Source organism: Zeugodacus cucurbitae, chromosome Y (assembly GCF_028554725.1).
Source record: "Zeugodacus cucurbitae isolate PBARC_wt_2022May chromosome Y, idZeuCucr1.2, whole genome shotgun sequence".
NCBI lineage: Eukaryota > Metazoa > Arthropoda > Insecta > Diptera > Tephritidae > Zeugodacus > Zeugodacus cucurbitae.
In genome coordinates this window covers 7,746,002-7,818,090 of record NC_071673.1, presented here as the reverse complement: position 1 = coordinate 7,818,090, position 72,089 = coordinate 7,746,002, and the positions used below count along the sequence as shown (strand labels likewise).

Sequence of the window (72,089 nt, the reverse complement as noted above, 5' to 3'; positions counted from 1 at the left end):
CAGGGGTAATGCTCGAAAATTTTACGAAAAGATCCGGCGACTAACTGAAGGTTTCAAGACCGGAGCACACTCCTGTAGGACCCCCAGCGGTGATCTAGTGGTTGATGACCAGAGTATACTGTGTTTGTGGAGGGAACACTTCTCCAGCCTGCTGAATGGCAGTGAAAGTACAACACCAGGAGATGGCGAACCCGATTCCCCAATCGACGACGATGGAACAGATGTTCCATTGCCCGACCGTGAAGAAATTAGAATAGCAATAACCCGCTTGAAGAACAACAAGGCGGCGGGGGCCGATGGATTGCCGGCCGAGCTATTCAAATACGGCGGCGAAGAGCTGATAAGGTGCATGCATCAGCTTCTTTGCGAAATATGGTCGGAAGAAAGCATGCCCGACGATTGGAATCTCAGTGTACTCTGCCCAATCCACAAAAAGGGAGACCCCACAATCTGCGCCAACTATCGTGGGATAAGCCTCCTTAACATCGCTTATAAGGTTCTATCGAGCGTACTGTGTGAAAGACTAAAGCCCACCGTCAACAAACTGATTGGACCTTATCAGTGTGGCTTTAGACCTGGAAAATCAACAACTGACCAGATATTCACCATGCGCCAAATCTTGGAGAAGACCCGTGAAAAAAGGATCGACACACACCATCTATTTGTCGACTTTAAAGCTGCTTTCGACAGCACGAAAAGGAGCTGCCTTTATGCCGCGATGTCTGAATTTGGTATCCCCGCAAAACTAATACGGCTGTGTAAGTTGACGTTGAGCAACACCAAAAGCTCCGTCAGGATCGGGAAGGACCTCTCCGAGCCGTTCGATACCAAACGAGGTTTCAGACAAGGTGACTCGCTATCGTGCGACTTCTTTAACTTGATGCTGGAGAAAATTATAAGAGCTGCAGAGCTAAATAGAGAAGGTACAATCTTCTACAAGAGTGTACAGCTCCTGGCGTACGCCGATGATATTGATATCATCGGAAACAACACCCGCGCCGTTAGTTCTGCTTTTTCCCGCCTGGATAAGGAAGCGAAGCGAATGGGTCTGGTGGTGAACGAGGACAAGACGAAATATCTCCTGTCATCAAACAAACAGTCAGCGCATTCGCGTCTTGGCTCCCACGTCACTGTTGACAGTCATAACTTTGAAGTTGTAGATAATTTCGTCTACGTGGGAACCAACATTAACACCGATAATAATGTCAGCCTTGAAATCCAACGCAGAATCACTCTTGCCAACAGGTGCTACTATGGACTGAGTAGGCAATTGAAAAGTAAAGTCCTCTCTCGACGAACAAAAACTAAACTCTACAAGTCCCTCATCATTCCCGTCCTACTTTATGGTGCAGAAGCGTGGACGGTGTCAACATCCGATGAGACGGCACTAGGAGTTTTCGAGAGAAAGGTTTTGCGGAAGATTTACGGTCCCTTAAACATTGGCAACGGCGAATACCGCAGAAGATGGAATGATGAGCTGTATGTGTTGTTCGACGACATAGACATAGTCCAGCGAATAAAAAGACAGCGGCTACGCTGGCTGGGTCATGTTGTTCGAATGGATGAAAGTGCCCCAGCTCTGAAAGTTTTCGATGCAGTACCCGCTGGTGGAAGCCGAGGAAGAGGGAGACCTCCACTCCGGTGGAAGGACCAGGTGGAGAAGGACCTGTCTTCACTTGGTATTACCAATTGGCGCCAAACCGCCAAAAGGAGAGATGCGTGGCGCACTGTTGTGGACTCGGCTTTAACCGCGTAAGCGGTTTCTACGCCAGTTAAGAAGAAGAAGCTTACTGCAAAGTCTAGAGTGGCTCCGCTGAAGACCAAGTCTCTTCCGAGTCTCGAGCTCACTGCTCCGAAATCCAAGAGTTGACTGACAAAGTACATTGGCGGCATGTGCCAACAAAACAAAATCCTGCGGATCAAGTGTCTCGGGGTTGTAATGTGGACGAATTGAATAATTCGATATGGTTTGGCGGTCCACAGTTCCGCCTAGACGACCCTGCATTATGGGCAATCAATACCCACTTCCAGCTCTCACCAGAAGAGGAAGCATTAGAGAAGAATAAAAATTCATTCACACTACATTCGACCACAGAGAAAAATTCAATATTGGATCTTATTGAAAAATTCTCTTCTCACAAAAAATTGCTTCGTGTGGTCGCATATATATTACGATGGATCAGATGACCATCAAAATCCTCCATGGGCCAGGATCTGACCTCAGATGAATTAAACTTGAGTTTTTTAAAAATTGCACAGGTGGTCCAACATTCAGAATTTTCGGATGTTATTCAAATGTATTTCAAAAAAATAAAGGTACCATCCTACCCGCAAACTTGCAAAAACTCAATCCGTTTTTGCATGAATACTCGGATATATCGCTTTCGTTTAAATTAATAATACTAATAATAAATATATACTATTACTAAATAAAAATTCGCACTTCGTTATAACATATTTACGGTACCTGCACATTCGAAATCACCACGCTGGGGCTAAAGCGTTGAACGCATTTGGCTAATTAATGCCTGAGAAGCTTGCAGTAGAACCGTACGCAACAGTATACATTGTTTTCATTACAAGCCGAAGTTGCAAAACATATATTGCAGTTTTCGTTTGCTTCACTTCAAAAGCAGTACATTTAGAATTAGTTTCGGACCTATCTTCTAATTCATTTATTTTCACCCTAAAAAGGTTCATTGGACGCCGAGGAATGCCGACGAAGATATTCAGCGACAACGCTACCAACTTCGTCGGCGCCGACCGCAAGCTGAGAGAACTGAAGGAGGCGTTTCTAGCAATGGGTCCAGAACTGAAGGGATTCGCCGCAGACGAAGGATTCAGCTTCACCTTTATACCACCGAGGGCACCGCACTTCGGAGGATTATGGGAAGCCGCGGTGAAGTCCGCCAAACACCACATCGTGCGCGTAATCGGCAATGCGCTACTTACAACAAAGGAGCTGTCAACACTACTGGCCGAAGTGGAGGCCATCCTCAACTCTCGGCCCCTAACACCGTTGAGCCAGGACCCCAACGACGGCGAGGCGTTAACACCAGCGCATCTATTAATAGAATGTTCGTTGCTTCGAGAAATGGCAACTTGTTTGCTGTCTCAAGCAACAGTTTTGGCGACAGTGGTCCAAAGTATACCTGACGGGCCTTCAGGATCGCAACAAATGGCTGCACCCCACACGGAATTTGCAGCCCAACGACCTCGTTCTCGTCCACGAGGACAACGTGCCACCGCAGCAGTGGGTAATAGAACGCGTCGTCGCAACCGTCGAAGGGCAAGACGGCAAGGTGCGAGTCGCAGACGTGGCAACCAAGACGGACACAATTAAGCGCCCCATCCACAAATTGCCCTTGCTTCCAATGAATGTTGAAGGAACCTGATCCTATCAAGGTGGCCGGTGTTGCATCAAGCGACATATACATATATTTTTAAAATACCTAAAATGAAAAATAATAAAATGAATAAATTAAACATTATAAATATTGAATTGTAAAACTCTAGTTTATACTTACCCAAATAATATATTTATAACACTAATCTATTACTTACCTTAATACTTACCTCAAACAAATCTAGTACAATGTTTAATGAAAGTTCGAGAAATAATTATTTAAACATTACCACTAATTTAAGCCGTTATCTTAAGTTTAGGCCATTTTCAATTGGGTTTATATCTGAGCTTTGCGGTGTTTTTTTTTAAGTAAAATGGACAGAAGTAGATGATCCAAAGACGAGTATCCAGAGCTGTATGTTTGGGGTCATTATCTTGGTGAAACATATATTGACCTCTAAACCCAAGATTATCTGCACTTCGATTTAATTTTTTTCTTAAAATATCACTGAATTTGTTGGTACTTCTTATTTCAGTGATGGGAACAAGTTTTCCTACTCCAGCTGCAGAAAAAGATCTCCGAAACATGACGGAAAGTCCACCGTGCTAAATGTGTGCAAAATGTTTATGTGATGAAGACTTTTATTTTTAACGTGCCATACTTTTACCCTTCTATAACTATATTTAATATTAAATTTAGATTAATCTGTGAATACGTCTCCAGTCTCCAGAATCAAAAATTTTTATTTTTAATCGTTTCATTATGTTGCCCACCACAGCACGGTGGGGGTTTGTGGATGTTTTGCTGAAGCTGGTGGGAAAACTTATCCCAATCACCGGAATAATGAATGCCAAGAAATACATTGATATTCTAAAAAAAAATTTACCAAACATGGATTGATGGTCGATATTTGTTTCACCAAGATAATGACCCCAGCCTTACTGCTCTGGATACTCGTCTTTGGATCTTTCCAGAAGCAATAACGGTAGTATTAGGCCCTCAGAAGGGAAGGTAAAGATAGTGCAACAGGTTCCTCTGCCTCGAGGTGAAAAGAGAATGTAAAGGTATTTAGGATTAACTCCTTATTTTAGCCGATTCATTGAGGGATATACATCGATAGCGAAGCCACTAAACGACATGTTAAAGTTAAAATTAGCTTTAATGAATGCTCCGGTATTACAGGTTTGCGATCCAAAGGCACGAACGGAGATACACACGGATGCTTCAATGTATGAATATGGTATTGCAGAAAAACTCAAATGATCAGCAGTTTTATCCTGTACAGTTCATGAGTAATAAAAATACTCCAGCGGAGAAAAAATACAACTCGTACGAAATCGAAGTATTAGCAATTTTTCAGGCGTTAAAGAAAATTGGCGTGTGTATGGGCTAGGTCAGAAATTCCAGATTGTAACAGACTGCAATGCACGGACGGACGGACGGACAGTCAGACATCCGGATTTGAACTCCACTTTTCACCCTGATCTCTTTGGTATACATAACCCTATATCTGACTCGTTTAGTTTTGGGTGTTACAAACAACCGTTATGTGAACAAAATTATAATACTTTCTTAGCAACTTTGTTGCTAGCAACTTTGATTAATTTCAACATTCGAAAACTAGTTCAAGAGAATATTTGTAAGATACAAGAAGAAAATAAGTAAAAGTTTAATTCAAAGCATAAAACAGAAGTTATATATAAGGTAGTAGCTATAAAACGAACTCAATATGGACCAAATTTAAAAATAAAACAAAAATATTTCGAACCGTACGAGGTAAAAGTCGCAAGGCCTCAGTTCAGTTGCAAATGAAATTCAGAAGATGCGCGAAAACGAAGAGGATCACAATTTTTTTAAGTTGATTATTTATATATTCGTTTGAAATATTTTTTCACTTGTGTGGTGAAAGAATTGATTTTTTCAGTGACTTGGCCACTTATAATCCACCCAAAGATTGTATTTTTGGCTAACAATTTATTAGAGACTTTGTCAATACTTTCAAGGATTATTTGAGTTATTAGGGTACTGTCTAATAATATGTTTATTTGTGATGAGGTATGAATGTTGGGATCTGCTAACTTGAGATGTGAACATTTTTATATTCTCGTATCAAAGTTGCTAAAGAGAGTGTTATAGTTTTGTTCACATAACGGTTGGTTGTAAGTCCTAAAACTGTCTGTCCGTCCGTGCAATCTGTAACTTGAGTAAAAAGTGAGATATCTAAATGAAACCTGGAACACAATGTTTTAAGTGGTGGCATGGCTGGCAAATCCAATGATTTTAAAAATTCAATTGAATTATTCACAGTCTCGTTGGTATCGAAAACTGCATCGATAGATTTGTATGACACCAAGTCCCTAGGCAACAACTGTTGAATCTTTAAATTTAACCCATTGACGTCCACATTTTTAGCTGCCAAAATCGCTCTTTCTGCCAGCCACACGATTTGCATATTGTGTGTGTACGTCGGGAAATATGTGATCGATGACAGTATTTTGCGAGTCGATGACTGTGCAGAAGTCCGTCTGTAATTTGATGCATCCAGTATTTTCATGTACATCAACTTTCCCATCACCAATATCTAACAGTTGTTTAGAGAAATTTTCGGCGGATGGATCCTGAAGCATTTGAACGCGCATGTTCACCGTCAGTTGTACTTTTTCAACATTACGCCATAACCGCGATGATTTTAAGCAAGCATTAATTTCATCAGCGTACGTTGAACGTCGAATAACGGGAAGTGTTTGTCTAAAATCACCAGAAAGGAGTAACAAAGTGCCGCCAAATAGTTTATCATTGTTTTTTATATCCTTTAATGTCCTATCTAATGCCTCAAGCGAATATTTGTGTGCCATAGTGCATTCGACCGAAATGCGTGAGTACGAAGAGCTTGAGAAGCTGGCAGACAGAGGGAATGCTCGAAAATTTTATGAAAAAATGAAGCGACTTAACGAAGGTTTCAAGACCGGAGCATCCTCATGTAGAGACCAAGGTGGTAATCTGGTAACCGATGTCCAGGGCATACTGGGATTATGGAGGGAACACTTCTCCGACCTGCTGAATGGCAGTGAGAGTACAACAACAGGAGATGGCGAACCCGATCCCCCAATCGATGACGATGGAACAGATGTTCCATTACCCGACCATGAAGAAATTCGAATTGCAATTACCCGCTTGAAGAACAACAAAGCAGCGGGGGCCGATAGATTACCGGCAGAACTATTCAAATACGGCGGCGAAGAACTGATAAGGTGCATGCATCAGCTTCTTTGCAGAATATGGTCGGAAGAAAGCATGCCTGACGATTGGAATCTCAGTGTGCTCTGCCCAATCCATAAAAAGGGAGATCCCACAATCTGCGCCAATTACCGTGGGATCAGCCTCCTAAATATCGCATACAAGGTTCTATCGAGCGTATTGTGTGAAAGACTAAAGCCCACCGTCAACAAACTGATTGGACCTTATCAGTGTGGCTTTAGACCTGGAAAATCGACAACTGACCAGATATTCACCATGCGCCAAATCTTGGAAAAGACCCGAGAAAAGAGGATCGACACACACCACCTTTTTGTCGATTTTAAAGCTGCTTTCGACAGCACGAAAAGGAGTTGCCTTTACGCCGCGATGTCTGAATTTGGTATCCCCGCAAAACTAATACGGCTGTGTAAATTGACGTTGAGCAACACCAAAAGCTCCGTCATGATTGGGAAGGACCTCTCCGAGCCGTTCGATACCAAACGAGGTTTCAGACAAGGTGACTCACTATCGTGCGACTTCTTTAACCTGATGCTGGAAAAAATTATAAGAGCTGCAGAGCTAAACCGAGAAGGTACAATCTTCTACAAGAGTGTACAGCTCCTGGCGTACGCCGATGATATTGATATCATCGGAAGCAACAACCGCGCCGTTTGTTCTGCTTTTTCCCGCATGGATAAGGAGGCGAAGCGAATGGGTCTGGAGGTGAATGAGGACAAGACGAAATATCTCCTGTCATCAAACAAACAGTCGGCGCATTCGCGTCTTAGCTCCCACGTCACTGTTGACAGTCATAACTTCGAGGTCGTAGATAATTTCGTATACCTGGGAACCAGCATCAACAACACGAACAATGTCAGCCTCGAAATCCAGCGCAGAATAACTCTTGCCAACAGGTGCTACTTTGGACTGAGTAGGCAATTGAACAGTAAAGTCCTCTCTCGACGAACCAAAATCAAGCTCTACAAGTCGCTTATCATTCCCGTCCTGCTTTACGGTGCAGAAGCTTGGACGATGTCAACATCAGATGAGACGACACTAGGAGTTTTCGAGAGGAAAATTTTGCGCAAGATTTATGGTCCTCAGAACATTGGCAACGGCGAATACCGCAGACGATGGAACGATGAGCTGTACGAGTTATACGACGACATTGACATAGTTCAGCGAATAAAAAGACAGCGGCTACGCTGGCTAGGTCATGTTGTCCGAATGGACGAAAACACTCCAGCCCTGAAAGTGTTCGATGCAGTACCCGCCGGAGGAAGCCGAGGAAGGGGAAGGCCTCCACTCCGTTGGAGGGACCAGGTGGAGAGCGACCTGGTTACACTTGGGATCTCCAACTGGCGCCGAACTGCGAAGGAGAGAGACAGGTGGCGCACTATCGTCGATTCGGCTATAACCGGCTAAACGGTTGCAACGCCAATCACATACATAGTGCATTCATCACAAATAATAATTTTACATTGTTTCAGCACCATGGCCATAGACGATTGTTTTTTTATGTTGCACACTACATCTGGATTATTTTAAATGTTCAACGGCAGCTTAAATGCTGAATGAGCTGTTCTGCCTCCATCTAATAAAGTTGCTACAATGCCAGAAGATGCAACGGCCAATGCGATGTCATTTTTTGATCGTATCTAGGCCAGAAGTAATGAAATAGGGAATGTTTTGCCAGTTCCACCTGGTGCATCCAAAATAAAGAATCCCCCTTGTCCTGCCGAAACTGCCAGCATGATGCGGTCGTTAATAATTTTTTGTTCATCATTTAGTAGTGGAACATTGCGACTAACAATGCCTGCCATTTCTACAGTATCGTATTGTAGTTCACGATTGATATCTGTGTTGAGTAAATCAGATGCACTTCGATTCGGTGAGCTCATACCGAAATGACTGATTGGGAAATTCGCAATAGCAATGCAAAGATCCTCGATAGCAATCAATGCTTCATTGTACATTGCATCACTGAATGATATCGTTAGATCACTGCACCTTGTACGATGTCGATACAATATATCATCAGTCATTGAATCTTTGTGATCATCCCACAACATTTGTGCTCGGACCGGGAAACATGTAGTCAGTACTATAGCAAATAGTAGACGAATTTGTGATCCTGTGCAGTTTAATGTTGCTTCAGCAAGCGTACTGTCCTAATGATTGTCGTCTTCTAGCAAGCCTAGAGCAAGGCATGCATCTTTATACGTAGGATACTGTTGTCCATCTACCTTACGTATATCTTGAAATGACAATGGCCCGGTGACATTAACCAACAATAGTCGCAGGTAAAAGCACTCAGTCTGCCTTGGATTGACTGTATATACACGACCCAAAGTATTTGATTTAAATAAACCGGGGTGCGCATCAACTGGTGTCCCTTGCTTGCGGGGTATCCATTTTCTTTTTTGAGCCCATGTAAAATACCGTGAAACTTCAGAGTAGAGATGTGTTTGTGCGAAGGCACCAAAAGCATCCGCACGATTGCACAGTTCAAAAAATTCGGTCAGCGTAGTTTTTGGTGGATTTATAGCACGATCAAGCACTGTATCGTTCGTGAAATATACCGTTTTCAAGGTGGACAGCTAAATGGATAACTGATGGATCCCGTTCATGAATTGGGAAACCGAAAATACGCCAGACAGCTTCATTGGAACTGACATACCGGCTAATTTGGTAATTCGTAATTTCATCATTTTGATTCAACGGAGGAGAATGTACATTAGTATTTTCAATTCTAAATACAGCCATATCACTCCCTTTATTCACATATTTGCAAATATATTTGATACTCTTCACCGAACTGCATGACTCAACATTAATATGAGTATTGAATATTTTGCTCAGCAGAGGTGAATATGTACCACCCAACGATTGTCATTGTCGATGTCTGCGTTGCTGATAGTTTTAATGAAAGATTGTCCCCCATTTTCCGTACTTCTTCGACGGTATCGTTAGTAAAATCTTTAGAAAAACGCTTTGTACATTTTCCGTCTACCATGCAAGGTGATGAACGATTCAGATTTCCGCACGGACCATGAATCATGTTTGCAGTAACAATATCAAACAGTAATTGATCAGTAGACGGATCTGGAATCTCTGCAGAAATCAAACTGTCGATGTTTTCAGCACGTATTTTGTCGACCAACCAAATTAAAACGTGAGCATGAGGTAATCCACTCTTTTTCCACTCAACTGAATACATGCAACAACGTGTGGAGCCAAATACATGCAATTTTGTAATAAAGTTGATTAAAGACTTTAATTTTTGTTTTAACACACGTGCTGTAATATCATGACGATGTATTGCATTTTGTCCTGGTAATAGCAACGATGTAATTTTCTGCCATTTTGGATTACATGTAAAAGTGATGAAAAGACACGGTCGTCCATATTCACGCACGAAAGTCATGCATGTGACGTGGACTACCTACGTACGATGATGGTAAGATAACAGATTTACCGATTTCGGCAGTGTCAGCATTGTTCGCAACAGCATCTCGTAAGTGAATATATTCTTCCGTACGCAGCTTCTGTTGATTATATCACAAGTATCGTAGTCGTTCACTTTCTATCTTCACATACATGTTGACTATAAATTGTTGGCAAAGCTCACGAAATCGTAAAATGATGTTGTCTCGACCGATATTGGAGAGCGTCATATGAACGATGGGTATCACTGATGAACTGAAGATCATTATTTCTTCTTCGAATCACAATTTGTCGCGTAGATGTACGGTCGCCAACCATGATTCCAGCAACGTCATCAACAACAGGTGCGTTGAATCTACATATATGCTCTCCAGCTGGTGTTCTATCATGGTTGATGACAATTGCGTGATTGTCACTTTGTAGCTTGTGCATGTTGAAAGCGTCCAGCTCGCTGACGATACGCCTGGCAAAAGCTGAATTGAGATTATGGTAGTCGCAACGTGCATCCACGCGATTGGCGAGTGCACATTCGGAGTTCTCGCCACCCATGAAGTAAATTTGTAAAAATGTATGAGATTCGTTTGGCATTGGCAGCAATGAGCCCACTTTGTGATATACTTGGCCTTTGATTTTGAACGTGGAATTAAATTGTTGACCGTTTGCAGCAATATTATTAACTATTTCTGTTGCACCAAACGATGTCATTTGGAAACATGAATTAAATGTGCGGATTGACTTCAGGAACAGGCTAGAATCTGGATCTGTACCGATAAGTAAACCGTGCAATGGTTCAGGGGGTTTGAAACACCATCAGTTAGTTGTACTTTTCCTGATAAGCAACACATCCCAACTGGCTCATTTTTAAATTTAAGTGCATATTTTATGTGCTTTATATGCAAAATTAATTTGAATAATTATAACTGTTGCGTCAAGCGACATATATATCTTATAAACCTAAAACTAAATAAAATATAAAGAATAAAATGAATTTTAAAGAAATATTGAATAATTGAATTTATATGCATTAAATTATAAAATTTACATACTTACCTAAATAATGAATTTATAACACTAATCTATTACTTACCTTAATACATATCTTAAAGGAGGAGGTAAGGTTTAGGTAAGGTTAAGGCTTTTTTTTAATTTGTTTTTCTGAACCATCAATATCTCAAGAATATTGTGTGAAAGATTTGGTCATTCGGAGAAAAACTAACGAAGTTACAGCAGGTTGAATAACGGTACCTCCAGCTACCTGCGCTGAGTGTATAAAACTTTGATTTTCCCAAATATGTCATTTTTAAAGTCGGTGAACAGCCTACAAAAAAAACGACTGCATCGATCGTTTTGAAATTTTGAACAAATATTCTACATATATATAGCGAATGACGTCAATTTTTTTCCAAAAATTTTAATTACTAACAATTTTACAATAACAAATAGGTCGATTTTTTCGTCTAAAATCGTGATTTTGGCTTGAAAATGGTACCAAAAATTTAAAAATTAAAAAAACTCGACGTCAATTGAAAGATAAACTAATAAACTAAAGGAAACATTTTGATTTTTAGGTTTCGGATGATCCAGTGATGCTGTAGGCTGGTCACCGCACAACAACTTCTTTTCGAGGTGCCTGCAGAGATCGAGATAAATCCGTTATTCCTCGCTATTTTTCGATAAAACTTTTTTTTAATTATCCTTCAAATGTTGTACTTTCATATAATAATAAGTAAAATAAACCTACAGCAATAATTTTTTCTAAAAAAATTCATGAAAAAAGGTCAATGGTAAAGATGTTCAATGATGAAGATGCAATGACGATGATGTCCAACGATGCAGTCCAATACATACAGTGAGCAAGCGATGCTGGTGTGTTCAATGATTAAGATCCAAAGACGATAATGTCCAACGATGAGTGCAATATAGACTTTGAGCGAGCGATGCTGGTGTGTTCAATGATGAAGATCCAACGTCGATAATGTCCAACGATGCACGATGTGCGAGCGATGCTGATGTGTTCAATGAAAATAATGTCCAACGATGCAACGATGCAGACTGTGTGTGAGCAATACTGAGGTGTTCAATACTGAACAAATTACGATATTGCCCAACGATGCAGTCTAATACTGACCAAATTCTGAAAAGATGTGGGAACAACAAAATAACGTACTCGAGCCCCACGTTGGGCGCCAAAAAATATAGGGCTACCAAGCTTTTTTTTATAACCGCTCAAATTTATAAAAAGCGAAACGCACAAGCGAAGTTGCAGCGACGAAGAAATTAATAAAGGGCCGAGTAATGACACTGTAAGGTGGTCAGCTATTAGACTGACATTATTGCAAAATTATTTTCCTTAAATACTTTCTAAACAATATTTCAATACCTCTAAATACATAATTCCGCTTTGTATTAAGCCATATATACATAAGTATGTCATGTACTTTTAACAGTTCGTAAAGTTTAATGTACTAAGTACCTACTCAACTACTACTTGCTTCTTCATATATGTACATTTAAGTTAGTTATCAAAAGAGAAATGTAAAATGGGAATGCAGCATTGCAATAGGCTGCTTACATATTAACCTCCGTCCATGTTAAATATCAAAAGAGATATGTAAAATGGGAATGGAGCATTGCAATAGGCTGCTTACATACATATTAAGCTCAGTCCATATTAAATAGGACTACCTAATGTGCACAAACAAACATACGCCTAATTACGCGAACGAAACATAGCGTTAGCATAAGGGTGAACCCACACCGGATTAGTCAAAAACGGTTTTGGCTAAAAAGGCACAAAAACGTGTTGTGCTCTAACCCACACCAAGCGCAACGCAATGCGACATGACAAGCAATTTTGTCTTCGCTTGGAGTGCATTGAAATCAAACAAAATTTAATTTTTTAAGTCGGGAAACACGACATCTCGAAAAGTTATAAAGCAAATTTTTCACACATCTTCGGCGAAAATTTTACCTAAACAGTGTGCTCACACGTGTGGAACACGTGTTCCTTGGCACCATAAGAAGGTTAAGTTCGAAGATGGGCGGAATCGGACCACTGCCACGCCCACAAAATGGCGATAACCAATAACACATAAAGAGCCATAAATAAAGTTATGAAAATAAAATTTGGAACATAGGACCGCATTAGGGAGGGGCACATTTGAATGTAATTTTTTGGAAAAGTGGGCGTGACCCCACCCCCAAATAGGTTTTTTGTATATATCTTGCAAACCAATAAAGCTATATAAACCAAACTGTCTGCAGTCGTTTATTTTAGCCGTTTTCTTATACAGTCCAAAAATTATAGAAATCGGATAATAACCACGCCCACCTCCCATATAAAAGTAAGGTTGAAAAGACTAAAAGTGCGTTAACTCACTAACGAGAAACGTCCTAAACACCAAATTTTACATAAGAAATGGCAGAAGAAAGCTGCACTGTCGCCCACTTATGGGTCAAAAACCATATCTCAAGAACTACTCAACAGATTTCAATGAAATTCGGTATATAATATTTTCTTGACACCCTGATGACACTGGTGGGTTTTGGGCGAAATCGGTTCACAACCACGACAACTGCCCATATAACTCAATTTTGAATCCTTCTGATTTGTTCCCTTTATAATGTATACATAAGGAACCGATAAAGATAGCGAAATAAAACTTTACACAAATACTGTATTTGAGCTGTGACATCACTTGTCAAAATCGAACCATGACTTTTCAAGGCCCTTGATATCAAACATGAAAAACTCAGTGCCTAAGGGTAATTTTTCACCGAAAATATAGGTAGATCTCTAAATAAATTGCGAGAGTATAAAAAGACAGCGGCTACACTGGCTAGGTCATGTTGTACGGATTAATGAAAACACTCCATCTCTGAAAGTGTTCGATGCAGTACCCGCTGGAGGAAGCCGCGGAAGAGGGAGACCTCCACTCCGATGGAAGGATCAAGTGGAAAGTGACCTGGCTTCACTTGGTGTTTCCAGTTGGCGCCAAAACGCAAAAAGGTGAAACGAGTGACGCGCTCTGGTGGATTCGGCTATAATCGCTTAAAGCGGTTCCAACAAATATATATTGCGTTTGCCATCAAATAAAATACTATTTATTCGCGTCAATATCTATTTTAAATTATATGCACTGCATGATTTTGTCTTTGAATAAATAAAAACAAGTAAGTAAGGGCTAAGTTCGGGTGTAACCGAACATTTTATACTCTCGCAATTTATTTATTTAACTTTATCTATAATACACAATTTGACCCACATATTCGTCATATATATTGTATAAAGTCCATTGAAAGTTGGAAACCCTAATATTAGGTTAGAAGCACCGAGGTCCTCATGTTCGATATATGGGGCCTTAAAAACCTATGGTCCGATTTCGGCGATTTTTAGAATGGGGCTGCCACACTATAAACGTAGTATTTGTGCAAAGTTCTGCATCGATATCTTCACTAGTGCTTACTTTATATATTGTAAAGTAAACGATACAGTTCGTCTTCAAAGTTCTGGTATATAGGAAGTAGGCGCGGTTGTGAAGCGATTTGGCCTATTTTCACAACATATCATTGGGATGTAAGGAAACTATTACAAACCAAGTTTCATTGAAATCGGTCGAATAGTTCCTGAGATATGGTTTGTGACCCATAAGTGGGCGACGCCACGCCTGTTTTCAATTTTGTAAAAAAAATCTGAGTGCAGCTTCCATCTGCCATTTCTTATGTGAAATTTAGTGTTTCTGACGTTTTTCGTTAGTGAGTTAACCCAGTTTTAGTAATTTTCAACCTAACCTTTGTATGTGAGGTGGGCGTGGTTATTACCCGATTTCTTTAATTTTTGGACTGTATTAAGAAGTGGCTAAGAAAAACGACTGCAGAAAGTTTGGTTTATAGAGCTTTATTGATTTCCGAGATATGTACAAAAAACCTATTTGGGGGAGGGGCTACACCCACTTCCCCAAAAAAATTACATCCAAATATGCCCCTTCATAGTGCGATTCTTCATACCAAATTTTATTTCCATAGCTTTATTTATGGCTTAGTTATGGCGCTTTATGTGTTTTCGGTTTTCGCCATTTTGTGGGCGTGGCAGTGGTCCGATTTTGCTAATTTTCAAAAGCAACCTTCCTATGGTGCCAAGAAATAAGTGTGCCAAGTTTCATCAAGATATCTTAATTTTTACTAAAGTTACATCTTGCACAGACGGACGGACGGACAGACAGACATTCGGATTTGAACTCCACTCTTCACCCTGATCACTTTGGTATATATAACCCTATATCTAACTCGTTTAGTTTTGGGTGTTACAAACAACCGTTATGTGAACAAAACTATAATACTCTCTAGCAACTTTGTTGCGAGAGTATAAAAAAGCGCTTAAACGCGAGGAAGAATACAGTACTGAAAATTATATAAAGAAACTGTGTCCAAATTCTACCAAGCAAAACTCTCTTTGGAAAGCCCAAAAGTCTTTTAAGCCACCGGTAGATTCCAACATGCCTATAAGACAGTTAAATGGTAATTGGGCACGAAGTGACGAAGATAAGGCAAATTGTTTTGCAAGTCACCTAGAAAAGGTATTTCAATCAAATTGCCCAAAGAACAATTTTAAGTTGCCAATCATCCACAATACCGCAAACGAGTCGCTTGGGTCTATTAAGACTTCAACTACTGAAATTGTTAGTATCATAAAAGATCTTAATCCAAAAAATCGTCAGGCCACGATAATATTACTCCAAAAAGGCTAATTGAGTTACCAAATATTGCTTTAGCAGTGCTCTCCTTGCTCTTTAATGAAATTTTTAGTTTCGGATACTATTCTATTTCATGGGAAAGTCGCAGATAATCATGATAGATAAACCGGGGAAAGACCTGACACAGCCGTCTTCATACAAACCAGTCTTCTACCTTGTATTTCTAAAATATTTGAAAAAGTGTTGCTATCAAAGATGTCTCCTTTCCTTCATGCAAATAATGTAATACCAAAGCACCAATTCGGTTTTCGTGCAAAACATGGCACTGTAGAGCAAGTAAATAGAATAACTAACGAAATTAGGAAGGCATTCGAACATAGAGAGTACTGTTCTGCTATTGTTCTAGATGTGGCTCAGGCGTTTGATAAAGTGTGGCATGAAGGACTTTTGTATAAGATTAAAAAAGAAAAAATAGATAATATAAGATCCTATTTAAAAAATAGAAAATTTGCTGTAAAAGTAGGTGATTTTATATCTGATGAACGTTCAATAAGGGCTGGGGTACCACAGGGCAGTGTTTTAGGCCCAACTCTATACATCATACATATATAATAATGTTTCGACATCAACTTTTGCGGATGACACAGCTTTAGTGAGTCGTAACAAATGCCCCATTATAGCACCAAGAATATTAGCGAAGCACTTAAGTTCTATCGAAGAATGGCAAGCAAACTGGCATATAAATGTAAATGAACAAAAGTGCAAGCATGTTACATTTTCCCTAAGACCAAAAATGTGCCCGGCAGTAAAAATGAACAATATTCTAGTGTCTCAAGCGAATGAAGTTACCTATCTTGGTATTCACCTAGATAGAAGGCTTACGTGGAGAAAACATATATCTAGTAAAATAACGTGCATGAAGATAATAGCTGCAAATTTAAATTGGCTTTTAAATAAAAACTCTAAACTTAGCTTAGTCAACAAAGTGCTTTTATACAATGCGGTCATAAAGCCGATTTGGATGTATGGCATTCAACTGTGGGGTACGACCTGTGCAACTAATATTGATATAATACAAAGGTTCCAATCGAAAATGCTTAGATCAATCACGTGCTCACCATGGTACATGTGCAATGAAAATATCCATAAAGATATTGGTATCCCTATGGTAAAGAAAGAAGTAGAGGACAGCAGATTGAAATATTTATCTAAACTCCGTGATCACCCAAACCCATTGGCGCGGATGAAGTTATACTTCTTAGTGATATTCCAAGAAATGCATATCATTTTGTATGAAAGAAAACTAGCGAGAGACACTTTCTTAAATTCACATTTTATAAATTTATTATGCACATTTTATAAACCAAAGTCCAAATCAATTATCATTTCTGGGTTCTGATATCTATCCATCTATAATATTTACAATTGGATTATATGAATTGAATATGAAATGTCTTACATCTATTTTATCTATATTTCTCGCGAATACCGCATCAATAGTCGTCTCTTTTTGTCGTAGGATCATTTCTCCCATTGATCATTTCTAATAAAAATTTCTCTCTGAGGAATGCCAGTAATGGTTCAGCTTCTGGCAATGAGAAATTTACATTAAAATCTTCCGCAAGGAGTACCGGTTGTTCGCTATACTCTACTGGTTCTCCGATAATATCTGCAAAAGCTTGCGAACCTGCAGTTGACAACGGTAATTAAGCTTTACCGATGAACAATTTTATATCTCTCATCGATGAATTTGATGATATATAAATGGCAATTAAATTCAAATCGACAATTCTTGTTGATGTAGATATCGTCACATCAGTATCACTCGCGTACGGAGCCTTTATATCTAAATGAGGAGTGAGAATATGACATTTGTCTTGTTCATTGTGATAAATAGCAACGCCTGAATTTCTTGTTTCATTTCGTTGAAATCTTACAACGAAATCAAAATTTGGTACGGATACAGGAGGTTCGTTGTCGTTCATAAATGTTTCTGATAACATCAAGATGTTTGACTGTTTAAACACTCTATCTGAGATATCATCAACATGAGCACGAAGACTTTGACAATTGAATGATACTATTAATAAACATTTTCTTGTCCTAAGAAACTCGAATAATTCTTTTTCTAAGGTAACAATTGGATTCGATGTAATTTTATCATTTCATCTAGCAAAGCGCGACATGACCTATCAGTGCTTCCAATGCCATGATAACATTTTTTCTGTTTGTTCACTGAGATAATGTAAATTTGGTGGTTGACAAACTTACGTGCACGCATATACAAATGTAAGTTTGTGTGTTTGTTCAATGACATATAAACATGTACATATGTATGTTTATGCATAATGTTGCTGTTGCGCAACACATTGCTGAAAAAAGATAGCATACTTTATATTTCAAATTTTAGTCGCAATGTCCATCCGTCTGTCCATTCGGCCATTCGGTCAAGCGATAATTTGTAATGATAATAATTTATGATAGATAACAATTGCCGATTTTATGATTAATTAGACGTGATCCTCAATTGCTATGATTTGTATTGTAATCACCACCACTTAGGAATCTATGTGCTATTGTTGAAATTGGGATGTAGCTTGGGCTTAGGCTATTTTATCGCCAATATTGGTAAGTGTACTAATATATTTTAAAGGCAGTAGTCTGCTTTAGAAGCCGATAAAAAGCGTTTTGTTTAGCATTTTTTTTTTAAAGGGAAGGAAATGATTGCGGTAAACGGAATTTTAAGACGATAATGTACTATATTTAAGGCTTAAAAAACAATATTTATTATTAAACAAGTAAGGAAAGGCTAAGTTCGGGTGCAACCGAACATTTTATACTCTCGCAATTTATTGAAGAAATTTAACCAATATGCGAAATAATGCTCAGCGTATTTTTGAAAAACCTATAATTAGGTATATGGAAATGTTATGACCCGATTTTAATAATTTTTGGAACAGGGACACACTATTAGAAGAAAACAATTTCCTCTGCAATTAATTGAGATATCTGAGAGATTTACCCATATTTTCGGTTAAAATATATCCTTAGGCGCTGAGTTCAACATGTTCGATATCTGGGGCCTTAAAAAGTTATGGTCCGTTTTCGACAATTTTTTCACAAGTGAAGCCAGAGATGATATGCACTAATTGTGTAAAGTTTTATTCCGTTATCTTCATTGGTTCCTTATGTTTACATTATAAAGTGAAGGAATAAGATGGATTTCAAAATTGAGTTACATGGGAAGTTGTCGTGGTTGTGAACCGATTTCATCTATTTTCCACACGTATCATCAGGGTGTCAAGAAAATATTATATACCGAATTTCATTCCAATCGGTCGAGTAGTTCCTGAGATATGGTTTTTGACCCATAAGTGGGCGATGCCACGCCCATTTTACATTTTGTAAAAAAAGAAAGTTTGGTTTATATAGCTTTATTAGTTTGCGAGTTAAATACAAATAACCGATTTGTGGGCGGGGCCACGCCCACTTCCCCAAAAAAATTACATACAAATATGCCTCCTAGTGCGATCCTTTATTCCAAATTTTACTTTTATATCTTCATTTAGGGCTTAGTTATGACACTTTATGTGTTTTTGGTTTTCGCCATTTTGTGGGCGTGGCAATGGTCCTGATCTTCTTATGGTGCCAAGGAATATTTGTGCCAAGTTTCGTCAAGATATCTTAATTTTTACTCAAGTTACAGCTTGCACAGACGGACAGACGGACAGACATCCGGATTTCAAATCTACTCGTCACCCTGATCACTTTGGTATATATGACTCTATATCTAACTCATTTAGTTTTAGGTGTTACAAACAACCGTTAGGTGAACAAAACTATAATACTCTCTAGCAAGTTTGTTGTTGCGAGAGTATAAAAATATTGAAATTTTTTCAAAGTTGTAAGTATTTTTCTGGAGCGCCTGGAGTCTGCACTTGTAAATCGGTGTCGGTGATGGAGGCTGTGCGATGCATCCGAAACAGTGGAACTAATTTTTTTTAATTTTTATAAGTTTCTATTCTTTATGAACTAAAACAATACCGAAAAAGTTATAAAATTCAAAATTTTTTCGAAGTTTGAAAAAAAATTCACTTTTTAACAAAAAAAATTGACTTTAAGTTGCAAAACAAGTAGTTATAATAATACTTTTGTACAACTTTTTTAGTTCAAATAGAAGATAGATCACTTTGATTTTTTCGATCGGACATATGTATATTCTTTTTGCTATCGCCGGCACCGTTTTCTAACACTTGTGAAAATGAATACTCGAGAAAACGCGCTTTAAAGGTCTGCCTGAGCATTCGCACCTGCTCGACGCTCGGCCACTAAAACTGCTTTAGCTTCGAAAATATGTCGAATTGGGCTCTGAAATTTTAAAGACATATTCTTGGATAGTTTTGGAAGAGATTTAAAACAAAACAAAAAATAGATTTTTTTAAGCCTGTAAAGCAGACTACTGCCTTAAGACTATATCCTTTTATGGTAGTTTTAATTTTATTAGGTGAATGAGTTGAAGAAAATTAAGAATATGTATCAGCTGTTACAATTGACTTATTACCAATACGTCACTATTACTTGAAAGATTTATACAACTCATCTAAATACAAAGTAATCTGTTATAGAAGCATTATGGAAATAGTCTTCCACTTATACGTAAACTAAAATAGCTAATAATAATTGTTATTATTATTATGTATAACTTTCACTTACCATTGTGACTGCCAACTCCTTCTATTTAATTAATTAGAATTCAAATAAAAAGCGCTGAACCCCGGCTGTGTAAGTTGACGTTGAGCAACACCAAAAGCTCTGTCAGGATCGGGAAGGATCGGGAAGGATCTCTCCGAGCCCTTCGATACCAAACGAGGTTTCAGACAAGGTGACTCCCTATCGTGTGATTTCTTTAACCTGATGCTGGAAAATATAGTTCGAGCCGCAGAGCTAAACAGAGAAGGTACAATTTTTTATAAGAGTGTACTGGCGTACGCCGATGATATCGATAACATTGGAAACAACACCCGCGCCGTTAGTTCTGCTTTTTCCCGCCTGGATAAGGAAGCGAAGCGAATGGGTCTGGTGGTGAACGAGGACAAGACGAAATATCTCCTGTCATCAAACAAACAGTCAGCGCATTCGCGTCTTGGCTCCCATGTCACTGTTGACAGTCATAACATTGAGGTTGTAGATAGTTTCGTCTACCTGGGAACCAGCATCAACACCGATAATAATGTCAGCATTGAAATTCAACGCAGAATCACTCTTGCCAACAGGTGCTACTATGGACTGAGTAGGCAATTGAAAAGTAAAGTCCTCTCTCGACGTACAAAAACTAAACTCTACAAGTCCCTCATCATTCCCGTCCTACTTTATGGTGCAGAAGCGTGGACGGTGTCAACATCCGATGAGACAGCACTAGGAGTTTTCGAGAGAAAAGTTTTGCGGAAGATTTATGGTCCCTTAAACATTGGCAACGGCGAATACCGCAGAAGATGGAATAATGAACTGTATGTGTTGTTCGACGACATAGACATAGTCCAGCGAATTAAAAGACAACGGTTACGCTGGCTGGGTCATGTTGTTCGAATGGACGAATGTGCCCCAGCTCTGAAAGTTGTCAATGCAGTACCCGCTGGTGGAAGCCGAGGAAGAGGGAGACCTCCACTCCGATGGAAGGACCAGGAACCAATTGGTGCCAAACTGCCAAAAGGAGAGATGCGTGGCGCACTGTTGTGGACTCGGCTATAAATGCGGTGTCTACGACAGTCAAGAAGAAGAAGAGAGCTAGGGGAAGTTATGACTCGATTTTAACCATTTCTGGTACAGAGACACACTATTAGAAGAAAAATATTTCCTCTGAACTAAATTAAATATCTGAGAGATTTACGGAAATTTTCGGTAAAAAATTACCATGGGGCACTGAATTCTTCATATTCGACATTCGAGGCCTTCAAAAGTTATAGCCCGATTTCGACAAATTCCGATTTTCACAAGTGACGCCACAGATCGTATACAGTATTTCTGTAAAGTTTTACTTCGCTATCTTCATTGATTCCTTATGTATATATTATAAAGTAAAGGAATAAGATGTAGTTCGAAATTGAGTTACATGGGAAGCTGTCTTGGTTGTGAACCGATTTTATCCATTTTCCAAGAAGTGCCAAGAAAATATTATATATTGAATTTTATTCGTATCGGTCGAGTAGTTCCTGAGATATAGTTTTTGACCCATAAGTGGACGATGCCACGCCCATCTGCAATTTCTTCTGTAAAATTTAGTGTTTCTGACGTTTTTCATTAGTGAGTTAACGCACTTTTAGTCATTTTCAATCTAAACTTGTATGGAAGAGGGGCGTGGTTATTATCATTTTTCAACTATTTTCATGGTGTATGGTGGAGTACGTAAGAGAACCGACTGCAGAAAGTTTGGTTTATATAGCTTCATTGATTTGCGAGATATATGCAAATAACCGATTCGGTGGCGGGCCTCGCCCACTTCCCCAAAAAAATTACATCCAAATATACCCCTTCCAAGTGTGATTGTTCCAAATTTTAGTTGCATAACTTTATTTGTGCCTTAGTTATGACACTTTATGTGTTTTCGATTTTTGCCATTTTGTGAGCGTGGCAGTGGTCCGATTTTGCCCATTTTCGAAAGCAACCCTCTCACGGTCCCAAGGAACGTGTGTTCCAAGTTTCATCAAGATATCTAAATTTTTACTCAAGTTAACCGTTGCACGGACGGACGGACTTACAGACAGACATTCGGATTTTGACTCGTCTCGTCACCCTGATCATTTGGATATATATAACCCTATATCTAACTCGTTTAGTTTTATGACTTACAAACAACCGTTATGTCAACAAAACTATAATACTCTTTTAGCAACTTTTGGTGCGAGAGTATAAAAATCGATGTTTGAAGCCTGTAAAGCAGACTACTGCCTTAAGACTATATCCTTTTATGGTAGTTTTAATTTTATTATGGTGTTAAAATCCGATGAGACGCACTAGGAGTTTTCGAGAAAAAAGTTTTATAGTCCCTTAAACATTGGCAACGGCGAATACCGCAGACGATGGAATGATGAGCTGTATGTGTTGTTCGACGACATAGACATAGTCCAGCGAATTAAAAGACAGCGGTTACGCTGGCTGGGACATGTTGTTCGAATGGACGAATGTGTCCCAGCTCTTAAAGTTTTCGATGCAGTACCCGCTGGTGAAAGTCGAGGAAGAGGGAGACCTCCACTTCGATGGAAGGACCAGGTGGAGAAGAACCTGTCTTCACTTGGTATTACCAATTGGCGCCAAACTGCGAAAAGGAGAGATGCGTGGCGCGCTGTTTTGGACTCGGCTATAACCGCGTAAGCGGTGTCTACGACAGTCAAGAAGAAGAAGAGAGCTAGGGAAGTTATGACTCGATTTTAACCATTTCTGGTACAGAGACACACTATTAGAAGAAAAATATTTCCTCTGAATTAAAGTAAAATATCTGAGAGACTTACGGAAATTGTTGGTGAAAAATTACCATGGCGCACTGAATTCTTCATATTCGACATTCGAAGCCTTCAAAAGTTATAGTCCGATTTCGACAAATTCCGATTTTCACAAGTGACGCCACAGATCGTATACAGTATTTCTGTAAAGTTTTATTTCGCTATCTTCATTGATTCCTTATGTATATATTATAAAGTAAAGAATTAAGATGTAGTTCGAAATTGTGTTACATGGGAAGTTGTCGTGGTTGTGAACCGATTTTATCCATTTTCCACACGTGTCATCAGGGTGTCAAGAAAATATTATATATCGAATTTTATTCGAATCGGTCGGGTAGTTCCTGAGATATAGTTTTTGACCCATAAATGGACGATGCCACGTCCATTTTCAATTATGTATAAAAATCTGAGTGCAGCTTCCTTCTGCAATTTCTTCTGTAAAATTTAGAGTTTCTGACGTGGCTATTATCATATTTCAACTATTTTCATGGTGTATGGTGGGGTACGTAAGAGAACGAATGCAGGAAGTTTGGTTTATATAGCTTCATTGATTTGCGAGATATATGCAAATAACCGATTCGGTGGTGGACCTCGCACACAAAAAAATTACATCCAAATATGCGCCTTCCTAGTGTGATTGTTCCAAATTTGACTTGTATAACTTTATTTGTGCCTTTGTTATGACACTTTATGTTTTTTCGGTTTTCGCCATTTTGTGGACGTGGCAGTGGTCCGATTTTGCCCATTTTCGAAAGCAACCCTCTCACGGTCCCAAAGAACGTGTGTTCCAAGTTTCATTAAGATATCTAAATTTTTACTCAAGTTAACCGTTGCACGGACGGACGGACAGACAGACATTCGGATTTTGACTCGTCTCGTCACCATGATCATTTTAATATATATAACCCTATATCTAACTCGTATAGTTTTATGACTTACGAACAACCGTTATGTGAACAAAACAATAATATTCTCTTAGCAACTTTTGTTGCGAGAATATAAAAATTAACTTTTACATTTTTAGATAAGTGGAAGTGGTCACATCTCAACATCTGTCTGTCCGGTCGATCAGTTGATCAAGCGATAATTTATCTGGATTACCTAATATAACTTAGCTCACACTATTAGTTAAACAAAAAGGGATATTATAAGGCTACAATTTAAGCTATAAAATTCGGAACATATGATCTAGGTACGAAAGGCCATATGTGGTTAATTGTTTGATAAATTGGCGAGAAAAAACGAAAGAGAGAGTTTTGGTATATTTATTGGTGTCCGACCGATACCCAATTTTTGGCCGAAGCCGATACCGATAGCGATTAATCGGCCAGTTGGCAAAGTATCGGCCGATGCCGATGCCGATTCTTACACGAACAAATTTATTTAGTAAACCAGTATAATAACAAGTAAGGAAGGGCTAAGTTCGGGTGTAACCGAACATTTTATACTCTTGCAATTCATTTATTTAACTTTATTTATATTATATAATATACAATTTAACCCACATATTTGTCATATATATTGTATAAATATATTGTATATTGTCCATTGAAAGTTGGAAACCATAATATTAGGTTAGAAGCACCGAGGTCCTCATGTTCGAAATAAATTGGTCGAGTAGTTCCTGAGATATGGTTTTTGACCCATAAGTGGGCGACGCCACGCCCTTTTTCCACTTTGTAAAAAGCTCTGGGGGCAGCCATCTGCCATTTCTTGTTTGAAATTTAGTGTTTCTAATGTTTTTCGTTAGTGAGTTAACCCGCTTTTTGTAATTTTCAACCTAACCTTTGTATGGGAGGTGGGCGTGGTTATTATCCGATTTCTTTAATTTTCGGACTGTATTAAGAGGTGGCTAAAAAAAACGACTGCAGAAAGTTTGGTTTATATAGCTGTATTGGTTTCCGAGATATGTACAAAAACCCTATTTGGGGGAGGGGCCACGCCCAGCTCCCCAAAAAAATTACATCCAAATATGCCCCTTCATAGTGCGATCCTTCATAAAAAAATTTATTTCCATAGCTTTATTTAAAAAGCTTTCGGAAAAGTAAAAAAAACAGCTGGCATGATGAGGATTGTCGTTTCGCAGTGGAGAGAAAACAGACTGCCCACCTCGCAATGTTGCGATCGGAAATGGGATCGGGATGGGAAAGATACCGAGAGCTGAAGAGGGAAGCGAGACGCATTTGCAGACAAAAAAAGAAAGAAGCCGAAATGCGTGAGTATGAAGAGCTTGACAAGCTGGCCGACAGGGGTAATGCTCGAAAATTTTACGAAAAGAACCGTCGACTAACTGAACAATCGGCGACTATGGAGCAGATGTTCCATTGCCCGACCGTGAAGAAATTCGAATAGCAATTGCAATGCTTCAGACCCAGCGTTTGCGAATCGCGTTGAGGAGCATATTGCGGAGAAGAGGTAGCGCTCTACGGAGGGTGAAACGGAGGCACCAATAAAAAGGAGGAGATGCAAAGACGCAGCTGAGAAGCGTCAGGCATACGGACGAGAAGCCGACAACGTCCAAAGCAGCGGCGGCGGTCAATGAGATTGCGAGGCGACACTTGATCGTTGCGCTCATCGATCGCAGCAACCCGCTGGGACAGATGTCACAAGAGCGGTGGAAAACAGTGGAGATGAAGCTGTTGGAAGCCCTCTTCGCACGGATGGACTCCGATCCAAGCGCACCCATGCCAACTTTCGATGGAGCGGGGTGGCTTGGGGGGGCCAAGAGCCTGAAATGTAAGAACGACCCGTCGTTGACATTGGTGAAAGAGGCTGTAAAAACGCTTCAGAACCTATGGGAAAACGCCAAATTGGAGGTGGTAGACTGTAGCAGCATTCCTTCGGTGCCCAAAGCGAAGGTTATTATACCTAGGGTGGTAGACCCGTGGCGAAATCTTCAAACGAAGACGGAGGCCAAAGCTACATCCTCCAGATTAATAAAGCTGCGGACGACATACTCTATGCGAGGTTTGGGAAGATGGCATGGAGCGTTGGTAGCGTGTACCTTCGCCTCAAAAAGCGCCACCCCGCGGACGAGAACAAGAACACGGCGAGAGATCATGGCGACTTCACTGGTCTTACAGGAGGTGGAGAGGGCACCTACCCAGCAATCTGATGGCGCAAAATCAGGAGCTGAGGATACTCATACTCCTTGCATCCTGCTACATGCTAGACGATAGCGAGGCGCCAACGGCGGAGCTCCATAGACTGGCGGTTACATCCAGTGACAGGAGGCAGGCGCTGGTGGTGGGCGCCGACGCCAACGCCCCTCATACGATCTGGGGAAGCCCAGACATAAACCACAGAGGTGAGTCACTATTCAACTTTATCATTCAAAGTAGTTTAGCGCTAGCCAATCGAGGTGTGGAACCTACTTATATAGGACCCACATCGAAAAATGTTTTAGACATTACTCTTTTTACAAGTAGAGGTGTATTGGTGGAGAACTGGAAGGTGTTAGGTACACCATCATTCTCTGATTATAGGTACATCTTCTTCTCCATTCGATCGAGAGCTAAAATAAGAGGTGTAGGTAGAAGGGATCCCAGAAGGGCAAATTGGGACCTCTACAGACGGATATTATTGTGTAAGAAACTCAGGCCCTGCACTTTTAACTCTCACAAAGAACTGGAGGAGGGCGTAAACCTATTTACAAATGCTCTCAACAAGGCATTCCAATCCTCGTGTCCTCAATTACAGCTGAGGCAAAACACAAAGCCCCCCTGGTGGAACAAGGAACTCGGGTCCTGCAGACGCAAGGTACGAGAGATGTTCAACTGGGTCAAAATAGCTGGGGTGAATATATAGATCTGCTACGAGACTACAAAAAGCTATTGCGTAGGACCAAATGTCAGTCCTGGAAAAGCTTTTGTGGCAAGTTTGAAAAGACCAATGAGGTGGCAAGGCTCAGGAAGTTGTTATCCAAGTGTCCCGCTCCACGTGGTCTGATTCGCAAAATTGACGGGGAATGGACGCACAACTGTGAGGACTCATTAGAGGACCTTGTCAGCGTGCACTTCCCAGGCTGTAAGAATACAGTCTCTCCTGAGTGTGTAGAGGAATGTCCTAGGAACTTTCCTGAACAAATTATCACGGATGACAAAATTGAATGGGCAATTCGCTAGTTCAGCCCATTCAAATCCCCAGGTAAGGATGGAATCATCCCAGCCATGCTACAAAATATACCACGGTTGGTTGTGCCGTGGTTAAAAACGATTTTTAGAGGATGCCTAAGGTTCGGGTATGTGCCGCACTCGTGGAGAGAGGCTAGGGTAGTGTTCATTCCAAAGGCAGGTAAGAACAACTCAACCTACTCAAAGGAGTTTAGGCCCATAAGCTTAACCTCTTTCCTTCTGAAAACAATAGAGAAAATTATAGACGTGCATATATGGAACGCGGCGCCCCCTGGCAGCCTGTCCAAGGCACAGCATGCGTATACTAAAGACAGATCTGTAGAGACTGCACTCCATTCACTAGTATTTAACATCGAAAAGGCCCTGGAATATAAGGAGTATGCTCTCGGAGCTTTTCTGGACATTTCCGGTGCATTCAACAACGTTTCAACGGAAGCCATTCTGAATGGCATCGAGTATATAGGAGTTGAACCAGCCATACGGCACTGGGTAAAAAACCTCCTGACATCTAGAAGGATAACGGCAGAATGGAACGATGCCAGAACGACTAAGGAAGTTGGTCGGGGAACTCCGCAGGGCGGAGTTCTTTCTCCGCTCCTCTGGACACTGGTCGTGAATAATCTGTTGAAGAACTTAGAAGGTAAAGCTCCCAAGATAATAGCGTATGCGGACGACATAACCATAGTAATGGAAAGTGTCTGCATACTATTAGCAACATAATGACCAGCACACTCACTACTGTCCAAAATTGGGCAACACAAGCAGGCCTAGGGTTAAATGCGGAAAAAACCAATCTGCTTGTTTTTACAAGGAAATACAAAATCCCTCAATGGAGGTTCCCCTCGCTAAACGGAACAGAACTATCACCAAAGGACCGCACTAAGTACTTTGGAGTCGTCTTGGACAGTAAGTTACTGTGGAAGCACAATGTGGAAGAAAGGGTAAGAAAGGCTAGTAATGCTCTATATGCATGCAGGCAGTTGTAGGCACTACCTGGGGGCTTTCTCCCTCTCTCATGCACTGGTGCTACACAGCGATAGTGAGACCAATCCTGCTCTGGTACTATTGTGTGGTAGACAGGCTTAAAGAAGTCAACTTACCGAAAGCCAATGGAAAGGGTTCAGCGACTCGCAGCGCTCTGTATACCGGGAGCTCTGAGAACCACACCTACGGGTGGATACTTAACCTGCCGCCGATAGATCTCCTTGCCGAAACTTATGCGGCAAAATCTGCGGGGCGACTACTGGCGGGAGGAGAATTTACGCATAGAACTTTTGGGCACAGCTCGGTGGGTAGGGGCGGTTTGACAAGTACCGACTACTTGACCCCACTAATGAACTGGGAAAGAAGATTCCGGGTGAACCTGGAAAAAGACGGCTGGCATAAGGGAATGATAACCTCACGCAGCACATTGAATATCTACACGGATGGCTCGAAAATGGAGGACGGGGTAGGTGCTGGAATATACTGTCAGGAGTTAGGTGTAAAGCAGCCTTTTAAACTTCCGAACCACTGCAGTATTTTTCAAGTGGAGGTATTTGCTATTGGGAAAGCCGCAGAGCTAGCCCTCAATACAGCAGCCGGCTACTACAAAATCAATATCTACGTAGACAGTCAAGCAGCAATCAAGGCAACAACCACGGTTTGCATTTCGGCCAAAAGTGTTTTGGATACCAGGATGGCGGTGGAGAGAGTTGCTAGGAACACGTGTCTTCGCTTCTACTGGGTGCCAGGACATAAAGGCATTGAAGGCAACGAGATTGTGGACGAAATTGCCAAGAATGGTGTAAAACTGTCTTCCGGAAACGCGAATAACATTAGCAAACCCATGTACTGTCTGCTCGATGATCTGGACAGGGGCATGAAAAGAAAAATCCTAGCACGTTGGACAAATATACCGGGGTGTAAAACCGCTAAAGCCATGTGTAAAACCGTAGACCAGAAGTACACCAAACTCATTCTGTCACTCGATTGAAGGGACTGTAGGAGTTTGGTGGGAATACTCACGGGTCACTGTCTGGTGGCGGCACATGCCTACAAAATGGGACTTACAGATCGAGATAACTGCAGGAAATGTCAAGAGCAAGGTGCAATAGAAACAATGAAGCATTTTCTGTGTACCTGCCCTGCATTGTCAAGGCAGCGACTTCGCTACTTGGGGGCCTCACAATATGAGAATCTGGAAAAGGTATCGAAGGTGAAGCCACAAATGCTTTTAAAATTCGCGTTAAGCGCAGGCATCCTAAGGGATGACTACTCCTCGTGGACAACGTGACGGCACCCCATCTGGTATCGTAAAGGACCTAAATACGACTATGTGCGGCGTACCAGTTTAACATAACCTAACCTAAAACTAATACGGCTGTGTAAGTTGACGTTGAGCAACACCAAAAGCTCCGTCAGGATCAGGAAGGACCTCTCCGAGCCGTTCGATACCAGATGAGGGTTCAGACAAGGTGACTCACTTTCGTGTGATTTCTTTAACCTGATGCTAGAGAAAATAATAGGAGCTGCAGAGCTAAATAGAGAAGGTACAATCTTCTATAAGAGTGTACAGCTACTGGCTTACGCCGACGATATCGATATCATTGGAAACAACACCCGCGCCGTATGGGTCTGGTGGTGAACGAGAACAACACGAAATATCTCCTGCCGTCAAACAAACAGTCAGCGCATTCGCGTCTTTGCTCCCACGTCACTGTTGACAGTCATAACTTTGAAGTTGTAGATAATTTCGTCTACCTGGGAACCAGCATTAACAGCAATAACTATGTCAGCCTGGAAATCCAAACTCTCTCTCGACGAAAAAAAAACTCTACAAGTCTCTCATCATTCCCGTCCTACTTTACGGTGCAGATGCGTGGACGATGTCAACATCCGATGAGACGGCACTAGGAGTTTTCGAGAGAAAGGTTTTGCGGAAGATTTATGGTCCCTTAAACATTGGCAACGGCTAATACCGCAGACGATGAATCGATGAGCCTTATGTGTTATTCGACGACATAGACATAGTCCAGCGAATAAACAGACAGTGGCTACGCTGCTAGGTCATGTTGTTCGAATGGATGAAAGTGCTCCAGCTCTGAAAGTATTCGATGCAGTACCCGCTGGTGGAAGCCGAGGAAGAGGGAAACCTCCACTCCGATGGAAGGACCAGGTGGAGAGGGACCTGGCTTCGCTTGCTATAACCAATCGGCGCCAAACTGCCAGAAGGAGGGATACGTGGCGCGCTGTTTTGGACTCGGCTATAACCGCGTAAAGGATGTCTACGCCAGTCAATAAGAAGGAGAGTTTTATTTATGGCTTAGTTATGGCACTTTATGTGTTTTAGGTTTTCCCCATTTTGTGGGCGTGACAGTGGTCCGATTTTGCTCATTTTCGAAAGCAACCTTCCTATGGTGCCAAGAAATAAGTGTGCCAAGTTTCATTAAGATATCTTAATTTTTACTCAAGTTACATCTTGCACAGACAGACGGACGGACGGACATACAAATATTCGGATTTGAACTCCACTCCACTTTGTTGCGAGAGTATAAAAATTAAACGTCACATTGTTTGTCCGGGATTGGCACCTAAACTACTGAACCGATTATAATGAAATGTTGCACACGTCTGCAGTTTGGTCCAACTTAAAATATAGCATACTTTATATTTCAAATTTTAGTCGCAATGTCCATCTGTCTGTCCATTCGGCCATTCGGTCAAGCGATAATTTGAATTGAAATCTAGATATCTTAATAAACTTCATACACGTTACAATTAGCAATATGAGATTGTATTGCAGGTAGGCAAAACCGGACCGGATGTGGTTAATTGTTTGATAAATTTTTCGAGAAAAAACGAAAGAAAAAGTTTTGGTATATTTATTGGTGTCCGACCGATACCTAATTTTTGGCCGAAGCCGATACCGATGTCGATTAGTCGGCCAGTTGGCAAAGTATCGGCCGATGCCGATGCCGAACATGAACAAATTCATTTAGTAAACCAGTATAATAACAAAATAAAAACAAAAACAAATAACATGTAAATATGAAAATGTTTATTAATTCAATGAATATTCAAAACTAAATAACTTATTTTTATTATATACTAGTAAGCCCGGCCACGCTTTGCTGTGAATAATTTATATACATATATACATATATTTATACATAAATTTTTTATATATTAATACATTTAAATTATTACCTAGGAATATAGTTATAAAATGTATAGTTTGTATTAAAATTCATATATTTATATGATATTCGTCCTGTCCTTGTCAAAATATTAGAGGATATTGAAGTGTGTCAAATGAGCGATGTAGATCTGAAATAATGCTGAGAGTATTGTCCTGCTGTGTGATTTTTATTGATCGATTTTCAACAGGATCACCAACCATAATAACGAAACAAATTACGTCACACAAAAAATATTTGCTCAAACAAATTTTTTTCCACAAAAACAAATTCAAATTTCAAAAAATACAATCAACTACACGTATATAAACAAACACCTGCCGCAATGTAAAAATTTTCAAAAGCCAGCTATGATATGCACCCACAAACCAACAAATGAGAAAATATACATACAATCGTAAATATATTCAAACATTTGCGGTAATGTAAAAATATACAAAGCCAACTAGAGAAAAAGTATACACGTATGTACTGACAAATTTTATTTACACACACAATCGAACATATATTGAAATTGAAATATTTTTATGAAAAAAAAACACACATATATACACACACGTATAAATGAATATACAGTATACTCTCGAAAAGTAAATTATCAGAAAGTAAATAATCGCGGAAAAGTTAATCACCTTTAAGATTACACATGCACCTCGAAAAAGTAAATTTTTTAATTTACTTTTCAGAGAGTGTGATAAAAAATTCAAAACGAAGCAAGCAGCGTTTTTTACGATGTTGCAAAAACACTTACTCTCTTGCTTATCCCGTAGTTTTAGTAAATAAACTCTCCTACTTGATCCACTGGTTTAAAAATGAAAACGATGCAAATCAGGTGTCAGACTTTTTGAATTGTCGTACAAAAATGGTCAGAAAATATATTGCAAAAGAAATAAAACCACAGGAATAGATTTTTTCTCTTTATAGTAAATACATATGTATGTATGTAAATGTAAATATGTTTTTCATGTAAATCCATATGTTTCATTGAAGCCAATAATTGAATGATTTTTTTAAGTTTAAAAGTGCATTTAATATTATAATAACAGATAATTTATGTATATATTTGGAAAAAAATGCATAAATATGTATCCAAAATCGCTAGAAAACTACGACAAACCACAAACTAACGTACAGATATTTAAATGAATGTACTCACATCCAAATAATATAAACTTCAAACAACGCATTTTCATTTAATGTTTTTAGCAAGTGGCAGCTTTTGTTATCACAGCCTAAATCCATGAAAATTTAGAAAGAAATGTAGCGCCATCTACTGTAACATAGCGCACTTAGCGCCACCAACTGGTGGATAGCTCTTTGCTAATAATAAACAAATAATTTGCAATAAATAAATAATGCGACTATAAGGAGAGTTATAAACTATCCTATCTTTCAAGTTGGACCAAACTGCACACAGTGTTAAAAATTTCATCGTCCATCGAAAACAAACAACGTGACACGTGATTTTTATATATTAAGATAGATATAGAAAATAAATTATCCGCCTTTCACAAAACAAGTTGCGATGTCACCAATATAGCTTTTTTTCCTTTAAGGACAGAAAGAAAGCTTTTTTGGGAGGTTATTAATTATGAAAATTTGTCTCAAGAGAAACTTAAAATAAGACACCCAGTTTTTTTTCCAATAGCAACAAGAATTATTATAAGAGTAACATTATGAAATTATCATCAAAACCTCAACAAGTTGTTGAACGAAACTGTGTGTTGATAAATCGGATCATTCTAAATAATGTAATCATAAATTTAAAAAAATTTAAAATGAAATTCTTTATACTAGACTTAATATTATTATCGTGGGGAAGGTTTGGTTCAGGCAAATATGAATCAAACTGATATTTTATCTATACTAATATTATAAAGCGGAAGAGTTTGTTTGTTTGTTTGAACGCGCTGATCTCCGAAACTACTGGTTCGAATTGAATAATTATTTTTGTATTGGATAGTCCATTTATCGAGGAAGGCTATAGGCTATATAGTATCACGCTGCGACCAATAGCGATAGAGCGAAGAAACAGTGGTAAATATGTAAAAAACGGGGGAAATTATTTATCTTTGACGGCTTCCGTTCCTTGCGCTGCGAAAGCGGTTCAAGATACACAAAAGTTATGTATGAAAGAATTATTTCTCTTTTAATGATCTAAAATCCATCCGTAAAATCTATTCCGTGAGTACCGTTTTTGTGATAACTAATTTGGTCAAAATTATTTGTTAGGGTTGTATTATATACTATAACTGATGATTTTCGTTATTATATTGGACTTTATGCCGAATATATGAGTCAAATTGTGTGATATCTTAATAAAACTATAGGAATAAATTGCGAGAGTATAAAATGTTCTGTTGCACCCAAACTTAGCCTTTCCTTATTTGTTTTAGTATTGAAATATACGTGGAAGTACAGGGAAAAAGTAAACAAATATTGAAAATTTACTAGAAAGATAATAAAAGAATTATATTTAAGTTGACAACAACGGCGGAACGGTTAATATTGATTTTGGCAACAATACGATTTCAAAATGGCATTGCGTTGGCTCTCGCATCTACTGGAATTGCTGCAACGTTACTAGAAGTTGGAAGAACGGCACATTCGGCACTGAAGCTTCCGTTAAACATGCAAATCAATGAAACACCTGTTTGCAAGGCAATCAGCTATGGCAAAAGTGTTGAAGAATTGTAAACTGATAGTATGAGATAAGTGCAATTCTCTAGACAGAACAATGAAAGATCTGTGGAATAATAATCGTCGTTTTGGTTGCGCAATGATACCGTTAGCTGGCGATTTTCGACAAATACTTCCTGTTATTCCAAAATCAACAGCGGTGGATGAATTGAATGTCTCAAGTCATAGTATTTGTGGCGGTACCTGAAAACCACATGATTGACCATGAATATACGAGTGTTCCTGCAACAGTATAAAAGCACAGAAGAACTGTTAAAAATTGTAAATGGACAAATTCCGGTTGATTTTTTCAATGGTTTGATATCAATTCCACCTGCCATTTTTCAATTCACTTCAACGAAAGACGAATGTATATCTGAATACATTGGACAAAATTATAAGTAACTACGATTGGTTGAGTGCACGCGCAATTTTAACTGTCAAAACTACCGATGTTGATGACTTAATCTATACGATTCAAGTCAAATTCAGGGAGATTTGTGTGTTGAATTTCTAACGATTTGCCATTTCAGTTCAAACGTATTAGTTTCCACTGAAACTTGCATTTGCGATGTCAATCAACAGGTCACACAGACAGTCGCTGGAAATGTGTGGCATAAATCTGGAAATGCCATGTTTGTTACGGTCCGGAACAGAAAACAAAAAATGTTGTTTATCAAGCTGCGTTACATTGAAAAAAAATGTAGAAAAATCGCAAATAAATGCTTTTCAAATACAATCTAAATTCAACTTTCTTTCCTTTTCAAAACAAATAATTTCACGCAGGGCAACGCCAGTGGGGTCAGCTAGTGCATTTAATAAATCAAGAAACTAAAAAATGATGAAATTTTTTGTGGATTATGGTGATTCTAGTTAGAGAGGTTCCACTGTATTTCATACAGGTCTTACCGTGGTTGCCGAATCCGTCTGTGATAAGAATCCATATAATCATTTTAGAATTCAAATATCCATAATTATATACCATCATCGTCGGGATTTCAGACTAAAAAAGAAAATTATATCAGAAACTCATATAATACATTATTAAAATTAGATATATATATATATACAGCAATTCCGCTTAAGTTCAGTACTAAATATGGAACACTTTTAAGAATCCCGATTAAGTGCCCTGAACAAACAATAAACATAAATATGTATATGATGCGCCACATATGCACATACATACATACATATTATGTATATTCTAAAATTTGCTTTACAGTATGAGGTCACATTTATTTAATATATTAATATAACACTAGTAATAACCCCCGATATTCGGGGGACTCCGTTATTTAAAATGAAAAAAGTAAACAATTTTTTTTTTTTATAAAAACTCAATTTATTCAAGTACTTCATGGAAAACTACATTCGTAGTGGTTTTATTTTGGTCGTAAGTCTTAACTTTGATATCTTGAGAAGATCGTACTCGACTCAATGCGACATACAGCTGGCCATGCGTAAAACAATCCTCCTTGAGGAAAACACCAACTCTTGCTAGAGTCTGCCCTTGAGATTTGTTTATTGTTATTGCGAATGCTACAATTATTGGAAATTGGCGACGCTTTAAAATAAAAGGAAGTGTTGATTCGCTGGGCTGTAAATTTATACGGGGCAATAAAATTTGTTTCCCTTGACCATAGCCATAGCATCTTGGTAATGCATGTTCATATTTCGAGGGGAGCCAACAAAACTTTTGAAGGAAGTACAACTATACGACCAGGACGAACACTTTCCATATTTGCACCACGCATTAAGTAGTCATGCAAACCAGCATATGTTTCAACACGTAGCTCTTTCTGATGAGTTCGCAGAAATGCCAGACGTGCTCCTTCAATTCTGACATATTGGTCAACTAAATACTGTTGCCAAAGTTTACCTGACACATGAAGCAAGCTGAAACCTTCTCTTATCGCCATACGGTAAGCAACAAACTGCAGTTGGGTTAATTTAAATCTACATTCCGTTCGATGACCCTGTTCATGCAGAAGAGTTTCATCATATCCTGACTCGCCATAAGGAAACAAAAGCGGATATACTAATGGATCACACAACCTATGTAGCGTTGAGACAAATAATAAATTCTGCATATCAGATTTCCGTGAAAATATTCGCAAATTTCGATTTCCAGGTGGTTCACCATCCTCTGTTGTGAAAACGGCCGCAATTTCTGAGCAGTTTGGCAAATTATAACGTCGATCAGCGCTGTTAAAAAGTAGCATGCTAATTCGGCGAGCATTGCGATTTTCTTCTCTGGCCCTCTGTTCCTCTTCGCGTTCAACCTGCGCCATATGCTTATACTCATTTGCCAAGGGGTTAATATTTGAAAGCATTTCGTGGATTTCTCTCAGCAAATATCTATCGCAGTTTGAATTATGTTGTGCCCTTATATCAGTTGCTTGATCCGTGTCAAGAATAAACAGCTGGGCGTAGGAGGATTCTGAAGGATGATCTGCATGCAATGGACCTACCCTATGATATATTGATCCATGTATTCGGAAGCAATATGGTCCGCGCCCTGTAGGCTCCGCAATTTTCGCTTCGAATGATGCAAAAGCAAACGAACTATTTAGCTGCCGAATATTCTCCAAATAGTGTCCCCGCCAAGAGCTCAAATCATTTTCTAACACAGCTTTCAAAAACTCAGGTATACGTAATTCTTGAAGTTTAACTTTTCCGCCATGACAACATGTCGTAAAGCCATTTCTTACCTAGTAACAATTTCAACCAAATATTAAGACAATAATTATGTATGTATATACATACATTACGAATATAAAACAATGAAAAGTATAGGTACCTTTTCACTTCTGAAATGTTTTGCTTTACAGTGTACACATATGTGAGTCAAACCCCCAAGCGAACTATACTCCGGAAGAACTACGGAGTTTAGGGCAGCTTTGAAATAACTTGCCATAGATCCTGTATGACTACGGCTCTAATAAAAAAGGTCAATTCATATACATACATACATTAACAATTAAAAATTCTATAACATTCACCTCTTCTCTTCGACCTGTTAAACTCATTTTTCGTCTAATTCGCCTTTGGTTTGGCATTTTATTTTTAATAATTAATCTGAATCTGCACTGAAATTCGATGTAGTATGTATGTATTCGCTGGTAATAGCCGCCTTGACTTTTGGAAGAAAACTGAACTGACTCAAAGCTTACCTAACGCAATAACACTTCTAATCAAAATAACGCCGACAACAATATTTCTGTTATATTTTTCACTTGCGTCTTCGCCCATATATATTTGTAAGTATTTATGTAGAGTATGAATAAAACAAAGTAGAGTGCACATGTCAAAGCGCAGTGTTCCTTAGTTCGTACATACATATACGTACGAATATACAACATAGAAGAGAGCGCATGTCAAATCATAGATAGCGCCTTAGCGCATGCATATGTATGTATGTCCCATATGTATGTACAATTCATACAACTACGCACTGCACATGCCAAAGCAAACATTCTCTTAGCATCTCTTATTGTCATTTTGCTACCGAGCAGGCAACATTGTTGTTGTTAGATTTCGCACTTGCGCCTTCGCGTATGTGGGTATGTATGTAACGAAAGCAAATGACAGAAACATTTGTAATTATTCGTTCTCTTACATATATGCTCTTTTCTGTAGAAGCGCTGCTTATATTAGCTTAATGTAAAAATTGAAGAACTTTAAACGCAAATATATCAAAAGTGGTTTAATGAATTTAAAATCTGTAAAATTTGTGCAAAGTTTCAGATCGCACACTTTAATTTGATGTATTATTTGTCTCTGTACGTTTTGTAGATCTCTGGAAATAAGCGCCTTGTCTTAGAATAATATATAGATTACAGACTGTATAGGCACTTAAGAGGGAAATGCACTTAAGCGGGAATCACTGTATCTACACCTACAACTTATATAAAATTATTATGAACGGCTTAAGTTTGGGTGAAGCCGCTGATATTATACACATAACCGTGGAGAACAATTGCCGATTTTATGATTAATTAGACGTGATCCTCAATTTCTATGATTTGTATTGTAATCATCACCACTTAGGAATCTATGTGCTCTTCTTGTAATTGGGATGTAGCTTGGGCTTAGTCTATTTTATCGCCAATAATGGTGAGTGTACTAATGTATTTTTAAGGCAGTAGTCTGCTTTAGAAGCCGAAAAAAAGCGTTTTTTAGCTTTTTTTTGAAAGGGAAGGAAATGGTTGCGGTACACGGAATTTTAAGACGATAATGTACTATATTTAAGGCTTAAAAACAATATTTATTATTAAAAAATATTGACATTTTTTCAAAGTTGTAAGTATTTTTCTGCACTTGTAAATCGGTGCCGGTGCTTAATTGACTTTAAGTTGCAAAACAAGTATTTAAAAATAATACTTTTGTACAACTTTTTTAGTTCAAATAGAAAATAGATCACTTTGGTTTTTTTTTCGATCGGACATATATTCTATTTGCTATCGCCGGCACTGTTTTCTAACACTGGTGAAAATGAAAACTCGAGAAAATGCGCTTTTAAGGTCTGCCTGAGCATTCGCACCTGCTCGACGCTCGGCCACTAAAACTGCTTTAGCTTCAAAAATATGTCGAATTGGCCTCTGAAATTTTAAAGACATATTCTTAGATTGTTTTGGAAGAGATTTAAAACAAAACAAAAAAATCGATTTTTTGAAGCCTGTAAAGCACACTACTGCCTTAAGACTATATCCTTTTATGGTAGTTTTAATTTTATTAGGTGAATGATTTGAAGAAAATTAAGAATATGTATCAGCTGTTACAATTGACTTATTACCAATAGGTCACTATTACTTGAAAGATTTATACAACTCATCTAAATACAAAGTAATCTGTTATAGAAGAAATATGGAAATAGTCTTCCACTTATACCTAAACTAAAATAGCTAATAATAATTGTTATTATTATTATGTATAACTTTCACTTACCATTGTGACTGCCAACTCCTTCTATTTAATTAATTAGAATTCAAATAAAAAGCGTATCATATATTTTATTAGAGTCTTCCCGTGGTTTCCATATCCGTCTATGATAAGAATTCTTATAATTTATATCAAAAAGCGTGATAATCTGTACTAATATTATAAAAAGGAAAGGTTTGTTTTTTGTTTGTTTGTCTCGAATAGGCTCCGAAACTACTAAACGGATTTGACAAATTCGTTCTCCTTTGGAAAGCTATACCATCCCTAAGTAACATAGGCTATATTTAGTTTAAAAAATAAAATAGGGTTCCTTACCAAAACCTCAATAATGTAAAAAAATATACAAAAAAGCTTTCTTTAATCGCGAATGATGCGAAAACGATGGAAGTATAACAAAGTGATTTACTACAATTTTGTAGAACTTATCATTATCTACAAAACACGTCGCGACATGATCTCTAACTATTCTAGTTTTTTCACAATAAGCGATTTTATATAAAAACAAGTAAGGAAGGGCTAAGTTCGGGTGTAACCGAACATTTTATACTCTCGCAATTTATTTATTTAACTTTATTTATAATATATATTACACAATTTGACTCACATATTCGTCATATATATTGTATAAAGTCCATTGAAAGTTGGAAACCATAATATTAGGTTAGAAGCACCGAGGTCCTCATGTTCGATTAATGGGGCCTTGAAAGTCTATGGTCCGAATTCGGCATTTTTAGAATGGGGCTGCCACGCTATAAGTTCTGCATCGATATCTTCACTAGTGCTTACTTTATATATTGTAAAGTAAACGATTCAGATTGTCTTCAAAGTTCTGGTATATAGGAAGTAGGCGTGGTTGTGAAGCGATTTGGCCTATTTTCACAACATATCATTGGGATGTAAGGAAACTATTACAAACCAAGTTTCATTGAAATCGGTCGAGTAGTTCCTGAGATATGGTTTTTGACCCATAAGTGGGAGACGCCACGCCCATTTTCCATTTTGTAAAAAAATCTGAGTGCAGCTCCTATCTGCCATTGCTTCTGTGAAATTTAGTGTTTCTGACGTTTTTCCTTAGCGAGTTAACCCACTTTTAGTAATTTTTAACCTAACAAAAAACTTAGTAGGGGACGGGGCCACGCCCACTTCCCCAAAAAAATTACATCCAAATATGCCCCTTCCTAGTGCGATCCTTCATACCAAATTTTATTTCCATAGCTTTATTTATGGCTTAGTTATGGCGCTTTATGTGTTTTCGGTTTTCGCCATTTTGTGGGCGTGGCAGTGGTCCGATTTTGCTAATTTTCAAAAGCAACCTTCCTATGGTGCCAAGAAATAAGTGTGCCAAGTTTCATCAAGATATCTTAATTTTTACTCAAGTTACAGCTTGCACAGACGGACGGACGGACGCACGGACAGACAGACATTCGGATTTAAACTCCACTCTTCACCCTGATCACTTTGGTATATATAACCCTATATCTAACTCGTTTAGTTTTGGGTGTTACAAACAACCGTTATGTGAACAAAACTATAATACTCTCTTTAGCAACATTTGTTGCGAGAGTATAAAAATTAATTAAAATACCACTACTTGAAAAGACTCTTTATTTGTACCTTAGTATTATCCTTATCGAAATAAATGATTTATTATTTAAGATCGCTTCAAAATTTTTAAAAGTCGCTCGGCGGCTAACTATACGTTGTAGAGTTGTAGGCGTCACTCGGGCACGGAGGTACGGGAAGGGGGTTAAGATCACTCCCGCGGTCGGCTCCCCACTGAATGGTCGTGTGCGAAATTAAAATAAAATTGTCGCTTGATAATAATCTATAATCTTAATATATAAAAATCACGTGTCACGTTGTTTGTTTTCGATGGACTCCTAAACTACTGAACCGATTTTAATGAAATTTTTAACACTGTGTGCAGTTTGGTACAACTTGAAAGATAGGATAGTTTATAACTCTCCTTATAGTCGCATTATTTATTTATTGCAAATTATTTGTTTATTATTAGCAAAGAGCTATCCACCAGTTGGTGGCGCTAAGTGCGCTATGTTACAGTAGATGGCGCTACATTTCTTTCTAAATTTTCATGGATTAGGCTGTCATAACAAAAGCTGCCACTTGCTAAAAACATTAAATGAAAATGCGTTGTTTGAAGTTTATATTATTTGTGGTAAAGTTATACGAATCTATGACTTCCAATATTCTAAATTTAAGAAAAAATCACATATAATACGTGAAATAAATAAAGTTATGTACATATGTATGGTCAGACAAATAAACAATGCTGCCATTCTTTTCCAGTAAATCTTCCTCGAATTTGGGAGATTTCAGAGGAATTTAGGAAAACGCAGAGTTGATTTCTGCATGTATTTCCTAAATGCAAAAAAAAATTTCATTTATTTGCATTTAGGTATAGAATTTTGTATGGCTAATGCCCGGTTTCACAGTCCATACTTAAGTTGTGCCTAAATAAAATCTTAGCTAAGTATTGTTGCACTGAATAGTCTTTTGCGTTTCACAGTCAATGCTTAATTTCTATAACATTTTATTATGATATATGGCAACGTTATGGGCAACATATGTTTTACAAATATCATTCATAAAAATATGTTTAAATGAAATATTTAAATTATAACAGACAATACATAAATTTGCGAGGAAAATTATATCAAAAATTTATGAAAACAACAAAAGAACCCCAAATTTCATCACTGGCGAGTCGGAGCACCTATGGGAAAAGTATAAGCTGTTATTGAGTGCAAACGAACGGACACTTGCCCTACGCTACGAAAGATGTCGCTGAAAATTCAAAGCAAATTCAAAACAAAAATCAGCTGTTATTTAAGCATTGCTTAAGCCTCCCAAATTAAATGTTACATGTTATCAACTAACAATTTTGTAATTAACTTATTTGTTAAAAACTTGAATATAAAATCAAAAATGAACTATTTTATGAAAATTTGTGCTTATTATCAACTCTACGAAAATTTTCATCAATTATTTTAAAAATTTTGACCTCAAGTTCGAATCTCAATCCCGTGGATTTTTATACCAGATATATACTAAGGTTTCCGTCTTTATGTGAATAGTTTACTATAACACAGCAAAAGTGAGGAAATGTTCATTCTGAGAATTCGAATGATTCAAACCGATTTATCGTTTAAGTTCAAAATTTTACAGTTATATATGTACATACATAGGTATGTATGTGTCATGTTAGCGTGTTGGAGAGCCATCTTCTTTATTTGTTTACACGATACATAACAAAACAAAGAACGAACTTCGCCAAAAATATTTAAATTGATCAGAGACGTTATTCCCTGAAATGGAAGTGAAATATTCCATACAAATAAATGGCCTTGAACAGAGTTCAAAAAGCGTTTTAACTATTTCAAATAAAAATTGGGCGGGGCGAAGTTCGCCGGGTCAGCTAGTCTATATATATAAAATTAAGTGGCAAAACTTCCTGTTCGTATACTCCTCCTAGATGGCTTGCCCGATTTCAATGAAATTTTCAGGGCTGATTGGGGTCTGTTTGGAGGGTGCACATAAGAAATTTAATGTGTGTATCATTGCACGTTTTGCAAAAAAAAATAAAAAAAATGATACATCCACTTATACAAATTCTCATGAAATAATGTTTTGCCGCACGTTTGGCAGTCCTGTCAAATGCCTTCATTTGGCAGTTCATCTCGAAAATGGTCAACGCGTTTATTTCACTGCAGACAATGTACAACAGAGCGCAGCACGACCAACGGGGACAACAATAACTACCTTTTTCGAGTTGTCTGAAAACGATGAATTCGCAAGAACATTGCTATATTCCGAAATACCACAATATTTCACTTGGAATCCACCATCGCAAACATTTCAACGACGAAAGCAAGGGGAGCGTGTTGACGGTTATCCAAATGTCCGTAAAACCATTGCCATAGGCATTACCGTCTTCACCATAAGGGCACACAGGTCCCGTGCCCAGGGCCCCCAGGTCACAGGGGGCCCCGAAGGACCGACAATTTCTCTCACACATTTTTGTCGGGCATATTACACTTTTTTCACAAATTAATAATCTCATCAGAGGGTATATTTCCGAACACGTCCTACCTAATTTACTAAGTACACCATCTAGCGATCACTCACGCAATCACTCCGATTTAAGACCTAACATAAATGTCGACATTGTCTATGGTTGGGTGAATCCCAGAATGATAATACAATTTTAATAACTATCTTAACTATATTAATATATGTATGTGTATGTGTGCAGGTTCATGTGTTGGTTATTGTTTGATCCTATGTTATGTGACCTTGGGTTTGTTTCAATGTGAGTACCCATGCAAACATTATTTATTTAAGTGTTTGTTTATGTATTTATGTAATTTGTACTGCCTCAGCATTGGCGAAGACAACATATTGCGAGAGAAAAAGTAATTATCCAATATTAGTGGACTCTATGTGTTTTTAAAATAGTGAGAATTACACAGTTTCATATCTTATCTAATATATTGAATATTCTTAAGTGTAATAAAACTAAATATATTGATGCGTACTGAATGCTCCTTGGTATCAACGTACATGTTCATTTTTGAACAATTTCATTATGTCGAAAAGAACATATTTAAGAGGTTCACAAAAAAGAAAAAAAGTTACAGCTCAAAAAGAAACAACGGAAAAACTTCCAAAGCTCCCTTCGTTTTTTACGGTTGAAGAAACAAATAAGGCGAGGGATTATTCATTTGTGGATTAGTGAATTTGATCCTTTTCTTGCTGATCACATACAAAACTGCGGAAATCGTGGAAAAGGAAGTACATCATATTTATCGGCAAATATTTGTAATGAATTTATTAATTTAATGGGACAGCAAGTTTTAAAACCATTGTAAAAGAACTTAAATCAGCAAAATACCATTTTATTAGCGTAGATTCTACGCCAGATCTGTCCCACTTTGACCAACTAACTTAGTTAGATACGTAAAAGACGGACAGCCTATTGAGAGATTTATGCGATTTTTGCCTATGTATAAACATAATGCGCAATATATAGCAGATACCATTTTAAACTTTTTTGAAAGCCTTGATATTCCTATAAAAGATTGTCGCGGGCAGAGCTATGACATTGCATCAAATATGTCTGGAAAGTACTCTGGTGTTCAGTCAAGAATAAAAGAAATTTGCGAATTTGCGATTTACGTTCCATGTGCATTGCCATGTGCCATGCACATTCGCTAAATTTAGTGGGTGTTCAGGCTGTTGAGTGTGTTACTGAAGCGGTATCATTCTTTTTAATTTGTACAAAAATTGTTCAATTTTTTCTCAGCTTCGACAAAACGATGGAAAATTTTGACAGAGCATTTAACGGGTGATTTTTTTGAGGTTAGGATTTTCATGCATTAGTATTTGACAGATCACGTGGGATTTCAGACATGGTGTCAAAGAGAAAGATGCTCAGTATGCTTTGACATTTCATCATGAATAGACTTACTAACGAGCAACGCTTGCAAATCATTGAATTTTATTACCAAAATCAGTGTTCGGTTCGAAATGTGTTTATCGACAAATTTTGTTCAGCGATGAGGCTCATTTCTGGTTGAATGGCTACGTAAATAAGCAAAATTGCCGCATTTGGGGTGAAGAGCAACCAGAAGCCGTTCAAGAACTGCCCATGCATCCCGAAAAATGCACTGTTTGGTGTGGTTTGTACGCTGGTGGAATCATTGGACCGTATTTTTTCAAAGATGCTGTTGGACGCAACGTTACGGTGAATGGCGATCGCTATCGTTCGATGCTAACAAACTTTTTGTTGCCAAAAATGGAAGAACTGAACTTGGTTGACATGTGGTTTCAACAAGATGGCGCTACATGCCACACAGCTCGCGATTCTATGGCCATTTTGAGGGAAAACTTCGGAGAACAATTCATCTCAAGAAATGGACCCGTAAGTTGGCCACCAAGATCATGCGATTTAACGCCTTTAGACTATTTTTTGTGGGGCTACGTCAAGTCTAAAGTCTACAGAAATAAGCCAGCAACTATTCCAGCTTTGGAAGACAACATTTCCGAAGAAATTCGGGCTATTCCGGCCGAAATGCTCGAAAAAGTTGCCCAAAATTGGACTTTCCGAATGGACCACCTAAGACGCAGCCGCGGTCAACATTTAAATGAAATTATCTTCAAAAAGTAAATGTCATGAACCAATCTAACGTTTCAAATAAAGAACCGATGAGATTTTGCAAATTTTATGCGTTTTTTTTTTTTAAAAAGTTATCAAGCTCTTAAAAAATCACCCTTTAATAGCAAATAGAGTCCTAAAGTCTCTTTCGGAAACTAAATGGTCTGCACGTACCAAAGCTATTAATGCTTTGCAAAATGGTTATTTAAATATTTCTGAAGCATTGTCTTCAATCGCCAGTGACACCAATCAACCAGGAGACACTAGAAAGGAAGCCCAAAGCCTAGAAAAAAAATGAGAAAATTTGAGACTGCTCTTCTAACGGAAATATGGAATGATCTTTTGGGAATTATGAATAAAACAAGCCTAAGTTTAGAGAATAGCACCCTGACCATGGACGTTGTAACGAAACTTTATGAATCTCTGATCAGTTACGTCAATACGGCACGCAATAATTTTGATCAGTACGAAACGGCTGCTAAAGAAAAAAATCCATTTGCTGACTTCAAAGATACATTTGAAAGAAAAACAAATCGCTGCACAAGCATCACTTTTTTTTGAAGGATCATCAGAGACTGAATCATCATTCCTCGATCAACTCCTGCCGACGAAATAAACGCATGTTTAAAATCGTCAGTTTTGTGGAGACATGTTCAAAGGCTGACTCTTACCGTCAACATGCGAGTCCAATTGCAAATCGATCGATCCGCAGCAGCGTTTTCGAAGCAGTTGTTGGACATTGGCTAAGGCAAAATACCAATCGATGATATCGGTTTGATCACATTGCCGAACAACTTTCGTACACTTTTACAATCGAAAGAAGAATTGATTGAAAGTGTATTTCCGAATATTGTTAAACACTATCAACGCCACGATTATTTAAGTGAACGCGCAATATTGGCACCGAAAAATGTACACGTCAACGAAATCAATTTTGCCATTCAAGAAGAACTTCCAGGAGAAGCTACAACATATACATCGATTGATAGCGTTTTGAATCAAGATGAAGTAGTCAATTATCCAACTGAATTCTTGAATTCTTTGGATCCCCCCGGTCTGCCACCGCATCGTTTAGTCCTGAAAGTCGGTTCACCCAATATACTTCTACGAAATCTGAAGCCACCGACTTTGTGTAATGGCACAAGGCAGCAGGTGAAGTTGTACTCTTACCACGCATTCCCATGATTCCAACGGACATACCGTTTGAATTTAAGAGCTTGCAGTTCCCAGTACGTCTTGCCTTTGCGATGACCATCAACAAATCGCAAGGGCAAACGTTTCAAGTGTGCTTCTCCCACGACCAATTGTTCGTCGTATGCTCGAGAGTGGGAACACCAAGATGCTTATTCATTTACGCACCAGGTGGAAAAACCAAAAATGTTTTATACCAATATGTTTTATAAATAAGTAACAATTTTACAACAATAAATAAAACACAAAGTAAAAACCCTTAAGAGTTTTAATCGATTTAGGTGTGGCGAAGCGTACAGGGTAACAGCTAGCTAGCTAACTCTACAAGTCCTCATCATTCCCGTCCTACTTTATGGTGCAGAAGTGTGGACGGTGTCAACATCCGATGAGACGGCACTAGGAGTTTTCGAGAGAAAGGTTTTGTGGAAGATTTATGGTCCCTTAAACATTGGCAACGGGGAATACCGCAGAAGATGGAATGATGAGCTGTATGTGTTGTTCGACGACATAGACATAGTCCAGCGAATAAAAAGACAGCGGCTACGCTGGCTGGGTCATGTTGTTCGAATGGACGAAAGTGCCCCAGCTCTGAAAGTTTTCGATGCAGTACCCGCTGGTGGAAGCCGAGGAAGAGGGAGAGGGAGACTCCAGGTTGAGAAGAACCTGTCTTCACTTGGTATTACCAATTGGCGCCAAACTGCCAAAAGGAGAGATGCGTGGCCCGCTGTTGTGGACTCGGCTATAACCGCGTAAGCGGTTTCTACGCCAGTCAAGAAGAAGAAGAACACACCATTTGACCCATATATTCGGCATAAAGTCCAATAGAAAATCATCATTTGTCGTATATGAGAGCTGATGTAATTCCAGAACCAATTCGGCCTTGAAATTACTCCTAAATTGCAAATGAACGAAACACCAGTCTGCAAAATCGCCAAAAATAGCGCTATAACGAAGATTTTCCAAATATTCAAGAAGTCGCTGGAGGTACTGCACAGGACTTTAAAAGTTCTTGATTGTCGATGAACGTTTTTGGTGGAGCCAGGATTCTTATAACAGCTGATTTACGCCAGACTCTTCCAATTATTCCTGGATCAACTGTTACTGACGAGCTAATCGCATGCCTAAAATCATTTAATTTGTGGCGACACATAAAGAATCGCCAATCAACAACTAACATGTGAGTGTTTTTGCAACAATATCAAATTGCGATTGTAGAACAGTTGGCAGTTGACACCTCGATGGATTAATAGCATTTCCAACAGATTTCTGTCACTTCATTGACTTGAAAGAGAAGTTTTCCTGACATGAAACCTCAATATGATAACCATAAATGACTGATTGAATGACCTATATTGGTGGTAAAAAAAAAAGATATCGATGATCTTAATGCGACAATTTAGAATTTCGGTCCAGGAGAGTTGACACAGCAGACAAACCAGGATGACGTAGTCAATTATCCCAAACTATTTAAAATTGCCTGTACTATCACCACTCACTTTGCAATTAAAAGTAGTGTGAGTTGTCATCATGCTGCGTAACATAAATCAACCTCGAGTAATCAATATCGTCGCCGAAGCCAAGATTGGACCAACTTAATTCAATGTATACCTTAGCCGCAAAAACGTGTGGCCGGGTCTGCTAGTATATTATTAGAATTGTTTTAGTCACTAAATACGAATGCATAGAAAATTATTAGTTGCTATATATGTATATACCTACATCTATAATTTATATCAAATAATTATGGACTTTTTACTCAACAATCAGGTGAAGTTCTCTTAATTTGGTATGAGAACGACGCACAGGATAATGATAAGTAATTACATTTATGAGTGGTTATAATTGACATATTCCCAAAAGATATTAAGTAACGATTATAGTGCACAGGAGTGTGATGTTCACGGAGTTTAGATATATATTTGTATCTGATGCTGTCGTCTACCTCTTTCTTTATCATATGGCTTTCAATACACATTTTATTTTTTTATTTTAACGAATGTGCAACATGTTTGCATTTTTGCTCCTTAATGATTACACGCCAATTAGCTATCTATAGTTCGACAAAAGTTATCCGCGTCAACTGCAAAAGTGGGTATGCAATCTATACTACTCTTATAAAGAGGAAAGATTTGTATTTATGTTTGTAATGAATTGGAAAGCTACATTCTTCCCGAGTTAAATAGGCTATATTTATTGCTAGATTCTCAACTTTCTAGAAATAGTTCCCAGGTGAGGGTATCAAACAGACTCCCTGATGGAGAATTTTAATCTAAAACTGAAAATCGTCTTGTAAACCATTCTCTTCGCATCGCAATCGCGTGTCAGAGAGTCGAGTAAGAAGCGTTCGCAGCTGCTTGCTGAACAAAATTTCAAAACCTCCCAAGTACGCCCTTAGGGTCGAGTATGGATCTTGTGCAGCGGCTTGAAGAACAAAATATTAGAAATATACAAACTAACTAAATATATATACTCGGTAGAGACCGACCGATTAATCGGCCATATTTGGCCGATCATTAGCCGATTCTTTCTACTTCTTTCGGACACTAAAATACATTTTTTTTACTTTTTTGATTTCTTTAAAGCATAAAATTTTAATTTTAACTTCTATTTACCATATAAAACACAGTGATTTACATTTGATTAAACTAATACATCACCACGATGATAATTTTCAATAATTTTGCATTAAATTGAAGGTTTTATTCAACACTGCTAGAAAAATTCAATTTATGTCAACAACTTGTTGAGATTTTGAAGATAATGTCATAAAGCCACTATTATAGAAACATTCGCAACTAGGAGAGTCTATTTTTGAAAGTTCGCCAGAGACAGGATCACGTAATAATCACTTGGTGCTGTCCTGGACTGTAAGGTGCATGCAACAGAACCAGCCAAACAAGCTTCCAAAGTTGCTATGGAGTCACTTTCACAATGCGAGATATAAATGACGAAAGTCATCTCCTTGAAAATAACGGATTATTTTTACTAGACCTACTAATTTCGAATATTGACCTTAATGCTCATATTTGTCCTTGAGGGTTTAAATGGCCTATTTTCAATCATTTTTTTCGATGTAAACAATTATTTATTTAATTCAAACTTTTTTCTGTCTTATAGATACATATTTAGGAAATAACTTCTGAATTAAAAAAAACAATAACACTTCTCCATTGAGACGTCATTTCCGGTGACCCCTCGGTGCATCCGCGTTGTCAGCATAATTTTGGCAGACATTTTTCCAAAAAAAATAAAAATTTCTGTCAAATATGTTTGACATTTGGCTTTTTTTTAAATAGTTGTAATTGAAAAAAGAAAAAATCCTTCGTTCAAGCAAGAGTAAATTGTATCTCGAACACCTATGCAAAATTGCATCAAGATCGGTTGAGTAGTTTTCGAGAACATTTGAAAACCGACTTTGAAAAGAAGGTTCAGAGAAAAACGCGTTTAAAGTTTTGAGGAACAATAATAACTGACTTGAAGCGCACACCTTCCAAAGTCTATATCTCCGAAACTATTATTCGGATAGATTTGAAAATTTAGGATAATATTCTTCAGATGTTGTAGAAATTAATAAGCAAAAAACAAAAAAAGAATTTTTGAATCCATGTAATCCCTTAACCCTCATTTTGACGGATACTTGGATTGTCATATAGAGTACCAATGGGCCTGGCTGGACCCAAATGCAAACCTAACATCATTATGGAGAAACTTTAATTTTTTTATTTCAAATAACATTTTAAAAACTGAAATAAAGTATTCACTAAAAGCAAGTAAAAGATTGAAAATAGAATTAATTTTCCTTTATGCACTTAAAGCATTTGTAATAACATTTTGAATGTTGTTGACATACAGCATCTGCGCACTCTTGGCAAAAGAACCTTGTTTTACGACGATGTTTGTCTTGAGCATGGCATAAGCTGAAGTTCCTTTTCTTTTCCAAAGTCTCACTTTTGGTGTCTGTTACCGTATTTGGTTGTTTCTGTAAAATAAATTTTACAACTTGTAAATGTGTTTGCCCTATATATATAACATTACTGAATACATATCTCAGATTTTCCCAAAATATCTTCAATTTCGGAACGGCAAACGGAGTGCTTTATTACATGTATATTGTTACGTCTCGACTCGATTTGCGGATGAGCTAACATTTCGGACAAATCATATAAAAATTTTCTACGAGCGTCTGATTTAGTGTAATTGTTATTTTCTTTGCATATAATAAAACTGCCTAATGCCATTACATCAACAATATTATAAAAAAATGCAAGAGTCCATCTCTTAGTTTTACTTTTGGTAGTGTAATGCGTTAGCATTTGGTCCATGGCATCAACACCAACTTTATTTTTGTTGTAATGCATTACTGCTGCTGGTTTTCGCTTGACGCCTTCAACTTCCTTATCGTAATGTATCGTGGACAGTAATATTACCGCTTTGTTTTTCTTAGGAACATATGAACAAATGGCTACGTTGTCTTGATGAAATCCAAACTCAGATGAAAGAACTGCCCTATTCTTGTTTTTCTTCATTTCAGGTGGGATACATGCTTTATTGCTTCGAAGGGTTCCAACGAAGGACAGCCCCAAGCTTATTAGCCGCTTACATAAATTTAAAGTGGAGAAAAAGTTGTCAGCTACTATTGTGCGCCCAGAATTTGAATATTTTGAAACCAAACGTATAAGCTCATTTTCCCCTTGGTTCTTTGCTCTCCCTTCATTGGGTTCTTTTCCGGTATATATATTTCCACTCAAAGGATAATGAGTTTTTGCGTCACAAGCCCACCATATTTTTATACCGTACTTAGCCGGTTTTGAAGGTATGTACTGAGTAAATTTCGTTCTTCCTCGATTTTTCGATACGGAAAAAGTTGTTCGTCAACAGTTATATCGCTATATGGACGAAAATTCTTCTGGAGATTTGCATTTAGAAAGTTCCAAATATCTGGTATAGGTGCCGCTTTATCTGTTTCTAAGCGGAAAGGTCTAGTGCGACCGTCATCAAATCGTATATAACGGGATATGGTCAAAAACCGACGGTAAGACATTGTTGCTCTGAAAATTGGCAATTGGTTTGCTTTCCATAAAACTGACGCAGCCTGACTATTGTTATTGCTGACTCCTGCTGCTATAAGAATGCCTAGAAAACCTCTGAGCTCCGTTTCTGTAAAGTTTTGCCATTCTTTCAATTTGTTGGGATTTTTAAAGTTCCATTCATTGGTTTTTTCCGTACCGTATTTGTTGGTTTCGCTTACAATGATACATATATGATATGTTTGGTGTAAAAAACGCATCGAAAACTTCAACAGGCGAACATGATGTGATTGTCGATCCACCGGATGAACGCAGTACATTATGGGAGCGAACCCGACTACTTTGAGGTGCTGCCTTACTCCAAACGGCAATCTTTGCCAATAAATACCTTCATCAGTATTCAAATCATCGTCGCTCTCTGTGCTACTGCTACTGCTACTATATTCTTCAGCGACTTCAATTTCATGTTCAGCATCAACATCTGAAGCTTCAAATTCCAACTCATTTTCTATTTCTGAGGCGCCGAAATCAAGATCATTATCATCATTTTCACTGTTGTTATCATATATGAAATCTATTTTACTAATTTTTATTCAATAAATACACACTTTCACAGAATACTACCGATTATTCTTTACTTGAATGTGAATATCACTTTTCACTTTTAACTTGAAATGACAACATCTAACATGTGAAAACCAACAATGTTTTTGATAACGGAACTTTAAATTCAAATGAGCAAAACAAATCATGAATAGAATAACAATAGAGTATTCCAATTCATACAAAAGTATGTTCCCGTTGCGTAATGTGCGCATGGGTCTGGCCAGACCCATTAGTACTCAATATGACTTTTCGGTTGAAAACTATAATTTAAAAACTATTTATCAATTTTTATAAATATATTTATAAATAAAATCATACTAAAATATATCATCTAGGATATCATGAAGTATTGAAACATAAACGTGTGTACTAGTATATGAAATAGTGATTTAGAGTTCAAAAAGTTCTGGCTGGACCCATCAGTACAAATGAGGGTTAAAGGAAAAAAGCTATATTGCTGATTCGCTTTGAAAAAAACGTGAATAATTTATTTTTTCTATCAATATATGTATATATTATAATTATAATTTATTTAGTTTTGAATATTAATTAAATGAATAAACAACTTCATATTTACATATGAACTGCGTTGTATACTTATTATGTAATGTTATTTGTCTTTGTTTTTATTTTGTTACTATACTAATTTACTAAATAAAGTTATTGATGAAAGAATCGGCATCGGCCAAAAGTTTTAGTTTTAGCTCATTACAAATGAAATATAATTTCATGTTCGAATTTTCCTCATTTTACTTTTTTATATGAACCCACGCAAGAAACGGGAAAGTACATACATAGGTATCCGAGAGTGTGTATAAGTGTGTAAAAACTTATAACTTTTGAAATGTTTGTTAAAACACGTGCTGAAATAATGTCGTCGTGAAGCATCTTATAAAAAGTTTATTTGATAAATATCAGTAACAGATTTTAATTGTTTATGGTTGTTTATTTATGACACATTTCATTTTATGTATAAAAATATACACATATAATAAAAATTAAATCTCACATTGTTTGTCCGGGATTGGCGCCTAAACTACTGAACCGATTATAATGAAATGTTGCATACGTCTGCAGTCCAACTTAAAATATAGCATACTTTATATTTCAAATTTTAGTCGCAATGTCCATCCGTCTGTCCATTCGGCCATTCGGTCAAGCGATAATTTGAATTGAAATCTAGATATCTTAATAAAACTTCATACACGTTACAATTAGCAATATGAGATTGACAGCACGGAAGGACGTTAGGATTTAAGTTAACGACAGCCTCCACACAGCCACTTGAACATAACTGTAAACAATATTGAATCTTTACACTTTGTACTTGTGCGGGATCGTAAATTAAAATCTTTGCTTATTTAAGAATTCGATATACTTTTTCCGTTCGCATTAGAATAATCCATTCTTATACAAACAATATTTGTAGACCTCACAAGAAGGCATAATAAAATTAAAACAGAACACTTAACGTTCTGCCTAAAAATGCTGAATATGATATTAATGTAAATTGACACTTTCTTTGTTTCCAACTCAGCTTCAATATGTAATAACCCTAAGTAAATAATAAGAAAATGTATAAATATTAGTAACTTGAAAATAAAGGATAGATTTTGTCTCCGGCAATCGTACCGATATGACGTATTTTATTTCTCTGCGCGTTTGCAGATAGAAAATTATATTTTTTTATAAATTCCCGCGATACGGGAATTAATTGGCGCCCAACGTGGGGCCACGAAAAACAAAATATCCTTAGGAAAGGATACGTGATCGTGGTCATTAAATTGAACTCACACATAAAAGATCCTTATAAAGGACAAATAACGAAAAAATAAAATCCTTGTGAGAAAAGTAATAAATATGCAAAAAAAAACATAACAATAAAAGTGAGAAAAATTAAAAATTAAAAAGTTAAAACCAAAACGTGCTATATCACGTAAACTAACTAAATCTTTAATATAACACGGGTCGTGCCGCGTAAACAAAAAATAATAATTAATGTTAAAATAAAATATATTTTAAATAAAAAGTACCGAAAAAAAAAAAACACTAAAAACAACGTGAGAAGTGCAGGACAACATTGGAGAAAACAATTATACTCAGAAGACAACATTTAAGGAAAGAATTATACTCAGAGGACAACATTGGAGAAAAGACAACGTGGGAAGTTCCGGAAAATTTATAGAAAACAGTAAGATTAATAACATTAAAATTATATATATATATATTTATGGGGAACACCCAAATTAAACCTAAGTATATTAGATTATACTACTGCAAAAATTGCGGTGGGGATCACAAAGAGAAAAAGTGCCCCAGAAAAAAATAAAACATAATTTATGGTTTGTACAACCAATAATAAAATAAAATAAAGCTGCGATTCACCACCTTCGGGGGGACCCTCCAGCTTATAACAAATAAAAAACTCTGCGATTCACCACCTTCGGGGGGACCCTCCAGAGAATCATAAAAATGTTTAAAGTCTATACGACTAATTATATAAAATTTGTTTTAAAGAAATGACTGACTCGGACGCCCTACCCGATCATCTGAATTACGACTTAATAAACAAAATAGTAGACAATTTAAACGATTACGGAAATAAAGAGAATACAGAAGGTTTTGTTTTTAATTATTACTATCAACAAAAACAAAAGATAGATTGCATGAACAAAGTGTTCTCTTATATAGGGAAAAAGCCAAACGCCACATTAGAAGATTATTATAATAGGGATACGAGAGAAACTGAAACTATAGCTATGATACAGAGATCAAAAAGACCGCAATGATATAAAATTATATAAAAAAAAAAATTAGTGAAAATATAAATTAAGGCTCGACCAGCCATATAACAAATTTAAAAGACCCTCATAACTTAGCTCAATTCTGCGAATCCTACAAAAAAGGACCCTCCAGAATAGAAGAGCATCTCTTCCTAGAAGAGATTATACAAATATAAAATAATAATAAAATTCTTTCTCTAAACTTTAGAAAAAATAATATTAATTAATCATGGCTAATGAGGCAGGATTAACGGTAGATCTAATTACGCGCCTGATTGCGGAAAGTAATATTACATTAAGGCAAGAAATAGACAGATTAAAAACTCAGGTTGAAATTGAATCACACAGAGTAACAGATTTTCAGACGGAAATAATAAATGACAATATTCAGTGTCATGAGTCACTGGATGTTATAAAATCCTTACCAGAATTTGCGGGAAGGATAAACGCTTATGTTAGCTGGCGAGAAGCAGCACATAACGCTATGAGCCTATATATAAGAGGTAGCCGAAAGTACTTCGCAGCCCTTACGATTATGCGTAACAAAATTACACTAGAAGCAAATGACACATTAACCAACCATGGTACTGTGTTAAATTTTGACGCAATAATCGCGCGTCTCGACTTTGCATATTCGGACAAACGTCCAATACATATCATAGAACAGGAAATGAGTGTTCTACGACAAGGCTCAATGACAGTCATTGAATATTATAATTTAGTCAACAAAAAACTAACGTTGATGACTAATAAAACCATTATGACTTATGGAGGGGCCGCACCAATAACAAAAGAATTGAATAAAAAGAATAGAGACCAGGCTCTTAGAATCTTTATAACTGGACTTAACGCTCCATTAAGAGATATTATATTTTCCCTCTGTCCGGAAGATTTGCCAGATGCATTGGCCAAAGCTCAGGAATTAGAGTCCAATAATCAGAGAGCTCGATTTGCCCAAAATTTTGCAAATGAAAGGACAAGAGTAAAACAGTTATATCCAAGTAATAATTTACGATTTCCTCAAAGGAACAACATGCCAAAACCAGAACCAATGGACATAGATCCATCTATGTCTAGATTATACCGAAGGGAAACTTACCAAAAGCCCCAACAAAGCAATAACCATAAATACCAAAATTTTGGAAAACCATTAGCCAGTACAAGCCATCAAGCCAATATGGACCAATCAAACAGGTATATTTCAAATAAAAACAACCAAGGAATAAAACGACCAAGGGAAAGCAATTATAGCTTTCGCCCACAAGAAAAAACCCAAAAAATAAACAACATGAATGAGAGTCATTTTTTAGACAAGGAGGGGATGAACTCCCCTATCTAAAACTCTACGACTCAAAAATAAAGAAAAGTTTAAAAGCTCTAGTCGACACAGGAGCAACCTCTTGCTACATTAAGCCTGGGGTTTATAATAACAAAAACGAACTAGCCATTTATAAACGGATAAAAACCGTGAACGGCTATTCCATAATAAAGTATTATCATATAATAACCATATTTGGGGTCGAAGGAATTTTCTACGAAATAGAAGGTTTAGAATCGGATCTCCTTTTGGGATACAATTTCCTTAAAAAAATTGAGGCACTTATCGATGTGCCCAATGGGAAAATAAATTATATGGAAAAAAATAATAATAAAAATGAAGCAAACAGTATGAACATTTATTTTGAAAATAAAAATGGAGAAAATATAAAAGTCAAGGAACAAAAAGTTTCCGCTCAACCAACCGATAAAAATATTGGTATAAATAAAAAAGGTAAGGAACATAAAGATTCCGTAAAACTAGCCGAAGCAATTACCGGCAATATTATATTAAAAAAATTTTTTTTGGGACAAAAAGATCCTAAAACGCCAGCTGAAGATTTATACCAGCAGAATGAAAATAATAAATATACAAAAAATATTGTGGAACGAAGAAGTTCTACAACGCCAGTCGATGTATTTACCGACAATATAGAAAAGGAAAACTATCTAAACAAAATTATTTTAGAGGAAAAATTCTCTAAAGCGCCAGCCGATGAATTTACCGGCAACATGAACGATAACTATTCAATATTGGGTGAAAGTGGCTCAGAAATGAATGGTGATAATGACAATTATTATTCGGAAAATAATTCCGAAAGTTCAAACAATGAAAATCAAGATGAAGAATTGAGAGATCTTAAAACACATATAAAAGAAAAAATTGCTCACATGCATTCAAGAATTAATACAAACTTTCCCTTTATGACAAAAGTAAAAGCGGAAATAAGAATGAAGAATGAGGATCCGATATGGAGCAGACAATATCCATATCCCTTATCTGTAAATTCATTTATTAATGAAGAAATAAAAAAATTGATTAATGAAAATATCATAAGACCGAGTAAAAGTCCGTATAATTCACCTATTTGGGTGGTACCAAAAAAGGGTACAAATGAGAATGGAACACCAAAACTTAGAATGGTAATTGATTACAAAAAGCTAAATGAGCATACAATTTCCGATCGTTATCCTATTCCGGATACTAACGTAATATTGTCTAATTTAGGCAAAGCAAAATATTTTTCAAGCATCGATCTAGAATCAGGATTTCATCAAATTTTAATGTCAAAGAATGATATTGAGAAAACAGCCTTTTCCGTTAATAATGGGAAATATGAATTTTTGAGAATGCCTTTTGGTTTAAAAAATGCTCCTAGAATTTTTCAGAGAGCAATGGATGACATATTGCGAGAACATATTGGAAAAATTTGTCACGTTTATATGGATGATATAATTATTTTTTCAAAAAATATAACTCAACACTTAAAGGATTTGGAAACAATTACAGAAATTTTAAAAAATGCTAATATGAAAATTTCATTAGAAAAATCAAAATTTTTCGCGAAAGAAATAGAGTTTTTGGGTTATGTAGTAGCTAAAAATGTTATCAAAACAGACCCAAATAAAATAAAATTAATATTAAATTATCCAATACCAAGAAACTTGCGGGAATTAAGAGGTTTCTTAGGGCTTGCAGAATATTATCGTAAATTTGTTAAAGACTATGCAGCGATAGCCAAACCTTTGACAAAATACCTATCGGGAGAAAATGGTAGGATTTCTAAAAATAAATCAAAAAAATTTGAAATAACTCTAGATGACGAAGGAATATCTGCATTAAATAAATTAAAGAATCATTTGGCTTCAGAAATGGAATTAACACAACCTGATTACTCAAAAATATTTGTATTAACTACCGATGCATCTAACTTTGCAATGGGTGCGGTACTATCACAAGGAGGTAAACCAATTACCTTCATCTCAAAAACTCTTAATAAAACTGAAAGAAATTACGCAACTAATGAGAAGGAGCTTTATGCCATTGTTTGGGCACTAAAAAATCTACGAAATTACCTCTACGGTGTAACCAATTTGGAAATACATACTGATCATCAACCATTAACATTTGCTTTATCACCCCGTAACCCGAATCCAAAAATGAAAAGATGGCACGCAATTATAGAAGAATTCTCTCCTAAATTTGTATACCAACCCGGTAAAACCAATGTAGTAGCAGACGCACTTTCCCGCCTTCAATTAAACCACTTAACAAACGAATCGGAAGATTCAGAACACTCAGCACAGAGTAGTGAAAACAATCAAATAAAGGAAACACAAAAACCATTAAATCAGTTTAAACAGCAAATTGTACTAAGTAAAAATAGGTTCACGATTCATGAGTTAATCGAAACATTTGGGAATAAAAGGCATTTAATAGAGTATGATACAATAGAAAATTTAATGACGATTTTGAAAGAATATATTCAACCAAAGTTAGTGACGGCGATTCACTGCACTGTTGAAGACTTGCACGAAATCCAAGAAGCTCTAAAACAAACCTTTCAAAACAAATTTGTATTTACCAAACTTTTTCCCATGGATATTATTAATAGAGAAGATCAGTCCGGATTAATCGAACAAACCCATAATAGAGCTCATCGAAGCTATAATGAAAATCTTAAACAAATAGAGAAATTGTATTATTGGCCCGAAATGAGGAAAAGAATGAAAGAATACATTCGAAATTGTATGATATGCAATAAAAATAAATATGATCGCCATCCTAAGAAAATACCAATAGGTAAAGCCCCAATTCCAGAGAAAGAAGGAGAACAGCTTCACTTAGACATTTTTTACGCACAAAAACTAAAATTTATCACATGTGTAGACGCCTATTCAAAATTTTTAATAATGAAGCATATAGAAAACAAGTCAAATATCGAAGAAAAGGTTTTAGAATTACTACAAACCTTCACAGATGTAAAACAAATTACTTTAGATAATGAACCAAGCTTTACCACACCAACATTTAAATACTTAATGCAAAGGTTAAATATTGAAATTTACTTTTGTGATCCACGTCATAGCACAACTAATGGACAAGTTGAAAGAGTTCATTCAACTATAATTGAAATAGCCAGATGTATAAAAGAAGAATACAATATTGTCAGTAATTTAGAAACAGTACTTAGAGCAGCGCAACAATACAATAAAACAATACATTCAGTAACGAAATTTAAACCAAATGAAGTACTTTATAATAAGGTAAGCCATGAAAATTTACCAACCACTTTAAAACAAGCACAAGAAAAAATGCTAATGTCTCATAATAAACATAGGACAGATAAGCAATATCATCCTGGACAAATTATTTATGAAAAAATAATAGGAGAAAGAAATAAATTAGAACCTAGGTATAAGAAACAACAAGTTAAAGAAAACTTGGGAAATAAGATAATAATAAATAATAGAAATAGAATTATACATAAAGATAACATAAAATCATAATTATTTATAGGTTTTCAAAATGATCCTTTCAATTTTCACATTATTAATTGGCTTAACGACAGCTGATATCATAGATTATACCCGACAGGACTACGTACTTATTGAAAATGGAGACGTTTCCATTTATGAAGAATATGGAGATATATTTCACATCATTAATTTAACAATCTTTGAAAATATAATAGCAGAGGAAAAAAGAAGTTTTTATAACAATATGAAGTATAGAATAGATAATAATGATAATTTAGAAATTACCACTCAAGAAACAGAATCAGAAATATTGTTAATTGAAACTTTATTAGGACAGTTAAAACAAAACCATATTAGACAAAAAAGAGGAATAAATGAATTAGGTACACTTTGGAAATGGATAGCAGGAACTCCAGACCATGACGATTTCATAAAAATAAATGATAGATTAAATGATCTAACAATAAATAACAATAAACAATTTACTACAAATTCAGAAATTTTTAAAGTAATAACAGAATTAACTGATACAATAAATAATATTAAAGGTGATAACACAGCCAGAAAAATCAAAAGAAGAAGAAATCAATACATTATACATGAACTACAAAATATAATAAATACAATAACATTTGGGAAAATAGGAATTTTAAATCCAACAATTTTACATTTTGATGAATTAAAAAATATAACATATCACCAACATGGTACAATGACCATTACATACTTAATGGACATTTCAAAATTTAAAATAGCACAAAAAGGAGATATAATTATACTTTATATCAAATACCCTAAAATAGAATTAACATGTAAATACTATGATGTAAGAGCCATAGCTCAATTAGATGGTAAGCTTATAATTGATCAGAACATAACGTATTGTAATAATAATTTTTTTAATATACAAAATTGTAAAACTGAAATTACAAAAACATATTGCAAATTAAATAAAAAAAGTACATGTTTATCAGAAATATTAAATAAAAAATAAGGAAAATGTAAAAAATTAAAAGAGAAAAATTTGAAAATAGAAGAAATAAAACCAGGAGCAATATTAATCTCAGGAAAAAATATTGTAGACAATCAAACATTAAATGGAACATATTTAATAACATTTGAAAATAATACAGTGATTAATAATCAAACTTATGAAAATATAGAAACAAAAATCTGGAATTATTTTAAAAACAACCATATCAATAATTTTGAAATTTTAGAATATATTGAAACAACTAATAAACTGTTAAAATTAGATAATATAAACATTTTAGCAGAACGGAATAAGGATATCAAAGTCTATTCATATTTTTGGTACATCATTTTAATCTTGGGAATACTTTTCATAATTTACATAATATTAAAATTAAAAAAATCTCGCGAAATTCCCAAACCAATAGAAAATGTGCAACTACAAGAAGTCACATATAATGCTCTTTTAGATCAAATATATAAATTAACTCAAAATAATAGTGAATCGGGGACGATTCATCTTAGGAAGGGGGGAGTTAACGACAGCCTCCACACAGCCACTTGAACATAACTGTAAACAATATTGAATCTTTACACTTTGTACTTGTGCGGGATCGTAAATTAAAATCTTTGCTTATTTAAGAATTCGATATACTTTTTCCGTTCGCATTAGAATAATCCATTCTTATACAAACAATATTTGTAGACCTCACAAGAAGGCATAATAAAATTAAAACAGAACACTTAACGTTCTGCCTAAAAATGCTGAATATGATATTAATGTAAATTGACACTTTCTTTGTTTCCAACTCAGCTTCAATATGTAATAACCCTAAGTAAATAATAAGAAAATGTATAAATATTAGTAACTTGAAAATAAAGGATAGATTTTGTCTCCGGCAATCGTACCGATATGACGTATTTTATTTCTCTGCGCGTTTGCAGATAGAAAATTATATTTTTTTATAAATTCCCGCGATACGGGAATTAATTTTTACACATTTTTAGGTAAAAGAAAGTGGTCACATCTCAACATCTGTCTGTCCGGTCGATCATTTGGTCAAGCGATAATTTATCTGGATTACCTAATATAACTTAGCTCAAACTATTAGTTAAACAAAAAGGGATATTATAAGGCTACAATTTAAGCTATAAAATTCGGATCATGTGATCTAGGTACGAAAGGCCATATGTGGTTAATTGTTTGATAAATTGGCGAGAAAAAACGAAAGAGAGAGTTTTGGTATATTTATTGGTTTCCGACCGATACCCAATTTTTGGCCGAAGCCGATACCGATAGCGATTAATCGGCCAGTTGGCAAAGTATCGGCCGATGCCGATGCCGATTCTTACATGAACAAATTTATTTAGTAAACCAGCATAATAACAAGTAAGGAAGGGCTAAGTTCGGGTGTAACCGAACATTTTATACTCTCGCATACTTATACTTTTTTTTAACTTTATTTATGTTATACTAGCTGACCCGGCGAACTTTGTACCGCCTAACAGTCAATGAATGTGGTGTTACAGATAAGCATAACCTTATGATTTTTTGAAAGCAATACAATGAATACATATAATATTTATAGCGGCCCGGTACGTGCTTTGCTACGTATAAAGTGAAATATTAAATCAAACATTTATAAAAAAAAAATATATATATTTAATTATTTGCTAGCTATCCAAAACATTTGGATAATCAATATTTTTTGTTTTTTCCATTTTGAGCATGAATAAACAAACGGTTGGGGGTACCGACTCTGGAACAGGCAACATAAAGTTGGACATGTGAAAACATGATTCAAGGTGTTTGCCCTTGAGCTTTGTTGATGGACATCGCAAATGATAAACGCACAGGATATTGTAATCGTTTGATCGTTTAATCAAATGGTATATCAGTTGGAATCATAGGGATACGCGGTATTAAACAAACTTCTCCTTTTGATTTACCAGTTAAGATCGTAGCTTCAATCAAATTTGGCAATACATTTTTCACTGCCAATCTGGTGCCATTACACAGTTTTGGTGGATTAATATTTCGCAATGATATAATCAAAGAACCCACTTTCAGATTCAAGCAATGCGGTGGCATACCAGCCGGTTCTAATGAATTTAAAAATTCAGTTGGATAATTCATTGCCTCATCTTGATTCATAGCACTGTCAATTGATTTATATGTCGTGACTACGCCTGGGAGTTTTGCTTGAATTTGAAAATTTATGGCATTCTTCGGTGCTAAAATGGCGCGCTCTCTCAACCAATCATGGTTTCTATAATTCTGAAGAATATTTGGAAAAACATATTGAATCAATTCTGGAATCTATCGATTTCGTAATTGTACAAAAATTGTTCGGTACAGTGATCAATCCGTTGGTTCTGTCGATTTGTATTTTGCCATCACCAATTTGTAACAATTGTTTTGAAAACTCATGGGCAGCTGGATCATTTTGTAGGTGAATACGCATATTAATGTTCAGTGTCAATTTTTGTACATATCTCCAAAGAACTGATGACTTCAAACAGGCATTAATTTCATCAGCAGGAGTTGACCGAGGAATGACGGGCAATGTTTGTCGAAAATCCCCTGACAGTAATATCAAAGCACCACCAAAAAGCTGTTGGTTACCACGTAAATCTTGCATTGTTCGATTAAATGCTTCTAGTAATTTTTTATTCGCCATTGTACACTCATCCCATAAAATAATTGACGTTAATCGCAGAACTTTTGCCATAGCAGAATTTCTCGAAATATTGCAAGTTGGAGTTTCAATCACCTGTACATTCAATGGCAATTTTAATGCAGAGTGTGCTGTCCGACCACCTTCTAATAATGTAACAGCAATTCCCGAAGATGCAAATGCCAATGCAATTTTCTGTTCCGATCGAATAGTGGCTAAAATCAGTGATATAACGAACGTTTTGCCTGTACCACCAGGTGCATCCAAAAAATATAACCCACCTGCATTATTGGAAATGGCTTGCATGATTTTGTCATAAACATGTTTTTGCTGAATATTCATTTTGGTTATATTCGATTGTACAAATAAACGCAAATCATTAGAATTGAATTCCTGCTCACGTTGCAATTCACGATCAAATAGATCATGCATGTCACGATTTGGTGCGGTCATACCCAATTGTACTAATGTTTTATTTGCAATCCGTAGACACATATCTTCAATTAATATCAAAGCTTCGTTGTACATTTCCAAAGTTATCAACAAATCAGGATTTCTTGCATGATGAGGCATACGAATTAAAATATCTTCTGCAATATTATGTTTATATTTGTTCCATAATTCAAGTGGATTTGATGGCATACATGTTGATAATATAACGGCAAACAGCATTCGTATTTGTTGAGGATGAGCCGAAATAGATGCATCATGAAGTGTTGAATCCCAATGAGCATCATCCTCCAACGAATGCAAAAGTTGGCATGCTTCACGGTATGTTTCACACAAATGTCCGTTGACTGTTCTCAATTCTTGAAATGATTTTGGGCCATTCACGTTAACTGATAACAATCTCAAATAAAAACACTCAACATTGTTTGGATGTACTGTATATATTCTGCCATTGCATCTGTTTGGAAAATGCCAGGATGCCCTTGAACTGCTGTTTCTTGTTTACGTCTTTGAAATTTTTTCGAAGACACATTCCATGTGTAATACTGAGGCACTTCAGAATATAACAAAGTTATCGCAAATGTATCAGTTTCGCATAATTTGAAAAAAGCTGTTAACGTAGTTGCTGGTGGTTGCGCTGCTCTTTCCAATAAATTTGCTACATTAAAATAAACACGTTGGCCATTTTCAAGATGTACAGCCAAGTGAACAACCGCAGGATGTCTTTCGTGCATTGGAAACGACACAATCCTCCAGACAGCTTCATAATATAGCGACCCATTTGATACTGAGTAATTTCATCATTTCTATTCTCACCAGCAACACCGAAAATAGCCATATCGCTCCCTTTATTTACATACTTGCAAATATATTTAATGGATTTGACAGAATTACAATATTCGACATTTATATGAGCGTTGAATATTTTCGATAATAATGGACAATACGGAACCACCCAACGATTATCAACTTCAACTTCCTGGTTATGCATTCTAATGGTTGCCGTTTTGCCATTATCATTAGGTGATCTACGTCGATACAACGGATATCCGTCATTGCCCGTTATTGTGTCTGAAGTAAATGCCTTGGGTATCGTTTCGAACACTTTTCATCAATCATACATGGTGAATTCATATTTAGTTCACCGCACGGTCCATGTATCATGTTTTTAACGACAACTTGAAATAACTCAGGATCAGCAGTGTGATTAGGAATTTCAGCTGATATAAGGTTATCGATTTGTTCCGGAGTTACTTTATGTACCAGCCAAATTAGTATATGTGCGTGCGGCAATCCCCTTTTCTGCCATTCAATGGAGTACATATGGCAACGTACCTCCCCAAATACATATAATTTCGGAATTAAATCCATAATTGCTTTACATTTTTGCCGAAAAACGCGCGCAGTAATGTCATGACGATCGGTTGTCGACTGTCCTGCTAATAAATTGTTTTTGATGTCATCCAACTGCGGATTACATGTAAATGTAATAAACAGATCCGGTCGACCGTATTTAATTACATAACACATTGCGTCTTGTGCTTATTCGTTCATATTCCGTGGGCTACCAATATACGAAGATGGCAATATAGTTAAACGTCCAATGTCATTAATATTAGCATCATTCGCTATCGCATCTTGCAAATGAATATATTGTTCAGATCTTAATTTTGCTTTGTTGAAACGAATAAAATTAAGACGTTCTGTTTCTATTTTGACGTACATATCAACGATGTACTGATGATATAGTTTACGACATCTCAAGATATAATTTTGTTCTTGTGGACGAACCATCAATCGATAAGAATAATAATTCATGGCACTAACTTTTTTCTGTACGTGTAGGCCTTAAAATAAGTGGAAAATGTGACTTAAGAAATTTCTACAAATGATGAAATGTCAACACACTGAAAATATTATTTACCTGTTCGCGGATCAATCATTGGTGTATTTATATTATAGTCATCGTCACCTTTCCAATGCAATATTGGGTATTGTAATGCGTCGTAACTACGATGAAGTTCGGAAACACGTTGCAATTGGTCATTTCTACGATGAAGTATAATATCACGCGATTGAAACTGATCACCACGAATTACAATTGCAACCTCATCAATTGTCGGTGCATTGAATCGCCTTTCATGCTCTCCAAATGGTGTTCTATCAGCCCTTATTACGATTTTGTGATGATCAGAGGGCATACGATCGAGAGCAATTTTGAACAATTGAACTAATGCGTTATGCTGATGGAAAAACCTTTGTAGCTCACAAATAATTTCTCGCCTTGTATTCAAAGCAATTGTACAACGTTGATTCAATTCACGATTTTCATCACCAATAAAATAAATTTGCAATGTTTTTAAAAATAATTCCACCATACATTGAGCGCTTTTCAGCTTTGCAAATAGGTACGAGTTAAATAAAAAAAATGTAACATATGTGTGGTGAAATTTTTGAAACATTTTTGCCGATATCTCGAGACCCTAGTCACGGAGCGGCATCAAAAATACTCTATACTATAGAAATCATCAACAGCTTCCATTTGCTACCCATATTGTACTACCACATCTTAGGGTTACCCGGGTCCACGTTTTGGCCTATTTCTCGAGACCCTGGTATCCGATTCTTAAAATTTCAAAACACAAACCATCTACTGAATAGTCCAAACAAAACCTAAAAATTTGGTTTGGATAGGTGAGCCCGTTCTTGAGTTATAAAGTCACAACGAAAAATGGCATTCATTTTTATATATATAGATAATATACAATTTAACCCACATATTTGTCATATATATTGTATAAAGTCCATTGAAAGTTGGAAACCATAATATTAGGTTAGAAGCACAGAGGTCCTCATGTTCGATTAATGGGGTCTTGAAAACCTATAGTCCGATTTCGGCGATTTTTAGAATGGGGCTGCCACACTATAAAGGTAGTATTTGTGCAAAGTTCTGCATCGATATCTTCACTAGTGCTTACTTTATATATTGTAAAGTTAACGATTCAGATCGTCTTCAAAGTTCTGGTATATAGGAAGTAGACGTGGTTGTGAAGCGATTTGGCCTATTTTCACAACATATCATTGGGATGTAAGGAAACTATTACAAACCAAGTTTCATTGAAATCGGTCGAGTAGTTCCTGAGATATGGTTTTTGACCCATAAGTGGGCGATGCCACGTCCATTTTCCATTTTGTAAAAACATCTGAGTGCAGCTTCTATCTGTCATTTCTTGTATGAAATTTATTTTAGTTATATAAATATAAAAAATAAATTATCCGCCTTTCACAAAACAAGTTGCGATGTCACCAATATAGCTTTTTTTCCTTTGAGGACAGAAAGAAAGCTTTTTTGGGAGGTTGTTAATTATGAAAATTTGTCTCAAGAGAAACTTAAAATAAGACACCCAGTTTTTTCGCCAATAGCAAAAAGAATTATTATAAGAGTAAAATTTTGAAATTATCATCAAAACCTCAACAAGTTGTTGAACGAAACTGTATGTTGATAAATCGGATCTTTCTAAATAATGTAATCATAAATTTGAAAAAAAAATAATGAAGTTCTTTATACTAGACTTAATATTATCATCGTGGGGAAGGTTTGGTTCTGGCAAATATGAATCAAACTGATATTTTATGCTTTTAATAAATCAAGAAACTAAAAAATGATGAAATTTTTTGTGGCTTGTGGTGACTCTAGTTAGAGAGGTTCCACTGTATTTCATACAGGTCTTACCGTGGTTGCCGAATCCGTCTGTGATAAGAATCCATATAATAATTTTAGAATTCAAATATCCATAATTATATACCATCATCGTCGGGATTTCAGTCTAAACAAGAAAATTTATATCAGAAACTCATATAATACATTATTAAAATTTGATATATATATACAGCAATCCCCTCTTAAGTTCAGTGCTAAATATGTAACATTTTTAAGAATCCCGATTAAGTGCCTTGAACAAACAATAAACATAAATATGTATATGATGCGCCACATATGTACATACATACATACATATTATGTATATTCTAAAGCGGGAATCACTGTATCTACACCTACAATTTATATAAAATTATTATGGACGGCTTAAGTTTGGGTGAAGCCGCTATTATTATACACATAACCGTGGAAAACAATTGCCGATTTTATGATTAATTAGACGTGATCCTCAATTACTATTATTTGTATTGTAATCACCACCACTTAGGAATCTATGTGCTATTGCTGTAATTGGGATGTAGCTTGGGCTTAGGCTATTTTATCGCCAATATTGGTGAGTGTACTAATATATTTTTAAGGCAGTAGTCTGCTTTAGAAGCCGATTTTTTTTTTTAGCTTTTTTTTGTTTTTTAAAGGGAAGGAAATAATTGCGGTAAACGGAATTTTAAGACGATAATGTACTATATTTAAGGCTTAAAAAACAATATTTATTATTAAAAAATATTGAAATTTTTTCAAAGTTGTAAGTATTTTTCTGGAGCGCCTGGAGTCTGCACTTGTAAATCGGTGTCGGTGATGGAGGCTGTGCGATGCATCCGAAACAGTGGAACTAATTTTTTTTAATTTTTATAAGTTTCTTTCCTTTATGAACTAAAACAATACCGAAAAAGTTATGAAATTCAAAATTTTTTCGAAGTTTGAAAAAAAATACACTTTTTAACAAAAAAAATTGACTTTAAGTTGCGAAACAAGTAGTTATAATAGTTCAACTTTTTTAGTTCAAATAGAAGATAGATCATTTTGGTTTTTTCGATCGGACATATGTATATTCTTTTTGCTATCGCCGGCACCGTTTTCTAACGCTTGTTAAAATGAAAACTCAAGAAAACGCGCTTTAAAGGTCTGCCTGAGCATTCGCACCTGCTCGACGCTCGGCCACTAAAACTGCTATAGCTTCGAAAATATGTCGAATTGGGCTCTGAAATTTTAAATACATATTCTTGGATAGTTTTGGAAGAGATTTAAAACAAAACAAAAAAATAGATTTTTTTAAGCCTGTAAAGCAGACTACTGCCTTAAGACTATATCCTTTTATGGTAGTTTTAATTTTATTAGGTGAATGATTTGAAGAAAATTCAGAATATGTATCAGCTGTTACAATTGCCAACTCCTTCTATTTAATTAATTAGAATTCAAATAAAAAACGTATCATATATTTTATCAGAGTCTTCCCGTAGTTTCCATATCCGTCTATGATAAGAATTCTTATAATCATTTTGGAATTCAGATCTCCAAAATTATATACCATCGTTGTCGTGATTTCAGTCTAAACAAGTAAATTTATATCAAAATTGTGATAATATATATCTGTACTAATTATATAAAATCGCTTATATGAAAAATGTTTGTAACGGCTAATCTCCTAAAGTTCTGAAGCGATTTTTATAAATTTTTTTTTAAATAAAGCATTTGCTCTAGGCTCGCGAGTGGCATACTTATTTTTTTAATTTTCCGAAATCAAATCCTTTTTCTTTTGGGTTGAAGTTTTTGAAAAATCAAAAATATTGCAAGCATAAAGTGCCTTGGAGACGATCAAATAATTGCGTCAAACACTTTAAGTGTGTTGGTGTCGTCGGCTCTCGTCGGTTACACGTACGCTACACCGACCTGTTGTCGTCTCTGTTTGATGAAAATCAAAAATTTTTGATATTTCTATTTGACGGACGATAATTTGATCGTCTTCACTCATGTTTGACAAGCATGAGCTCATTTGCAGGGAAGATTTAAAGCTGAGAGGACATAGAAAAGTGAAATGAAGCGGAAAAAATAAAATAAAATAAATAAATTAAATTAAATTAAATAAAATAATATAAAATAAAATAAAATAAAATAATAAAATAAATTAAAATAATAAAATAAAGTAAAATAAAAATAAAATATAATAAAATAAAATAAAATAAATTAAAATAAAATAAATAAATAAAATAAAATAAATAAATAAATAAAATAAAATAAAATAAAATAAAATAATATAAAATAAAATAAAATAAAATAAAATAATAAAATAAATTAAAATAATAAAATAAAATAAAGTAAAATCAAAATATAATAAAATAAACAAAATAATATAAAATAATACAAAAATGGGGAATTTTTTTTCCTTAAGGATTGCAGCACATGCCAATAACAGATAGTCATTATCCGACGATGACATGATGACCGTTCGTTACGAGCTCAAAACTAAACTGATGTTTGACGTGTTAATTTGAACGTTTACGGGCAACACACGATTGAACATCACTAACACATATGCACTGTTTGACGCAATTATTTGATCGTCTCCAGGGCACTTAAGGTTTTTCGTTCACCAAACGCAGTCTACAGCGAAGCGCGCTTTGTGTGTGTGCATGTGCTCTTTATCGTTTGCGGCACGCACTCTCTCTCTCTTCCATTTCTGCACATCTTTTCCTGCATAACGTAATGAAGTAAAGTACATACATATGTATGCACTCTCTCTCTTCCATCTCTCGCATCTTTTACTACATAACTTATTGAAGTAAAGCACAAAGCAAAAAAGTTTGCATATATAAATGATCGCAGAACAAGTGAAATAACGCTAAACAGCACAATCAATGCTCGCATAAATTGCCGTATGTATGCAGGTATGTAGATATGTAAATACAGTGTCAACTATATTTACTCTGTTTTACAGTTACTTATTTTGCAGCAACGCACCGTTGCTTGAATTGCTTTTCTTATTGTCTTTGTACTTTTTTCTAACAAAACACATCTATCTTCTTCTTCTATATAGATAAAAATGGATCTTCGAAATGTATGTACGCCCATAACTTTCGAACGATTGCACCAAATCCGTTGATTCTTGGTTTTATGAATTCTTTATTGTTAGGACAAGGTTTGTATGTTGGAAAATTATAAATTATAAAAAATTAAACAGTGAAGTATTAAAAAACGCATTTAAGAAAAATTAATTAAAAATGAATCGCAAAATGTGTTGCCAAGCGCATATCTCGAGAACAGCTGAACCGATTTCGCTAATTCTTTTTTTGCAATATTCCTTGAAGTATAAGGTCCTGAAAAAGTCTAAAATCCACACTTTTTTAAATTCTCATACAAAAAAATTTCTAATCTATAGATATAAAAATGAATTGCTGTTCGTTAGTCTCGCAAAAAGTCGAGAACGGCCAAACCGATCTGGCTAATTGAAGTCTTGAAATATTCGGGGAAGGGCAGGAAAGGTTTAGAAATTAAGTAAATATGGAAAAATTGCGAGGAAGATAATAAAAAGAGCATTTTATTTGAATTGACAACAAAAATATGAAAAAAGAAAACAAAAAATAATAACATTTTGAAGGTTGTCATTGTTGCTTTGTTGAAATATTTTTGTCAGTGTTTAACTGTATAAGGTTGTGTCGATAGCCCTAAACAATTTGTAACAAATAAGGAAAGGCTAAGTGTAACCGAACATTAATTTTTTCAAGAAAACACACAATTTGACCCATATATTCGGCATAAAGTCCAATATAAAATCATCATATAAAGTATATGAGGGCTGATGTAATTCCTGAACCAATTTCTCTCATTTTCACCACTAATGTTAACGGGGCAACTTGGCAACCGTAAGTAGGCAAACCAACGTCACATTCGGCCTTGAAATTATTCCTAAATTGCAAATCGAAGAAACACCAGTCTGCAAAATCGTCAAAAGTAGCGCTATAGCGAAGATTTTCCAGATATTCATGAAGTCGCTGGAGGCACTGCGAAGGACTTCAAAAGATTTACGCGACAAACAAAACTTTTTTGGTGCAGCCATGATTCTGTTGGCAGGTGATTTGCGCCAGACTCTTCCAATTATTCCTGGATAATCGCATGATTAAAATCATCTACTTTATGGCGACACATAAAGATTCGCCAATAAACAACTAACATACCACTAATTTTGCAACAATATCAAATTGCGATTGTAGAAGCAGTTGGAAATGGTAGGGTCCCAGTTGACACCTCAATGGATTAATAACATTTCCAACATATTTCTGTCACTTCATTGACTCAAAGAAAAAGCTTATTCATCGTGTTTTTCCGGACATGAAACCACAATATGATAACCATAAATGACTGCTTGAATGACCTATATTGGTGGTAAAAAAACAAGAATCTGTTCGATCTTAATGTGACAATTTAGAATTTCAGGAGAGTTGACACAGCTACAAACCAGGATGACGTATTCAATTATCTCACAGACTATTTAAAATTGCTGGATTATCCCCACTCACTTGCAATTAAAAGTAGTGTGAGTT

The 72,089-nt window shown here is 36.4% G+C and overlaps 2 protein-coding genes across 2 annotated transcripts; both read right to left on the bottom strand.

Annotated features, from left to right (window-relative positions):
• Positions 1–8,242: 8,242 nt before the first annotated feature.
• LOC128923490 (uncharacterized) lies at positions 8,243–8,656 on the bottom strand. Its single transcript, XM_054235749.1, has one exon. It carries the CDS (start codon positions 8,654–8,656, stop codon positions 8,243–8,245), a length of 414 nt encoding a protein of 137 aa, XP_054091724.1.
• A 26,831-nt stretch (positions 8,657–35,487) lies between these two features.
• Positions 35,488–37,485, bottom strand: LOC128923530 (uncharacterized). Its single transcript, XM_054235797.1, has 3 exons — positions 37,216–37,485; positions 37,014–37,151; positions 35,488–36,924 (listed from the first exon to the last, which is right to left on the bottom strand). Exons 1-3 carry the CDS (start codon positions 37,270–37,272, stop codon positions 35,881–35,883), a joined length of 1,239 nt encoding a protein of 412 aa, XP_054091772.1. The 5' UTR covers positions 37,273–37,485; the 3' UTR covers positions 35,488–35,880.
• Between the last annotated feature and the right edge of the window lie 34,604 nt (positions 37,486–72,089).

Coding starts and splice junctions, on each gene's coding strand:
- LOC128923490 (XM_054235749.1), bottom strand. CDS start 8,656: ATGTTGTGGGATGATCACAAAGATTCAATGACTGATGATATATTGTAT.
- LOC128923530 (XM_054235797.1), bottom strand. CDS start 37,272: ATGCCAAACCAAAGGCGAATTAGACGAAAAATGAGTTTAACAGGTCGA. Junction 37,152..37,215: donor TAACAGGTCGAAGAGAAGAG/GTGAATGTTATA, acceptor CTTTTTTATTAG/AGCCGTAGTCATACAGGATC. Junction 36,925..37,013: donor AACATTTCAGAAGTGAAAAG/GTACCTATACTT, acceptor AATTGTTACTAG/GTAAGAAATGGCTTTACGAC.